The sequence below is a fragment of the Emys orbicularis genome, chromosome 13 (assembly GCF_028017835.1).
Source record: "Emys orbicularis isolate rEmyOrb1 chromosome 13, rEmyOrb1.hap1, whole genome shotgun sequence".
In the NCBI taxonomy this organism is placed as follows: Eukaryota; Metazoa; Chordata; order Testudines; family Emydidae; genus Emys; species Emys orbicularis.
In genome coordinates, this window is record NC_088695.1 from 12,004,266 (window position 1) to 12,076,354 (window position 72,089).

General features: G+C 45.1%; 3 protein-coding genes and 2 pseudogenes across 3 annotated transcripts; 2 read left to right on the plus strand and 3 right to left on the minus strand.

Moving 5' to 3' along the window:
* The first annotated feature begins 9,648 nt into the window (after positions 1 to 9,648).
* LOC135888437 (olfactory receptor 5AR1-like) lies at positions 9,649 to 10,870 on the plus strand (annotated as a pseudogene).
* A 9,216-nt stretch (positions 10,871 to 20,086) lies between these two features.
* LOC135887921 (olfactory receptor 10A7-like) lies at positions 20,087 to 21,058 on the plus strand. Its single transcript, XM_065415722.1, has one exon. The coding sequence runs from the start codon at positions 20,087 to 20,089 to the stop codon at positions 21,056 to 21,058; it is 972 nt and encodes a 323-aa protein (XP_065271794.1).
* A 22,246-nt stretch (positions 21,059 to 43,304) lies between these two features.
* Positions 43,305 to 44,285, minus strand: LOC135887418 (olfactory receptor 2G6-like). The gene has a single exon (XM_065415186.1). It carries the CDS (start codon positions 44,283 to 44,285, stop codon positions 43,305 to 43,307), a length of 981 nt encoding a protein of 326 aa, XP_065271258.1.
* Positions 44,286 to 59,423: 15,138 nt separating this feature from the next.
* Positions 59,424 to 60,371, minus strand: LOC135887955 (olfactory receptor 4D1-like). Its single transcript, XM_065415758.1, has one exon. It carries the CDS (start codon positions 60,369 to 60,371, stop codon positions 59,424 to 59,426), a length of 948 nt encoding a protein of 315 aa, XP_065271830.1.
* Positions 60,372 to 68,368: 7,997 nt separating this feature from the next.
* Positions 68,369 to 69,332, minus strand: LOC135887419 (olfactory receptor 4D1-like; annotated as a pseudogene).
* Between the last annotated feature and the right edge of the window lie 2,757 nt (positions 69,333 to 72,089).

The following is a 72,089-nucleotide window of genomic DNA, read 5'->3' on the forward strand; positions in this document are numbered from 1 at the left end:
AATTAAAGAGTCGTTGGCCCAGAGGGGATAGACCAAAGGTCTCCCATCTTGTCACTCTAACCATCAGACTACTATAGAGTCATTCTCTCGCTCTCTCTCCTCCCCAATATTTTTTTAAGTATTCAATCCGCACCGGAACAGCTTCAACAGGAGTCCCACATCAGAATATCCCATAGCCAGGTGGTTAGAGCACCTCTCTGGAAAGGTGGGGGAACCCTGTTTAAATCCTTTCTCCCCCTGTTCCTGAACAGGGATTGAACTTGGGTATCTCACAGGGGAGTGCTCTATGCCCTGGACTAAAAGTTACAAGATGGCCACCACTGCCGTTTCCTGTGCTTCTGACAAACAGGGTTTGAATGGGACCAGATCTGGTAGGTCTCCTTTAAGCATACCTACGAGACTGGGCCTCTCATGCATGCTAGGCGGGTGAATGCCTATCTTTCCTGGTTTGTGGATCACTCTGGGAGACAGGCATCTCCAGGTGAAGGAGGAGCAATACAGCACCCTTTTGGGGTAAGTGACTGTCTGTAGTGTGTGTTTGTTTGTGTTTGGGGGTTACTTGCTGTGTGCTGAGCTTGTGTTTGTCAGTCTGTTTGTTTGTTTGGTTGGTTGAAGGACTGTGTGCTGTGGCTGGCAGTTGGAAGCTGTGAGCTTCAAAGGAAGGTTTGAAAGCTAGAAGCCTCTGGTAATTGGCTGAGCCTTAATCAGTGGGCGGGGCATTCATACAGGCTAGGGCTTTATAAAGCAGCGCACAAGCGACCAGGGAGCTTTTGCGAACAGGGGCTGCTAACAGGGAGTTTCGCAAGGGAGTGGGAAGGGGGCGAGGGTCCCTTGCCGGTTCTATCTGTTGTCCCTTTATTCCCCTTAAAACCTAAAACTTCTTGCTTAAACAACCCTTTCAGCGGACAGGGGGCTACAGACGGGAGTTTGACAGAGGGAGGCTTACGATGGTTAGGAAGACCCGCAACACATGTGCCAGCACTGCTTCTGTCTCCTCCACCTGCGCCTGTAGCCAGACAGAGCGCCTGAGCATGGATGCTTCTACCCAGATCCTGGTGTGGTTTTGCAGAGACTGTAACTTGCAATTTCCACTTACTGATATCCAGGCTGGGGGGACCATCCAATGTGAAAGGTGCCTGCTGGTGGAATCTCTCAGGCAGCAGGTGGGAGAGCTACAGGAGGAGGTGGCTAGGTTGAGGAGCATCCGAATCCACGAGCAATTCCTGGACAGTGTCCATGTGGAGACAGCTGAGGTAGCTGTCCCAGTACACAGGACTGCTGATACACCACTGGTGGAGGAGGAGATGGCTCAGGGTGGACACTGGCAGCTGGTTACTTCTGGCAGCAGGCAGTGCTCCACCCCTGCTCCGAACCCTCCCGCCGTGGTAATAGGTAGCCGTTATGCTCTTCTTGATACAGAAAAGAAGGCATCACCCCCTACAGTAAAGGAGGAGAAGCCTCGTACCCCTAAGGCTGGGAGGTCTGCTGCCACCACTGCGAATAGTAAACGTAGGGTAGTGGTGGTCGGAGACTCTCTGCTGAGGGGGACGGAGGCGCCCATCTGTCGCCCTGACATTTCATCTCGGGAGGTATGCTGCCTGCCGGGAGCCCGTATCCGAGATGTTACAGAGGCCTTGTCAAGGATTATCCAGCCCTCTGACTACTACCCCATGCTACTCATCCATGTGGGCACAAATGATACTGCGTGGTGTGACACTGAGCGGATCAAGAGTGACTACAGGGCTCTGGGAGTACGGGTGAAGGAGTTTGGAGCGCAGGTGGTATTCTCTTCGATTCTTCCTGTCAAAGGTAGGGGCCCGGGCAGAGACAGATGCATCATGGAGGTGAATGTCTGGCTGCAAAGATGGTGTCGCCAGGAGGGCTTTGGCTTCCTAGACCACGGGATGCTATTTGAGGAAGGACTGCTAGGTAGAGATGGCGTTCACCTTTCGAGGAGGGGAAAGACCCTATTTGGACACAGACTGGCTAACTAGTGAGGAGGGCTTTAAACTAGGTTTGACGGGGACAGGTGAGCAAAGCCCGCAGGTAAGTGGGGAACGTGGAGACCTGGGAGATGGGTCGGAAATGAGAGGGAGGGTGGGCTATATTGGCAGAGAGAAAGGAGGGTCAGGACAAAACTGGGAGGAAAGATCAAACCAGTATCTTAGATGCCTATATACAAATGCGAGAAGTATGGGTAATAAGCAGGAAGAACTGGAAGTGCTAATAAATAAATACAACTGTGACATTGTTGGCATCACTGAAACTTGGTGGGATAATACACATGATTGGAATGTTGGTGTGGATGGATACAGCTTGCTCAGGAAGGATAGACAGGGGAAAAAGGGAGGAGGTGTTGCCTTATATATTAAAAATGTACACACTTGGACTGAGGTAGAGATGGACATAGGAGATGGAAGTGTTGAGAGTCTCTGGGTTAGGCTAAAAGGGGTAAAAACCAAGGGTGATGTCATGCTAAGAGTCTACTACAGGCCACCTAACCAGGTGGAAGAGGTGGATGAGGCTTTTTTTAAACAACTAACAAAATCATCCAAAGCCCAAGATTTGGTGGTGATGGGGGACTTCAACTTTCCGGATATATGTTGGGAAAATAACACAGCGGGGCACAGACTGTCCAACAAATTCTTGGACTGCATTGCAGACAACTTTTTATTTCAGAAGGTTGAAAAAGCTACTAGGGGGGAAGCTGTTCTAGACTTGATTTTAACAAATAGGGAGGAACTCGTTGAGAATTTGAAAGTAGAAAGCAGCTTGGGTGAAAGTGATCATGAAATCATAGAGTTTGCAATTCTAAGGAAGGGTAGAAGGGAGAAAAGCAAAATAGAGACAATGGATTTCAGGAAGACGGATTTTGGTAAGCTCAGAGAGCTGATAGGTAAGGTCCCATGGGAATCAAGACTGAGGGGAAAAACAACTGAGGAGAGTTGGCAGTTTTTCAAAGGGACACTATTAAGGGCCCAAAAGCAAGCTATTCCGCTGGTTAGGAAAGATAGAAAATGTGGCAAAAGACCACCTTGGCTTAACCACGAGATCTTGCATGATCTAAAAAATAAAAAGGAGTCATATAAAAAATGGAAACTAGGACAGATTACAAAGGACGAATATAGGCAAACAACACAGGAATGCAGGGGCAAGATTAGAAAGGCAAAGGCACAAAATGAGCTCAAACTAGCTACGGGAATAAAGGGAAACAAGAAGACTTTTTATCAATACATTAGAAGCAAGAGGAAGACCAAAGACAGGGTAGGCCCACTGCTTAGTGAAGAGGGAGAAACAGTAACAGGAAACTTGGAAATGGCAGAGATGCTTAATGACTTCTTTGTTTCGGTCTTCACCGAGAAGTCTGAAGGAATGCCTAACATAGTGAATGCTAATGGGAAGGGGGTAGATTTAGCAGATAAAATAAAAAAAGAACAAGTTAAAAATCACTTAGAAAAGTTAGATGCCTGCAAGTCACCAGGGCCTGATGAAATGCATCCCAGAATACTCAAGGAGCTAATAGAGGAGGTATCTGAGCCTCTAGCTATTATCTTTGGAAAATCATGGGAGACGGGAGAGATTCCAGAAGACTGGAAAAGGGCAAATATAGTGCCCATCTATAAAAAGGGAAATAAAAACAACCCAGGAAACTACAGACCAGTTAGTTTAACTTCTGTGCCAGGGAAGATAATGGAGCAAGTAATTAAGGAAATCATCTGCAAACACTTGGAAGGTGGTAAGGTGATAGGGAACAGCCAGCATGGATTTGTAAAGAACAAATCATGTCAAACCAATCTGATAACTTTCTTTGATAGGATAACGAGTCTTGTGGATAAGGGAGAAGCTGTGGATGTGGTATACCTAGACTTTAGTAAGGCATTTGATACGGTCTCGCATGATATTTTTATCGATAAACTAGGCAAATACAATTTAGATGGGGCTACTATAAGGTGGGTGCATAACTGGCTGGATAACCGTACTCAGAGAGTTGTTATTAATGGTTCCCAATCCTGCTGGAAAGGCATAATGAGTGGGGTTCCGCATGGGGTCTGTTTTGGGACCGGCTCTGTTCAATATCTTCAGTAATGACTTAGATATTGGCATAGAAAGTACGCTTATTAAGTTTGCGGATGATACCAAACTGGGAGGGATTGCAACTGCTTTGGAGGACAGGGTTATAATTCAAAATGATCTGGACAAATTGGAGAAATGGTCTGAGTTAAACAGGATGAAGTTTAACAAAGACAAATGCAAAGTGCTCCACTTAGGAAGAAAAAATCAGTTTCACACATACAGAATGGGAAGAGACTGTCTAGGAAGGAGTACGGCAGAAAGGGATCTAGGGGTTATAGTGGACCACAAGCTAAATATGAGTCAACAGTGTGATGCTGTTGCAAAAAAAGCAAACATGATTTTGGGATGTATTAACAGGTGTGTTGTGAGCAAGACACAAGAAGTCATTCTTCCGCTCTACTCTGCTCTGGTTAGGCCTCAGCTGGAGTATTGTGTCCAGTTCTGGGCACCGCATTTCAAGAAAGATGTGGAAAAATTGGAAAGGGTCCAGAGAAGAGCAACAAGAATGATTAAAGGTCTTGAGAACATGACCTATGAAAGAAGGCTGAAAGAATTGGGTTTGTTTAGTTTGGAAAAGAGAAGACTGAGAGGGGACATGATAGCAGTTTTCAGGTATCTAAAAGGGTGTCATAAGGAGGAGGGAGAAAACTTGTTCACCTTAGCCTGTAAGGATAGAACAAGAAGCAATGGGCTTAAACTGCAGCAAGGGAGGTCTAGGTTGGACATTAGGAAAAAGTTCCTAACTGTCAGGGTGGTTAAACACTGGAATAAATTGCCTAGGGAGGTTGTGGAATCTCCATCTCTGGAGATATTTAAGAGTAGGTTAGATAAATGTCTATCAGGGATGGTCTAGACAGTATTTGGTCCTGCCATGCGGGCAGGGGACTGGACTCGATGACCTCTCGAGGTCCCTTCCAGTCCTAGAATCTATGAATCTATGAACACCTAGAGGGAGATGGCATTGCTTATGCTCAAAGTCAAAAACTTAGGTACTGAGAGCTGTTATCCTGGCCATTTAAGCATTGAGAGATGAACAGATCATCTGAAAAGAATAAATAAATTGAGTCAAGGAAAACATTTTGTTTTGATAATTTTCATAGGTTCATTGGAGGGCTTTGGGATGTTTGACCACAGGGAGACATTCATGGACATTTTTATTAATGACCTTCGAACAAAAAGATAGATAGATAGATAGATAGATAGATAGATAGATAGATAGATAGATAGATAGATAGTATTTTCTCTGGTAAACACACTCTTTCTATGACTTAATCACTTGGATTTTTTGTATTCCCACCGGTATGATTATAAGCACAAGTTTCTTGTGCCTCCTCAGGAGATATTAACAAAATTCAAACAAGTCAACTGTGTTTCAAGTCAAGGTGTGACCTGTCTTACATCAGCTCCCTTGGACATCTATTTAATTCTTTTGTCACTTTGGCCCTGCCTCTCAAAGGCTGGTGGGACCGCTAGAAGTAGTGCTGTCTCAGTTAGAGGAGACAGTGCAAACCTTGCTTTGTGCTGCTGCTGAGTTAGTTTAGCGAAGATCTGGAGTTTATGTTTGAGGTAGATGCAGCCATGTAGCCTACAATAGAACAAACTCCTCTCTGCTGAGTGCCCAGTGTGATCTCTTCATATACTGCTTTTGAGATTTACCATAACACCGTGATAAAACAGGCACCAGTTCCCCAGACACTTGATATTCTGGTGACTTTACCTGGATTCCAAACAAGGTAAGGTATTGAGGCATTATGTATTTAAAGGTATATTTTCTTATTGATTTCCTGGTTATTCTTTCTTATTCTGTCTATATGCTCTCAATTGTAATCGATTTTAGGTCAATACTCCCACAGATTTCCTTAGTGCCAGGTCTGAATTATACCTTATTTTAGCCTAGCACTGAAAAGCCTTTTTGCCCATTTCTTCAGTTAAATATTGCCAGGCATAGCACTGAAGTCAATGGAAGAACTCACCATAGTAAAGACTATGCCTGAAGGGAAGTGCTTGAAGAACTGGGTACAAAACTGCTACATGGTTAGCAAGAACTAGTTCTTCCCTTCCACCCACAAAAGTACTTGCTCTGGCCAATAAAGAAAGAAAGAAAGAAAGAAAGAACCTGACCCTGGAAACACATAAAGAACATGAGGACAATTATTAATAGAAATAAGCCTATTGATTTCAGTGAGACTGCTACCAGAGAATGACAGAAATGTAGGGCTGGAAGGGACCTCGAGAGATCATCTAGTCGGGCTCCCTTTCCTGAGGCAGGATTAAGTATGCCTAGACAATCCCTGAGAGGTGTTTGAGACAAGTTCTTCACAGGCATAAGTATTTGTTTGCAGCATCAGGATCCTGATACGGACATTGTCAACCAGCAATCTACTCAGTTGATAGATACATAGTTAGATAGATGTGTGTGTATGAGGATAGATAGATAGATTTTAAAGAGTTGCAGGTGTGGCATATGATTCTGAGTGCTCCTGCCATCTGCTGGGGATTTATGATTTATTTTAAAATGCTTTCTTTCCCTGCTGAAGCGTTAAACTGTAACACAAACAACAGAGACAACTGACCAGTTAAGGGTGGAAACACAGAAAATGACTCTACACAGATAGTTTATGTCTAAAACATGCAGTGATCTCGCTGGATAACCTGGAATAATATTTGCTCTCTAAGCTCTTTTACTAACAGTTATCTCAGGTGATAATTGTGATAATAGTAGGCAAAAGAAATTCCAGAGAGAAGTTTGATTTGTAAGATGTTGCAGTCCCTTTAAGAAAAATCTCTTTAAAAAATCCTACATAATATCCAACAGGGAAAGTCTCTCTCTTTCTCTCTCTCTCTATCTGTAAGTAGAAATAAGGGAGCTCAGAACTGTCACCTGTGGATGAAATGAGGGAAGAGGGGCTGTCATAAATATAAAGGGTAACAACCTTTATGTATGCAGTAAAATAAAATCCCTCCTGGCCAGAGGTAAAGAATCACTTTACCTGTAAGGGGTTAAGAAGCTCAAATAACCTGGTTGGCACCTGACCAAAAGGACCAATAAGGAAAGAAGATACTTTCAAATCTGGGGCAGGGGGAGAGGCTTTGTTTGTGCTCTCTTTGTTTGTTCTCTCTCTGGATAGAGAACAAACAAAGAGAGCACAAACAAAGCCTCTCCCCCTGGATAGAGAGAGAGAGACCAAGCAGGTAAACCATCTCTTGAAAAGATACCTGAAGTGATACATATAAAATTACAGAAATTATAAGTAAAGGCAAGGAAATGCATTTGATTATCTTTTGTTTTAGCTTGTGAATTTCCCCTATGCTAAGAGGGAGTGTTATTCCTGTTTTTTGTAACTTTGAAGCTAAGCCTAGAGGGGAATCCTCTGTGTTTTATATCTTTTTATTTACCCTGTAAAGTTTCCTTCCATCCTGATTTTGCAGATATGATTCTTTTACTTTTTTTTTGTTTTAAATAAAATTCTTCTTTTAAGAACCTGATTGATTTTCAGTGTTCTAAAAACCCAGGGGTTTGGTTTGTGCTCACTTTGTAACTAATTGGTTAGTATATTATTCTCAAGCCTCCCTAGGAAAGGGGGTGAAGGGGTTTGGGGGAATATTGTGGGGAAACAGGGACTCCAAGTGGCCCTTTTTCCTGAATTTTTGTCTTAATCACTTGGTGGTGGCAGTGCCTTGGGGAAGTTTTAACCTAAGCTGGTAGAAATAAGCTTAGGCGGTCTTTCATGCGGATCCCCACATCTGTACCCCAGAGTTCAGAGTGGGGAGGGAACCCTGACAGGAGCCCAGAACAACTTAAGAACTGCAGTTGTGGAAGGACTCCATCGTTGAAGGAGCTCTCTGCCGCTGTCTATTGGAGAGCAAATGGAATTGACTGGATGAGCCCGTCCTCTTTTGCATTGCATTTACATGACAGTGTGGAGCATTTTGGTTAATGTGTGTTAAATTTTGAGTTTGGGAGTGTGATAAACCCAGGCCAGTTTGGTACAGCAGAGTAGCAGAAGGCAGATATACTGGCCACTGGATTAACAATTTTCTCTTCCCTGACTGACCAGAGCAGGGGCTGCTCCAGGCTGATGAGAACACCTGACTTCAATTAACCTGCAAAGAGTCAGGTGAGACCATTAAGCTAATGTGACCACCTGACTCTAATTAAGGCCCCTCTGATACTATAAAAGGTTTCACTCCAGTCAGGCAGAGAAGAGCCAGGGGAGAGGAAGTGTGGCTGAAGGGCTGGTTAATGAAGACACCCTCAAGTCATTGGTAAGGGAGCCCTAAGGTAAGGGTGAAGAAGGGAGAAGCAGGAGAGCTGTGGGGAAGTGGCCCAGGGAAATGTAGCAGTGAAAGGTTGGCTGCCAACAGCTGCTACCATTAGGGTTCCTGGGCCGGAACCCGGAGTAGAGGGCAGGCCCAGGTTCCCCCCAACCTACCACTACAGAAACACCTCCTGGGAGGGGAAGACAGGCCCCTGTCAGGACAGGAGGCTAAACTTTTTTGGTACAAGGCTGTAGGAGCAACAGAGACTGTGGGAGTTCTCTCACCAACCTCCTTGCTGGCTTATGATGAAAAGGGCTCAGTAGACTGTATCCCAGGCCCTAGAGAGAGAAGGGCTACGTGGAGGATTGCAGTGAGCCTCTGAAGCTAGCATAAACTGCCTGGAAGCGCAGGACCCACAGGGACAAGGTCAGAGCTCTGCCACGAGGCATAAAGTGCAATAGACCTTATTGGGAGATAGAGGGACAAGAGATCAACACTGAATGTGCCTGGGTCACCCTGACAAAGCTGTCTGTTAGACACAGTGGGGAAAGGGAGCCTGAATACACATACTTGTAAGGTTAATTATAAAACAACTGAAATGAACAATCCATTGTTATCAAGGAGGCTTCACTGGCAGGAAGGTACTACTCAGTATGAATAAGGGTGGCAGAATCACACACTTAACACAAAATCCAGCCACAGTTGAAGGAACTTGTAGTTAAAAGCAAATACCAAGTCCTTACATTCGTACTCAGACTTTACTCTGTCAATACTCAGGCAAAACTCCCATTGAATGTCCCTGAGTAAGGATATTCTGTACAAAGGTTAAAGCTCTCAGCTAGAACTATTGCAATCTCTCAGGAGCAGAAATGATGATTAATTAAATCATATATATTAATATATTAAATTTAATTAATGATTAATTAAATCATATAGTCATGTGTATATATACTGATTTACAGACTGAAAGTAATAGAATAATTAAAGTAAAAGGCTTTGTTTCTATAACCCTTTTATAAATCAATGGCATTTCTCATGAAGGATTTACCCACATCTTAATCAGCCAAGAAGAGGAGTCATGAATCATGATTGTAGGGGAAAGTTGGTTAATTTGGGCTTCATAGCAAAATTTTCCAAAAAAACCCAAAAAACTGAGACCAGATTTTTAAAGGTATTTAGGCACCTAGTGGGATTTTCCAAAGTGTCTAGGTGACTAACCCCAATTGAGATGAAGAACACTTAGGAGAAGCTTCAATGTATCATCTGTATTTGACCTTTTAAAAAACTTTTATCTTGTTCTATTTTCTAAAGGAAATGTCAGCTACTGAAGCAGTTAGAGAGGGAAACCACACAGCAGTGACAGAATTCATCTTGCTTGGGTTTGGAAGAAGTCTGTGGTTCCAGATTGTCCCCTTTGTGATGTTCCTGGTGATTTACATGATAACCATGCTGGGAAACACCATCCTGGTCCTCCTTATTAGAGCCTACTCTCACCTTCACACCCCCATGTACTTCTTCCTCATGAACCTGTCGCTCTTAGACCTACTTCTCCACCATTGTCCCCAGAGCCATGGCGAGCTTCCTAGCAGGGAGCAAAGCCATTTCCTACAACAGATGTGACACCCAATTCTGCTTCATCACTGTATTCCTCACCACTGAAGGGTACCTCCTGGCAGTGATGGCATATGATCGATACACCGCCATCTGCAACCCGCTCCTGTATTCTGTCACCATGTCCAAGTGGGTTTGCATTCAGATGGTGGCAGTGTCGTATATCTGCGGCTATGTGAATGCCATGGTGCCAGCGGCGGCTCCAGGCCCCAGCGCTCCAAGCGCGTGCCTGGGGAGGCAAGCCCCAGGGGGCACCCTGCCGGTCCCTGCGGGGGCGGCAGTCAGGCACCCTTCGGTGGCTTGCCTGCGGGAGGTCCGCTGGTCCCGTGGATTCGGCGGCAATTCGGCGGCAGGTACGCCGAAGCTGCGGGACCGGTGGACTTCCCGCAGGCATGCCACCAAAGGCAGCCTGCCTGCCGTGCTTGGGGCGGCAAAAAAGCTAGAGCCGCCCCTGCATGGTGCAAACAGGCTTCACCTTTACGCTGCACTATTGTAGGCCTAATGAGATCGATCATTTCTTCTGTGATGGCCCTCCCTTGATCAGTCTCTCCTGAAGTGACATGTATGTCAATAATCTTGTGATGTTTACCTTATGTGGCCTCATCATAGTGAGCACTGCCCTGATTGTGCTCATCTCCTAGATCTATATCATCTCCACCATCCTCAGGATTCACTCTGCTGAGGGCAGTCACAAAGCCTTCTCCACGTGTACCTCCCACATGTTGGTTGTGACTTTATTTTCTGGGACCACTGCTTTGATGTACACCCAGCCCATTAGGCTAGCTTCTCTGTTCCCAACAAAAGTGATGTCTGTGTTTTATATCCTTTTCGTTCCCATGTTGAATCCCTTCATCTACAGCCTGAGAAACAAGGAAGTGAAAGATTCTTTAAAAGGACTGTGGGCAAGAAATGTTTGAAAAAATGAACAGTGTCTTTGAAAATAGAGCTGAAACTCAGTGGGTCAAGGTATCGTGCAATACAACATCAAATTCTGAGCAAATGTTTATTTTCTTGTTGGGCGTAGCTTTTGTGCAAGTACAAGCAAATCATTCTGATTCACAGTATCATCTATCTATCTATCTATTTTTTTTTCTGTGTGTGTGTGTCTGTCTCTCGCTCTCTTTCTGTCTTTCCCCTTACCTGACTAGCCGACCAGTGGAACTCATTGCACTGGATATTATTTAGTCAAATGTATTCTCATAATTCTAAAATGACTTTGATATGTATAGTGACTTCATGCTTCAGGATAATAGTCAGCAACTGCCTGTCTGAGTTAGGAATACATTTTCTCCATGATTTATCATAGAATTCTCCTGCCTTTGAAACAGCTGATACTTGCCACCATTGGAGACAGGATGCTGCTGCATGGCAATTCCTTTGTTCTTCTCACCTTCCAGAACACTGACCATAACCTTAAAACATATTTAAAATAATAAAGACTTTCTATATATTTTTGCATACTTACATATACTTTGAATAGGAATGATCTCAGTAAAAATCCTTAGGTAATGTAAATTGGTGTAGCCAATTTTACTTCTGTGTATCTACATTGATTTACACCACCTCAAGATCTGGTCCTTGAATTATCACTGATGCCTGGTGAGGTAGCTGTTTGGAAATGGTGAACAATGTAACACCTGTATCAGGTACTGGAAACTGATAGAGTCCATGTTAAACTGGATCATCTATGTACAATACTCCTATGTCATGTCTGCAACCCAGCTCAATAAAGTAAGTGGTCTTGTTTCAAATCTCACTCATATTTATTTATGTAAATCAGGAGCATTCACTCATCCAGGTGTAATCACTAGTAGCCACATTCAAATCAGTGGGTCTGATTCTCCTCTCACTAATCCTGATGTAAATCAGGAATAACACCACTGGAGTCAATGGGCTTGATTCCTCTCTCATTCATCCCTGTGTAAATCTAGAGTAACTCTATTGGCATCAATGGGCCTGATTCCCCTCTCATTCACCTTGACTTAAATTAGGAGTCACTCCACTAAAGTAAATGCAGTTGCACTGTTCTAAAGTATGTATAAATGTATGGAGAATCAGGCCCATTTACTCTACATTTTAAGATGCAATACATTTAGTGAAACAAACAACTTAAAATCATTTCCCTTTTGATTTGGTCATGAAATGAAAAACACACTTTGAGCCCAGTTCTGCAGCATTTTTTGAGGGTAACATCACGTTGACTTCAGGGGAGGTTTTTGGTGAGTTATGTTTTGCCAGATCAAATTTACTATGAGCATTTACCATGGAAATCCCAGACTATTAACCTGCAAACTTAATTAATGAAATTCAGAATGTACCATTTGAAAAAAAAATCTAAGTATGAAGAGATATGAATTCTGTCTGTTTTCATTATGTGAATTTCTATCTTCAGTGTGGTTTGGCAAAGCATAATCTAAGAATCTTTCTTTCTTTCTTTCTTTCTTTCTTTCTTTCCAGTCTTTCAAAAGATCAAAGGTGTCAGCTTGCGGCACTCCTACTCTCATTCATAAGCACTGATTTCAGTGAGAGTTAGGTGCCTAAATATCTTTTTAAAATCTTGACCTTACTCACTTGAGGAGTCTTAGGCTATGTTTACACTAGCACTTTTATCGGTATAACTTATGTCGCTCAGGGGTGTGAAAAAACACCCCTCTGAGTGACATAAGTTACACCGACAGACACACCGGTGTGGACAGCACCATGTCCAAGGACACAATAGCAAACTATCCCAACTGCATAGAAAAGATAGGAAGTATAGTGAGAAATCACCCTGGCGTAACCAGGAGATCTTCAATGATCTAAAACTAAAAAAGAGTCCTACAAAAAGTGGAAACCAGGTCAAATTACAAAGGATGAATATAAGCAAATAACACAATTATGTAGGGACAAAATTAGAAAGGCCAAGGCACAAAACAAGATTAAATTAGCAAAAGACATAAAGGGTAACAAGAAAGCATTATGCAAATACATTAGAAGCAAGAGGATGACCAAGGACACGGTAGGCCTGTTACTTCAATGAGGGGAGAAAAACAATACCAGAAAATGTGGAAATGGCAGAGGTGCTTACTGTATTCTTTGTTTCGGTTTTCACCAAGAAGGTTGGTGGCGATTGGTCATCTAACATAATGAATGCCAGTGAAAATGAGGTAGAATTAGAGGCTAAAATAGGGAAAGGACAAGTCAAAAATTACTTAGACAAGTTAGATGTCTTCAAGTCACAAAGGCCTGATGAAATGTATCCTAGAATATTCAGGGACCTGACTGAGGAGATATCTGAGCCATTAGTGATTATCTTTGAAAAGTCATGGAAGATGGGAGAGATTCCAGAAGACTGGAAAAGGGCAAATATAGTGCCAATCTATAAAAAGGGAGATAAGAACAACCTGGGAATTACAGACCAGTCATTTTAACTTCTGTACCCAAAAAGATAATGGAACAAATAATTAAGTAATCAATTTGCAAATATCTAGAAGACAATAAGGTGATAAGTAACAGTCAGCATGGATTTGTCAAGAACAAATCATGTCAAACCAACCTGATAGCTTTCTTTGACAGGGTAACAAGCCTTGTGGATAGGAGGGAAGCAGAAGATTTGTTATATCTTGACTTTAGTAAGGCTTTTGATACTGTCTCACATGACCTCACAAACAAACTAGAGAAATACAACCTAGATGGACCTACTATAAGGTGGGTGCATAACTGGTTGGAAAACCATTCCCAGAGAGTAGTTATCAGTAGTTCACAGTCATGCTGGAAGGGCATATCAACAGGGATCAGTTCTGGGTCCAGTTCTGTTCAATATCTTCATCAATGATTTAGATAATGACATAAAGAGTACACTTATCAAGTTTGTGGACAATGCCAAGCTGGGAGGGATTGCGAGTGCTTTGGAGGATAGGATTATAATTCAAAATGATGTGGACAAACTGGAGAAATTGTCTGAAGTAAATAAGATGAAATTCAATAAAGACAAATGCAAAGTACTCCACTTAGGAAGGAACAATCAGTTGCACACATACAAAATGGGAAATGACTGCCTAGAAAGGAGTTCCACGGAAAGGGATGAGCCCCACAAGCCTGAGTCAGCTGACACTGGCCAGGTGGGGGTGTTTAATTGCAGTGTAGACATATCCATAGATCCGTGCCTAACACTGGCCAGCCCTTTGTAGGTCCATTGCCTTCAAAATTCTCAGCCTCTTTGGCTGGAGTTGTCCTCAGAGGTTATGTCTACACTGTAGTGTAAACTCGGGGTTCAAACTCAGGCTCAAGTCTAATCCCCCTTCCATCTACATGCAAACTGTGCTAACCCAGGGCTCAGATCAAGGATCCCACAGGGGTGGAGGATCCAAGCCTGAGTCAAGCCAGGACCAGGGTTCAAACCCTACTGCTTTGCAGTGTAGACACAGCCCCACTGGATTTGTGCTTTGGGGGTATGTCTACTGTGCAATTAAACACCTCACAGGGAGGGAGGGTCCCAGAACCTGGCATCCGGCCTGAACCCGAACATCTACACCACAATTTTACAGCCCCACAGCCTGAGCCCCTCAAGCCCAAGTCAGCTATCACTGGCCAGCTGTGGGTGTTTAATTGCAATGTAGAGATACAATGGTCATCCATCAGAAGCATTCCACAATCCCATGGGCCGGCTTCCTTTGTCCTCTAGACAGTCACGTTTGGTAGACAGTTACGTTTTCCCGTGCTGCCCTATGAACAAATGGCTAGAGCATTTGGGGAGGATGCTAGGAAGTCAGGGATTGGACTCAGGCCCACATAATACAGTGTAGATGCTGGAGCCCCAGGTTGGAACACAGGGATCAAAAATTCCTAAACTGGGTTTACAAATGAGTGTAGACTCTCAAGCCCTAGGTTACCAAACACAGGTTCTGCCAACTCTAGTTCTACTAACCTTGGCCTTACATTGCAGTGTAGACATATCGAATGGGGCCAGTTCATGTCAGAGGCGCTGGTCAGTTTCAGGATGTGTGTGTTGACAAGGGCCCAGTCTGCATGGACAGAGTCGGCTCCAATTTACTGCAGATTTCCCTTATTCAGATGGGCCCCAAATGCTGATCATTCACTGAGAGTCTATGAACCGGGCCTTTCACTGGCAGGTGCCTTTTGTCCACTGGGAAGGCTGGTGTTGCTAGCACTGATCCGACTTGGCTGGCCCCGATCCTGGCTTCCAGCTCAAAGAAACTAAAGACCTTTTCCTTCAACAAGTGGTCTTTGGCACTGTGTTGCAGCTATTGGGTGTGTCTGGTTCTTTATAATAAAACAAGAAAAAACAAAAAGCTAGTTTTGCAAAATATTCCAATTTCTAAGTCACCCCCACCCCCTCCAAAAAAGGTTCAAAACAGACCAGGTCTGTCTTTGGATCAGACTAATGGGTTTGCAATATGAGGACCTTAATCTCGATTCACATGGGTGTAACTTAGGCTAACATCTACACTTGGAGCTAGGAATGTGACTTCCAGCTGGTGTAAACATACTTGCGCTAGCTCTCATTGAGCCAGTGTGCTAAAATTAGGAGTGTGGCCACAGTAGCACAGGCAGCGGTTAGCGACAGTACCGTGTGCTAGTCACCCTGAGTGCAAACCTGCTCGGACCACGTGGGTGTATACTTGAGGCAGCTAGCCTGTACTGCCACTCCCCCAGCTCCCAGTGTAGATGTAGCCTTAGAGTAGAATTTGGCTTAGTTGACCCGAATCTCATTGACATGGAGGCTGCTTTGTACGACTCTAGCAATGTAAAAAGTGCCTGAAAATGGACATAAATTACATTCACTCCCACCACAAGGCTCTGTTACATTGCCAGAGCCACGTGAAGTGGTTTTAATGTGAATGAGAATTAGGCCTAGGGACTCTCAAGCCAAAAAAGGGAAATGTTTACACTGAAACGGGGGGAGGGATAGCTCAGTGGTTTGAGCATTGGCCTGCTAAACCTAGGGTTGTGAGTTCAATCCTTGAGGGGGCCACTTAGGGAGCTGGGGCAAAAATCAGTACTTGGTCCTGCTAGTGAAGGCAGGGGGCTGGACGCAATGACCTTTCAAGGTCCCTTCCAGTTCTAGGAGATAGGATATCTCCATTAATAATAATTAAAAAAAAGAAAATCCTAATGCTGCAGTCTTTTTACAGCCCAATCAGAGAGAAGCAATGGGAATACATGGGTGTAAAATCCCCCAGTGTGTTGGGTGTAAACTCTGGCACAATACCGCCCCAAAGGTCATCTAAGGGGGCTGAAATAGACCATAGAAACCAGCACATTCATCCTGCAGAGAGGTGAGAAGAAGGAGCTGGCGGTAGGAGGAACTTATTTTGAATCTAAGTAAATTTTAGTTGATGTTCACTTTTACATAGATTGAAAACATAGCTGAGGGCATGTTGCTTTTGGTCCTGTGACTTGAACTATCTCAGCATAGAACCCTGGGACAGAATTTCAGCTAGTGTCGTTTGTAACAAAGAATTTTCACCACCTGAGAGTCAGCCCCTTAGTATTTCTTTTTCTTGCTTTTCTCAAGAAATTTAAAACTACAATTAAATAGGTGCCCATCTTCGGAAGTTCCTGGCATTAGCCATCTCAGGGCTCCATATAGAAATGTAAAATCTTCCAAAAGGGATACAGAGTGTGAAATGATGGAATTAGGCTGTATGTTCTTTAGGGGGCTAGGGCTGTCTTTTTGTTCTGGGTTCGTCCAGCGCATAGGTCAATGGGGTCCTAATCAATGACTGGGGCTCCTAGTTATTAAGGTAATTGAAAGAAAGAAAGAAAGAAAGAAAGAAAGAAAGAAAGAAAGAAAGAAAATGTGTCCAACAAGCGATGCAGACCCGAACATACTACTAAACCAGACAGAGATAGTTCCTTATCTGGCAGATTCTGGCAATTGCAAAGAGATAAATCAGTATCTTATAATTAAGTTGAAGGCAAATGGGAGTTTGCATCAGGTTTGATTACTATTTTCATCGAAAGAGATTGTGTAAAATTAACACTAATGATGAAGTATTTGTTCTGCTTTTATTTACTTGTTTTTTAATTCCCTGTTTAACTGAGCTGTCTGTGATTTCCAGAAATCTCAGACTCTGAATTTGGCCATTGCCAATTACATTTTAATTTTGCCTGGTCATATGATAAACACAGAACTTCCTAATTCTGTAACATTAGAGGTGTTTAGCAACCAGATAGGACTGTGTGCTTTATCACACATTTATCCGGGGCTCAGTTTCACAAATACACACGAATGACACTCCTTATGTGGCAAAGTTTGCTAGATCAGAGCCTTTGGCTATAGGTGACCCCTAACCATGGGAGTAGTTTGGAGGGAGGGCAGGAGGGGTGTTGCCCTCCCCAAAACTTCAAGCATCAGGCAGGCATGGAATTTGCCCCCTCCCCCCCACATGCGGGCCCTCCATTGGCCTGATGGAGTTGCCCCCCCCCCAAATATAGACATCAAACTATGCCTATGCAGTGACAGATATTATTATTCCCCAAATCCAAGCTGTCAAGGCTGTGGTCTCTGCAGCCTCTGTATTCATGCAGCCTTTACTGGTGTCTTTAGAATGGAGCAGCTTGAGAGCCAAACAATGGGACTGTATTGATGGTTGGTGGATGCATGAAATGAACTGTTTGTCTGTCTGTCGCTCTGTATATATATATATGACCGCGATCTCTATAGTTTGATTAATTATATATTTGATTTTCTGCAGAGGTGTATACTCTCACATGTATAGGGAATATTCAGGGGAAGTTCTATGCTTAGACCAGGGTGACTTATGAGATCTGGAATCTCTTCCTGCCCCGCACACATTAGCTGTTCAACCTTGGAAGAGAATCATGTCTTGCCGCTCTGTGGCTCAGTTTCCCCATCTGCAGAAATGAGGTAAATACTGACCTGTCTCAGCCAGTGGCAGTGAGGCTGACACAACTGATGTTAGTTGTTTAGAGGTCCTCAGATGGAAGGTGCTATATAAATGATAGGTGACAGATTGTGATACCTTCATATTGAATGGGACCTTGTTCTGTAAATTATCACAATGGTTTCTGTGGAATTGCTCATGGAACAATTGAAATGATAATCAGTAAGTCTAGCATAAGGGGCTCAAAGAATTGGCTTATTAATTATTATTATTATTATTTATTTATTACAAATAAGAATAAGACCAGTGCCTTACCTCTTTTTCAGAGCTGGTCGAAAAATGGAATTTCTGTCCTGCAAGAAATACATAGATTTCAAAATTTGTTTTAATTCCAAATAAGGCCCAAAAGTCAAAATCTCAAACTTTTTCATGAAACAAAATATTCTGAAATATTGCATATCAATAAGGAACAATGTTTTTTTTTAATAAGGTTGAAACATTTCATTTGAACTTTATCATTTTATTATATTATCTTTCATTTGGACTTTATTATTATATTATATTATATTATATTATATTATATTATATTATATTATATTATATTATATTATATTAACAAAACACAATATTTCAACCTTATCAATTTCCCATGGAAAATTTTGACAAAATCAATGCATTCCAGCTAAACATTTAGATTTTGTTGAATTAGCATTTTCTTATGGGGAAAACATTTATCTAAATTTTTTAAACCAGCTCTACTTTTTATTACATTTTTCTACAGGCCATATACAGTTGTTACATTTCCTTGTAGACCTATAGTCACATACTCCTGGTCTCTGGTAATGTCTTCATACTTTAGATTCACCGAGCAGGGCAGAAAACTCTGTGCTGATTAGATGGAATTCTAGGGGTAAAATGCTGGTGCAAATCAGAGTAGCTCCATTTACTTCAAAGCAGCTTTGCTGATCTGCACCACTTGGGGATCTGCATAGTGTACCATTTAGAACACAGTGTAGTCAATCTGTTCCTTATGAATTACCAAGTCAGAAACTGGTTTCAGAGTGGTAGCCGTGTTAGTCTGTATCAGCAAAAAAAAACCGAGGCGTACTTGTGGCACCTTAGAGACTAACAAATTTATTTGGGCATTAGCTTTCGTGGGCTAAAACCCACTTCATCAGATGCAGGCAGTGGACAATACAGTAGGAAGATATACAGGCAAGTCGCATCTTAGGCGCATTTAACATGCGCGAATTCAGCTTTGCGCGGTCGGCAAAAACGGGAAAAAAAGAAAAACAACAATATAAAAACTGCATCTGTAGTGTGGGCGATTCTGCTCGCCATTGAACTCAATGAGTGTTTCACTATACGCGGTTTTCCCTTTATGCGCTAACCGCGGAACGGAACCCCCGTGTAAGATGAGACTTGCCTGTATATACACGGAGAACATGAAAAAATGGGTGTTGCCATATCAGTATCATGGCAACACCCATTTTTTCATGTTCTCTGTGTATATATATCTTCCTACCGTATTTTCCACTGCATGCATCCGATGAAGTGGGTTTTAGCCCATGAAAGGTTATGCCCAAACAAATTTGTTAGTCTCTCAGGTGCCACAAGTACAAACTGTGCATCCTTATTGGAGCAGGAGGGAAGGTGGGATGGTTAAAGGAATGTGAAAGAGGATAGAATTTAAACAAGTAACTTGGGTCCAAGTGAAATCTATCTATTGGTCTACTGGTCTATTTATTTATTGGTCTATCTGTATTTCTATTGGTCTGCCTGTGTGTCTGTCTGTCTTTCTATTGGTCTATCTGTGAGTCTATCTGTCTAACTGAGGGGTCCTTTCCAGGCAGTCCTGACTGCTCACACAGAAATTATGAACTTTTGGGGGTGATTCTTTTCCTTGAGACATTATCTCCTGTTTTCTGTCCATATCTAGAGTATGGAAATGCCAATTAACCCACACAGGGATTTTGGAAGGAGCCTCAATGAGATTTGAACTGGGTGACACGAAGAGAGAATATGCCCGTATGGCTTTTGGGGAAGATTTTCAAAGGCATATGTGGCAGTCAGGCTCCCAGACACTTTAAAGTATTTAGGTGCCTAACTCCCCTAGAAATCAATGGGAAGTAGTCACTCACATACCTTTGGGGAGGTTGGCCACAACTCCTATTGAATGTCCATGGGAATTGGCTCCATAAATTTCATATGTGCCTTTGAACATCCCCCCCTTAGTTCCTGCAGTGGGTCATTCCTTCACATGTTATCTAGATATTTATTGTCCCCCACAGATGAAATATGCAGAAGAATCAAGAAGGGGGAACCTCACTGTGGTGACTGAATTCATTTTACTGGGACTGTCCAACCACCGCGAGCTGGAAGTGCCTCTGTTCTCCATTTATCTGTTATTTTACACCATTACCCTGACTGGGAACATCCTTCTCATCACAATCACCATGGACCCAGCCCTTCACACCCCCATGTATTTCTTTCTCCGGGTCTTATCCTTCCTGGAGATCTGTTATACTTCAGTCACTGTCCCCAAGATTCTGGTGAACTTCCTCTCAGAGGACAAGAGCATTTCCTACATGGGCTGCTTTGTACAAATGTATTTCCTGCTCTTTCTTGGGGCCTCCGAGTGCTTCCTTCTGGCCGCCATGGCGTATGACCGCTATGTGGCCATATGCAACCCACTGAGATACAGCCTCATCATGAACAAGATGGTGTGCCTTTCTTTGGCAGTTCTCTCATGGTTCAGTGGTAATGTGGTGTCCCTAGTACAAACAGTCTGGGTTTCCACCTTGCCATTTTGTGGATCCAGTAAGATTAACTATTTTTTCTGTGACATTCCCCCATTGATTAAGCTTTCTTGCACTGACACCTCTCAGTATGAAATGCAGTTGTTTACAGCTGCTATACTGGTCATCTTCACTCCATTTACTCTCATCCTTGTGTCCTACATCTTTATTATCTCCACCATCTTAAAGATGGCATCGGCTGAAGGCAGACACAAAGCCTTCTCCACCTGCTCCTCACACCTCATTGTGGTGACATTGTATTATGGGTGCAGCAGTCTGATCTATTTAAGACCCAACTCCATTAACTTACCAGACAGCAACAAAGTGCTATCTCTGATATACACAACTGTTACCCCCACCTTGAACCCCTTTATCTACAGCCTGAGGAACAAGGAGGTAAAAGAGGCTCTGAGGAGAATATTGGGGGACATGATAAAGAGAAAAATATTTTCTCATAGAAAGTAATTTGGGTACACTTCTTTTTTCTGATGTCAGTTATACAACTGTGCAAATCTGGAGTAGCTCCTTTGAAGTCAATGGCATTCAATGCTATGGTTGAACTAGTGTCCAAAAACTGCAAAAAAGAAACACATAAAATGTTAATGTTCTGTCCAATTTTTGTGTGCATTGGAATTAGAAATTTTGGCCAAAAAGCATCATCAAAGTTTCAGAAATAATTATCATCTCCATAGCTGATTGAAACACTGAAAAAAATCACAAAAATCATCTGTATTTATTATAAATAGGCTTTCATTGGGTATGTCTACACTATGGGATTAATCCGAATTTATATAATTCGAATTTGGGAAACAGATTGTATAAAGTCGAATGTATGCGGCCACACTAAGCACATTAATTCGGCGGTGTGCGTCCATGTATCGGGGCTAGTGTCAATTTCTGGAGCGTTGCACTGTGGGTAGCTATCCAATAGCTATCCCATAGTTCCCGCAGTCTCCCCCGCCCATTGGAATTCTGGGTTGAGATCCCACTGCCTGATGGGACAAAAAACATTGTCGCAGGTGGTTCTGGGTACAGCCTCACCCCTCCCTCCCTCCCTGCATGAAAGCAACGGACGGCAGACAACCATTTCGCGCCTTTTTTCCTGGGTGAACACTGCAGACTCCATACCACGGCAAGCATGGAGCCCGCTCAGCTCAAGACAGCAGTCATGAACATTGTAAACACCTCACGCGTTCTCGTGGAGTTTATGCTGAGCCAGGACCAGAAAAACGAGGCGAGGAGGCGGCGGCGGCGGCAGCGCAGCGACAAGCGTGATGAGGACATGGACATGGACACGGACACAGAATTCTCTCAAACCTCAGGCTCCGGTGCTTTGGAGATCATGTTGTTAACGGGGCAGGTTCTATCCATGGAAAACCGATTCTGGGCAAGGGAAACAAGCACAGACTGGTGGGACCGCATAGTGTTGCAGGTGTGGGATGATTCCCAGTGGCTGCGGAACTTTCGCATGCGTAAGGGCACTTTCATGGAACTTTGTGACTTGCTGTCCCCTGCCCTGAAACGCCAGAATACCAAGATGAGAGCAGCCCTCACAGTTGAGAAGCGAGTGGCGATAGCCCTGTGGAAGCTTGCAACGCCAGACAGCTACCGGTCAGTTGGGAATCAATTTGGAGTGGGCAAATCTACTGTGGGGGCTGCTGTGATGCAAGTAGCCAAAGCAATCACTCAGGTGCTGCTACGAAAGGTAGTGACTCTGGGAAATGTGCAGGTCATAGTGGATGGCTTTGCTGCAATGGGATTCCCTAACTGTGGTGGGGCGATAGATGGAACCCATATCCCTATCTTGGCACCGGAGCACCAGGGTACCCAGTACATAAACCGCAAGGGGTACTTTTCAATGGTGCTGCAAGCACTTGTGGATCACAAGGGACGTTTCACCAACATCAACGTGGGATGGCCGGGAAGGGTTCATGATGCTCGCGTCTTCAGGAACACTACTCTGTTTAAAGGGCTGCAGCAAGGGACTTACTTCCCGGACCAGAAAATAACCGTTGGGGATGTTGAAATGCCAATAGTTATTCTTGGGGACCCAGCCTACCCCTTAATGCCATGGCTCATGAAGCCATACACAGGCAGCGTGGACAGGACTCAGGAACTGTTCAACTACAGGCTGAGCAAGTGCAGAATGGTGGTAGAATGTGTATTTGGCCGTTTAAAAGGTCGCTGGTGATCGTTACTGACTCGCTCAGACCTCAGCCAAACCAATCTCCCCATTGTTATTTCTGCTTGCTGTGTGCTCCACAATCTCTGTGAAAGTAAGGGGGAGACCTTTATGGTGGGGTGGGAGGCTAAGGCAAATCGCCTGGCTGCTGATTACGTGCAGCCAGACACCAGGGCGATTAGAAGAGCACACCAGGAAGCACTGTGCATCAGAGAAGCTTTGAAAACCAGTTTCATGACTGGCCAGGCTACAGTGTGAACTATCTGTTTGTTTCTCCTTCATGAAAACCCGCCCCCTTTATTGACTCATTCTCTGTAAGGAACCCACCCTCCCCCTTCCCCCAGCTTGCTTTCAAACCAAATAAAGTCACTATCATTTAAAAATCATTTATTCTTTATTAATAGATTATAAAAAGAGGGAGGGAACCCGGGTGGGGTTTGGGAGGAGGATTGGCGGGAAGGAAAAGGCCACTAAAAAAAGGTTTAAAAAATGACAGCCTTTTGCTTGGGCTGTCCACTGGGGTGGAATGGGAAGGTGTACGGAGCCTCCCCCCCCCGCGTTCTTACACGTCTGGGTGAGGAGGCTATGGAACATGGTGAGGGGGGAGGGGGGTTATACAGGGGCTGTAGCGGCACTCTGTTATCCTGCTGCCGTTCCTGAAGCTCCACCAGATGCCGGAGCATGTCTGTTTGCTCAAGCAGCAGCCCCAGCATTGCATCCTGCCTCCTCTGATCTTCCTGCCACCACCTCTCATCTCGAGCGTCTCTCCTCTCCTCACGTTGGTCCCTCCTGTCCTCATGTTGGTCCCTCATGTCCTCACGTTGGTCCCTCCTGTCCTCACGTTCACTGGCTTCTTTCCTATACTTTGAAACTGTGTCCTTCCACTCATTCAGATGAGCTCTGTCACTGCGGGTGGATTCCATGATTTCTGTGAACATATCGTCTCGTGTCTTCTTTTTCCGACGCCTTCTCTGTGATAGCCTTCGGGGCAGAGGAGGGAGGGTTGAAGAATTTGCAGCTGCTGGAGGGAGGGAAAAAAGGAGATAATTTTTTAAAAAGATACATTTTGCAGAACAATGCTTATACTCTTTCACGGTGACCAACACTATTCACATTACATAGCACATGTGATTTCTGTGCAAGGTCGCATTTTGCCTCTTAATATTGAGTGCCTGTGGCTTTGCTGCTAGAGATCACAGACGCAGGTCCGGGCAACAGAATTCGGCTTGCATGCGGCCATGGTAAGCCATTGTCTTTTGGCTTCTGTGCCCTCCTTTCCCACATACCAAGCAAAGCCCGTTGAGTGCTGTGGTTTTCCTGTTAACCTTCAGCAGCAGAAAACAAACTAACCCCCCCCCCCATCCAATTCTCTGGATGATTGCTTTATCCCTCCCCCCACCGTGTGGCTGGTATCAGGGAAGATCCCTGCAGGAACCAAACTAACACCCCCCACCCCACCATGAATTCTCTGGGATGATCGCTTTACCCCTCCCCCCATCGTGTGGCTGGTATCAGGGAAGATCCCTGCTAGCCAAACGTGAAAAGCTCTGGGCCAATTCCCCCCCCCCCCCGCACTTGGCTAACTGCAGGGAAGGATTTCTTTTCAGCCACAGGCAAACAGCCCAGTAGGAACAGCCATCTCTGTCCCCTTAATTAAATTCCCGTATTTCAACCAGGTTACCATGAGCGATATCACTCTCCTGAGGATTACACAGCAAGATAAAGAACGGATGTTGCTTGAATGCCAGCAAACACCAGGACCATACGCTGCCAGGCTTTGTCATGCAATGATACCAGATTACTTGCTGCAAGCATGGCGCGGTCAAGTGTCCTACCATGGAGGACGGAATAAGGCTGCACTGCCCAGAAACCTTGTGGCAAGGCTTTTGGAGTACCTCCAGGAGAGCTTCATGGAGATGTCCCTGAAGGATTTCCGCTCCATCCCCAGACACGTTAACAGACTTTTCCAGTAGCTGTACTGGCTGCGAATGCATCCCAAGTCTTCAGGGCAAAGTAATCATTAAAAACCCTTGCTTTTAAAACAAGTTTTATATTTTAAAAGGTAAACTCACCTGAGGTCCTTTCCATGGGGTCTTGGTCTTGGATACTGGGTTGGGAGGGTACTTCAGTCAGGCTGAGAAAAAGATCCTGGCTGTTGGGGAGAACGGAGTGCTGGGTGCTCTCTGCAAGCTCGTCCTCCTCCTCCTCCTCTTCCCCGTCCGCAGAATCCTCAGGTGTAGCTGATGAGATTATCCCCGCCTCGGAATCCACGGTCAGAGGTGGGGTAGTGGTGGCGGCCCCCCCTAGAACTGCATGCAGCTCGGCGTAGAAGCGGCATGTCCGCGGCTCTGACACGGAGTGACCGTTTGCCTCCTTTGTTTTTTGATAGGCTTGTCTGAGCTCCTTGACTTTCACGCGGCACTGATCTGAGTCCCTATTGTGGCCTCTCTCCATCATGCCCTTGGAGATTTTTTCAAAAGTTTTGGCATTTCGTCTTTTTGAACGAAGTTCTGCTAGCACTGAATCCTCTCCCCATATAGCAATCAGATCCAGTACCTCCCGTACGGTCCATGCTGGTGCTCTTTTTCGATTATTGGCCTGCATGGTTACCTGTGCTGATGAGCTATCTGTGGTCACCTGTGCTCTCCACGCTGGGCAAACAGGAAATGAAATTCAAATGTTCGCGGGGCTTTTCCTGTCTACCTGGCCAGTGCATCCGAGTTCAGATTGCTGTCCAGAGCGGTCACAATGGTGCACTGTGGGATAGCTCCCGGAGGCCAATACCATCGAATTGCGGCCACACTAACCCTAATTCGAAATGACAAAATCGATTTTGGCGCTACTCCGCTCGTCGGGGTGGAGTACAGAAATCGATTTTAAGAGCCCTTTATTTCGAAATAAATGGCTTTGTTGTGTGGACGGGTGCAGGGTTAATTCGATTTAACGCTGCTAAATCCGAATTAAAGTCATAGTGTAGACCAGGCTATTGTTTTCATTTCAACTCAAAATTGCAATGAAGAATGTTGTTGAAATATCTAATTTTGGAAAATAATGTTAATGTTCTCTATGTAAAATCATTGTATTGGAGACCACATGTGTATATGATTGTCTTCTAGATACCAGTATTTATTGGGAAGGCCTTGCATGGGAAGGGGATATGGACAGCATCACTTCTAGGTTCATTGCACCATTAAGATTAATGTTGACCAAATGCTATTAATTTAATCATGAATGTTTGGTTGACTGTGGCAAGGTAAGCTGGTGGTTCAGTCATTCCTTCCTATATGTGAGCAAAGTTCCTCTGAATTTTCATTCATCTCTGCTGTGTTTGGCCAAGGTTTGAAAGAAACCGTGGAATATGATGGCATGAATCTTCATGGCCTTGCAACTTCTGTAGTCGATTACACTTGTGCAAAGCAATTACAGACCTGATGTAAAATGCTACCAGAGCAGAATAACAGTGCCTGATTCTTCTCTGACTGACACCAGTGTAAATCAGAAGCTACTGTACTAACATCAGAGGCCTAAGTCAGAGGAGAAATAGGTCCTGAGCATTTATATTCTCATTCAGAAGTGTGAATGATTGCACAAGTTGCAAGGCAGTGGACATTCATACTTTCCTCCCCTTCCTAGAATTTGTCCATATAAAGTAGGCCAGAGGACTGGTTGTTCTCCAATTTCTCCACTCCAGGTACACTACAAAAAAGAATTTTTCTCCACAGACCCTTCGGCCAACTCCTGAGTCTCTCAATCCTATTAGGGAATCATAGAATCATAGAATATCAGGTTTGGAAAAGACCTCAGGAGGTCATCTAGTACAACCCCCTGCTTAAGCAGGACCAACCCCCAACTAAATCATCCCAGTAAGGTCTTTGTCAAGCCTGACCTTAAAAACCTCTAAGGAAGGAGATTCCACCACCTCCCTAGGTAACCCATTCCAGTGCTTCACCACCCTCCTAGTGAAATAGTGTTTCCTAATAGCCAACCTAAACCTCCCCCCACTGCAACTTGAGACCATTACTCCTTATTCTGTCATCTGGTACCACTGAGAACAGTCTAGATCCATCCTCTTTGGAACCCCCTTTCAGGTAGTTGAAAGCAGCTATCAAATCCCCTCTCATTCTTCTCTTCTGCAGACTAAATAATCCCAGTTCCCTCAGCCTCTCCTCTTAAGTCATGTGCTCCACCCTCTAATCATTATTTTGCCCTCCGCTGAACTCTTTCCAATTTTTCCACATCCTTCTTGTAGTGTGGGGCACAAAACTGGACCTCATACTCCATATGAGGCCTCACCAATGCCAAATAGAGGGGAATGCTCACGTCCCTCGATCTGCTGGCAGTGTTCCTACTTATACAGCCCAAAATGCCATTATCCTTCTTGGCAATAAGGGCACACTGTCGACTCATATCCAGCTTCTCGTCCACTGTAACCCCTAGGTCCTTTTCTGCAGAACTGCTGCCTAGCCAGTTGGTCCCTAGTCTGTAGCAGTGCATGGGATTCTTCCATCCTAAATGCAGGACTCTGCACTTGTCCTTAGTTGAACCTCATCAGATTTCTTTTGGCCCAATCCTCTAATTTGTCTAGGTCCCTCTGTACCCTCCAGCATATCTACCACTCCTCCCAATTTAGTGTCATCTGCAAATTTGCTGAGGGTGCAATCCACACCATTCTTCAGATCATTAATGAAGATATTGAACAAAACCGGCCCCAGGGCTGACCCTTGGGGCACTCTGCTTGATACCAGCTGCTAACTAGACATGGAGCCATTGATCAATACCCATTGAACCCGATGATCTAGCCAGCTTTCTATCCATCTTATAGTCCATTCATCCAATCCATACTTTTTTAACTTGCTGGCAAGAATACTGTGGGAGACCGTATCAAAAGCTTTGCTAAAGTCCACAGCTTTCTCCTCATCCACAGAGCCAGTTATTTTGTCATAGAAAGCAATGAGGTTAGTCAGGCATGACTGGCCCTTGGTGAATCCATGCTGACTGTTCCTGATCACTTTCCTCTCCTCTAAGTGCTTCAGAACAGATTCCTTGAGGACCTGCTCCATGATTTTCCAGGGACTAGGGTGAGGCTGACTGGCCTGTAGTCCCCCAGATCCTCCTTCTTTTTTTTAAAGATGGGCACTACATTAGCCTTTTTCCAGTCATCCAGGACCTCCCCCGATTGCCATGAATTTTCAAAGATAATGGCCAATGGCTCTTGAATCACATTCAGCAACTCCTTTAGCACCCTCGGATGCAGTGCATCCAGCCCCATGGACTTGTGCTCATCCAGCTTTTCTAAACAGTCTTGAGCCACTTCTTTCTCCACAGAGGGCTGGTCACCTCCTTCCCATACTGTGCTGTCCAGTGCAGTAGTGTGACGAACTGGGACTGTTCTTACTGTGGTCTGTGAATGCTGACAGGGGTGTGTGGCTAGGATAGTCTGCATTGGGGGATGGGAGACTGACCGAAGGAGAATACCTGAGCATGTAACATGAGAACCCAGGAGGGGGCTGGGGCGAGGTGACACCTTTGCCCGGGAAACTGAACAAAGGCTGTGGGAGGGGTCGCTGAAGGCAGAGTCTGAGGAGCTGGCTAGTGACCATGGCTGGGAGGCAGATGGGGCTCTGACCTCCCAGGGGGGGCTAGGGTGCCCGGGGACCCCAAGATGGACCTAACTGAGGGGGTCCTGTTGTCTGTGCCTGCAAGACCTGTCTTGGACTGTATTCCTGACGTCTAAATAAACCTTCTGCTTTACTGGCTGGCTGAGAGTCATGGTGAATCGCAGGGAGCCGGGGGTGCAGGGCCCTGAGTCCCCCCACACTCCGTGACAACTGGTGGCAGCGGTGGGATCTACTGCACCCCGTGGACGGCGCTTCCTGCAGTAAGTGACTGGGGAGCAGTAAAACGAAGGGGGATTGACGGGGACCAGGCGTGCTGAAGAGTCAGAGAGAGACGGTTATCACCCCTGGGAGTGTGTGACCAGCGAGAAGGACTTTTGCAGTAACAGGGTCCCCCGGGGGATCGCAGCGAGTGGTCCCAGGGGCGGAGGAGTCTGCAGCTCGACCCTGGCAGAGAGGTGGTGACCTCGAGAAGGGCTGGCACACTAGGGGTCTCCCTGGAAACTGTGGGGAGCGGTGAGCACACAGGCCTGTGAGTGGCCAGCAGGAAGATGTATGCCAAGCGGCTTAAGAGCGACCTGGTGGAGCTGTGCAAGCAGAGGGGGGTGTGCATTGGGAGGCTCACCAAAGAACAGCTCATTGCCCAGCTGGAGAAGGGAGATCACGCGAATGAACTGATCCCTGTCTCTGAGGGAAGCAGCCTGGCAGATGCAGCGCAGGCCCCAGTGTCTGTCCCAGCTGGGAGTGGTCAGCCGGCTGCTGAGGGCTTCCCGAGACCCCTCCTTCCTATGCCTAGGGGAAGGGTGGGGAGGAGCCCAGCAAATACCGAGGGCGCTGTGACCCCCCCGGCCAGCAGGGGATCCTCCCGGCGACTTTCGCCGGCCAGCAGGGGATCCTCCCGGCCACGCTCGGCATCCATGGAGCGGAATGGGCTGGAATGGGAGAAAGAGCTAAAACTGAGAGAGCTGGAGGATCGTGAACACCAGAGAGAGCATGAAGAGAGACAGAGGCAGCATGAAGAGAGACAGAGGCATCATGAACGGGAGGAGAATGAGAGACAAAGGCAGCATGAAGAGAGAGAGAGGCTGAGGCATCATGAACTGGAGCTGGCGAGGCTGAAGGGCCGCGAGCCCCCGGCTGCGGTGAGTGAGGGGGGACCCAGGACTGCACGGAGCTTTGATAAGTGCATCCTGGCCCCACGTAAGGAGGGGGAGGACATGGATGACTTCCTGGATGCCTTTGAGACGGCCTGCGAGCTGCACCAGGTTGATCCTGCAGACAGACTCCGGGTTCTCACCCCCTTACTGGACCCCAAAGCCGTGGCCTTGTACCGCCAACTGGAAGAGGCGGAAAAAGGGGACTATGAACTATTCAAAAAGGCCCTGCTACGTGAGTTTGGGCTGACTTCTGAGATGTACCGGGAAAGGTTCCGGAGTCAGGATAAAACCCCTGAGATCTCATATCTGCAACTAGCCGTCCGCATGGAAGGATACGCCAGCAAGTGGGCTGATGGGGCCCAGACAAAGGAGGACCTGGTTAAACTGCTGGTACTGGAGCAACTGTATGAGCGGTGCCCATCCGACCTGAGGTTGTGGTTGAGGGACAAAAAACCAGAGAACCCGCGACATGCAGGCCGGCTGGCCGATGAGTTTGTAAAGAGCCGGTCAGGGGATAACAGGGAGGAGTCCCAAGGGAACAGTCCCACCACAATGCAGAGAGAGAGTCACCATGGGACCTCCCAGCGGGAAAATACGGAAAACCCCCATCAAAGGGGAACATCCGGCATCAGGGCCATCCGACCCACTCGAGGGGCCCCATGGGACATGGGCTGCTATCACTGTGGCCAGAGAGGCCACATACGGGCCCAGTGCCCCAGGCTCAGGGACAGACTGAGCAGACCAAACCCACAGAGGGTTGACTGGGTAGAGACCCAGCCGGGCTGTGGTTGAGGGACAAAAAAACAGAGAACCCGCGACATGCAGGCCGGCTGGCCGATGAGTTTGTAAAGAGCCGGTCAGGGGATAACAGGGAGGAGTCCCAAGGGAACAGTCCCACCACAACGCAGAGAGAGAGTCACCATGGGACCTCCCAGCGGGAAAATACGGAAAACCCCCATCAAAGGGGAACATCCGGCATCAGGGCCATCCGACCCACTCGAGGGGCCCCATGGGACATGGGCTGCTATCACTGTGGCCAGAGAGGCCACATACGGGCCCAGTGCCCCAGGCTCAGGGACAGACTGAGCAGACCAAACCCACAGAGGGTTGACTGGGTAGAGACCCCCCCTTGCAGCACTCCCAAGGAAGGGGGGCTGGCAGAGTACCACCTGCTAAGGAGGGAGGAGAGCTCCAGGCCAGCTCCTCTGGGGGGCTGGATGCTCCAGACTCAGGGTTTTTGGTTTATACGGTGGGCGCGGGGCGGTCCCTCCGGAGAGAGTACCTTGTACCCCTGGAGGTGGATGGGAGGAAGGTCAAAGGATACTGGGATACGGGCGCAGAGGTGACGCTGGCCCGGCCCGAGGTGGTGCCCCCAGATCAGGTGGTGCCCAACACCTACCTGACTCTGACGGGGGTGGGCGGGACACCAGTCAAAGTGCCCGTGGCGAGGGTACACCTGAAGTGGGGGGCCAAGGAAGGCCCCAAGGACGTGGGGGTACACCCATATTTGCCCACTGAGGTGTTGATGGGGGGGGGACCTGGAGGACTGGCCAAGCAACCCCCAGAATGCATTGGTTGTGACCCGTAGTCAGAGCCGGCGAGGAGCACTGTGCCCTGGCCTTGGGGAGGGTGCCTTGCCTGAGGCGCAGGACCCTAACCTGGTGGGGAGGGAACGCCCAGGGACACGGCTCAGGGAGGCTGCGTCTTCAGACCCAGCCGGCGAGAAAGAGCAGGTGGCCATCCCTCTCCCAGCTGCTGAGTTCCAGGCCGAGGTGCAGAAAGATCCCTCCTTGCGGAAGATAAGGGACCTGGCCGACCTCGATGCGGTACAGACCATGGGGAGAGGCGGCCGGAAAAGGTTCCTGTGGGAGAAGGGGTTCCTGTACCGAGAATGGGCTCCCCCAGGGAAAATGGAGTCAGGGGGGATCAGGAGGCAGCTGGTGGTACCCCAGAAGTATTGCCGCCAGCTGCTGTACCGGTCCCATGACACCCCCCTCTCAGGGCACCAGGGAACCTGGCGTACCCAGCAGAGGCTGCTACGGAGCTTTTACTGGCCTGGGGTCTTTGTTACTGTCCGGCAGTACTGCCGATCCTGTGACCCCTGTCAGAGGGGGAGGAAGGCCCGGGACAAGGGGAAAACGGCTTTAGGACCCTTGCCCGGCCTAGAGGAGCCTTTCCGGAGGGTGGCCAAGGTTAAAAGGGGGGCTCTGAACCAAGAGAGCCCGAAGCGCAGACCTCCAGACTGGAGCGCTGGGAGAAGACCACAGCCCAGTTGGAACCCCAGGGGTATTGGGGTGGGAAAAGGGCACAGGCCGCATAACCCTTCCCACATGCGAACTGCGAATGCCCTCGAGCACCCCCGACCTAAGGGGGGGCGTGAAACTGGAGGGGCCTGGTGTAATTCTCACCAAGGAATGGGAGGGATGCTGGGGCATCCATGGGAACGGGGGTAGGTTCGAACTTGCCCGGGTCACTGGCTAAAGTGACCCCGCTCAGTTCGGTCTCGAAGGGGGGAGAGATGTGACGAACTGGGACTGTTCTTACTGTGGTCTGTGAATGCTGACAGGGGGGTGTGGCTAGGATAGTCTGCATTGGGGGATGGGAGACTGACCGAAGGAGAATACCTGAGCATGTAGCATGAGAACCCAGGAGGGGGCTGGGGCGAGGTGACACCTTTGCCCGGGAAACTGAACAAAGGCTGTGGGAGGGGTCGCTAAAGGCAGAGTCTGAGGAGCTGGCTAGTGACCATGGCTGGGAGGCAGACGGGGCTCTGACCTCCCAGGGGGGGCTAGGGTGCCCGGGGACCCCAAGATGGACCTAACTGAGGGGGTCCTGTTGTCTGTGCCTGCAAGACCTGTCTTGGACTGTATTCCTGACGTCTAAATAAACCTTCTGCTTTACTGGCTGGCTGAGAGTCATGGTGAATCGCAGGGAGCCGGGGGTGCAGGGCCCTGAGTCCCCCCACACTCCGTGACAAGTAGTCTGGGAGCTGATCTTGTTCGTGAAGACAGAGGCAAAAAAAGCATTGAGTACATAAACTTTTTCCACATCCTCTGTCACTAGGTTGCCTCCCCCATTCAGTAAGGGGCCCACACGTTCCTTGACCTTCTTCTTGTTGCTAACATACCTGAAGAAACCCTTCTTATTACTTTTAACATCCGTTGCTAGCTGCAACTCCTAGTGTGATTTAGCCTTCCTGATTTCACTCCTGCATGCCTGAGCAATATTTTCATACTTCTCCCTGGTCATTTGTCCAATCTTCCACTTCTTGTAAGCTTTTTTGTGTTTAACATCAGCAAGGATTTCACTGTTAAGCCAAGCTGGTCGCCTGCTATATTTACTATTCTTTCTACACATTGGGGTGGTTTGTTCCTGCAACCTCAATAAGGATTCTTTAAAATACAGCCAGCTCTCCTAGACTCCTTTCCCCTTCATGTTATTCTCTCAGGGGATCCTGCCCATCAGTTCCCTGAGAGAGTCAAAGTCTGCTTTTCTGAAGTTCAGGGTCCGTATTCTGCTGCTCTCCTTTCTTCCTTGAGTCAGGATCCTGAACTCGACCATCTCATGGTCACTGCCTCCCAGGTACCCATTCACTTTTGCTTCCCCTACGAATTCTTCCCTGTTCGTGAGCAGCAGGTCAAGAAGATCTCTGCCCCTAATTGGTTCCTCCAGCACTTGCTCCAGGAAATTGTCCCTTACACATTCCAAAAACTTCCTGGATTATCTGTGCACTGCTGTATTGCTCTCCCAGCAGATATTGGGGTGATTGAAGTCCCCCATAAGAACCAGGGCCTGCGATCTAGTAACTTTTTTTAGTTGCCTGAAGAAAGTCTCGTCCACCTCATCCTCCTGGTCTGGTGGTCTATAGCAGACTCCCACCATGACATCACCCTTGTTGCTCACACTTCTAAACTTAATGCAGAGACTCTCAGGTTTTTCTGCAGTTTCATACCAGAGCTCTGAGAAGTCATACTGCTCTCTTACATACAATGCAACTCCCCCACCTGTCCTTCCTGAACAGTTTAGAGCCATCCATGACAGTACTCCAGTCATGTGAGTTATCCCACCAAGTCTCTGTTATTCCAATCACATCATAATTCCTTGACTGTGCCAGGACTTCCTGTTCTCCCTGCTTATTTCCCAGGCTTCTTGCATTTGTGTATAGTCACTTAAGATAACTTGCTGATCGTCCTGCTTTCTCAGTATGAGGCAGGAGTCCTCCCCCTTGCGCATTCCTGCTCATGCTTCTTACTGGTATTCCACTTACCTCAGGGCTTTGGTCTTCTTCCCCCGGTGAACCTAATTTAAAGCCCTCCTCACTAGGTTAGCCAGCCTGCTTGCGAAGATGCTCTTCCCTCTTTTCGTTAGATGGAACCCGTATCTGCCTAGCAGTCCTTTTTCTTAGAACATTATCCCATTCTTTGGTCAAAGAATCCAAAGTCTTCTCTCCAACACCACTTGCATAGCCATTCATTGACTTACATGATTCGACAGTCTCTACCAGGGCCTTTTCCTTCCGCAGGGAGGATGGACGAGAACACCATTTGTGCCTCAGACTGCTTTATCTTTCTTCCCAGATCCATGTAGTCTTCAGTGATCTACTCAAGGTCATTCTTGGCAGTATCATTGGTGCCCACATGGAGAAGCAGGAAGGGGTAGCGATCCGAGGGCTTGATGAGTCTCGGCAGTCTCTCCGTCACATTGTGAATCCTAGCTCCTGGCAAGCAGCACATTTCTTGGTTTTCCTGGTCGGGAAGGAACCAAAGCCCAATGAAGTCAATGGAGAGACTCCCATTGAAGTCAGTGAGCTTTGGACCAGGCCCAAATTCTTAAAGGGTGAAACTCACTTCTGTTCAGAAGATCAATACAAGACCTGTGAACTACTTGACTCCCAGTTAAATCCTCAAAATATGGCTGAAGTGTTGTGTAGGCCTAATGCTGGCACTCTGGGGAGGGTAATATTTCACCCCAAATGATGCATTCTGAACCTATCACTGAGAGCTCGGTGTAGAACACGTGGCTCACAAACAACTCTTTGATTATCACCGCACATGGGTCATGTTTAACTGAGATGATGCAGATCAGTAGTAGGCAGAGCATTGCTGAAGTAAACACTTGACCTGTTTTGTGAATGGATAGAGGCTCCCAGTTCTTTCTGGTGATAATGTGAAAACTCTTGATGTTGAGTAGAGCTGGTGGGAAAATCAGGATTTTTCCTGTGAAAAATTTAATGGGAAATATCCCCATTAGAAAGATTCCTGTCTGGAAATTCCAATTTTCCTCAAAGAAATTTTGAAAACATAGGAAAGTATTATAGGAAAGTATTGTTTTTTTTTCATACTTTCTTACTGTTTCCAAACTATTTCCACTTAACACTGAATATTATTAAGTGTTGAAAGCATTTTCATTAAAAGTGACAGTATTGCTGTATCTCTGACAGTAATATTTTCAGCACTTAACTATTATTTTCCAAATGGCAAAAGTTAGAGGGAGGTCAAATAGTAGGGCCTTCCCCCCCCCAACTTTCTTATCCTTTTCCAAATTTTGCCATTTGGAAAATATCCTGCTAGGGGGAGGCTCCTGGGCTGGGAGTTTTCCAGGAGACCAAGGGAGCTGGGTGCCCAATGGACACTGTGAGATATGTGCCATTCAGTAGGTGACATTGAGACTGGGGTCTATCTATATATATGGCTGGCTTGTAATTTTATGTATTGTCATGTTTTTAAACTACCATGGTGATTAAAACAAAATAAAATATTATTATATGAATTAAAAATAAAAACAACAACAACAGTAACAACAACAATAATCAATCATACAAAATCAGATTAGTTAGCACAACATGATTTTGAGGCAAAACATTTTTTTCTTTATTTGTACGTTAAATCCCCATGCAACCATTTGTGGTGTTCTAGAAATGCTAAATAAGAATAATTTGCTGTTTGATCTTCCTGATTACAAAATGGAGAAAATTATAACTATCTACCCAGGTGAAGATTAACACTTTGATATTCTGGCTGAACTTTCAACATACTATCCGTGATTCAGCACCCTGCTTTATGTCAGCACAACAGCTTTGATTTCAGGAGTTTCAATCAATGTATAACTGGAGTAACACATGAATATCTCAGAGCCATTCTGTAAAGGTCTCAATAAATAGATCTGGTAGCAGCAGACCAGGTGAAAATGAGCTAAAATTCATAGAATATGAGTGGCTTCCTGCTTCAATGAATGAAGAAGACTCCAGTGACCTCTGGTTACCCAGGCTCAGCTCCACAAAGGGACTTAGGCCTGGTCTACACTAGGCGTTTATGTCGAATTTAGCGCCGTTACATCGAATTAACCCTGCACCCGTCCACACCACGAGGCTATTTAGTTCGACATAGAGGTCTCTTAAATTTGACTTCTGTACTCCTCCCCAACGAGGGGAGAAGCGCTAAATTCGACATGGCCATATCGAATTAGGCTTGGTGTGGATGGAAATCGACGCTAATAGCTCCGGGAGCTATCCCACAGTGCACCAATCTGTTGACGCTCTGGACAGCAGTCCGAGCTCGGATGCTCTGACCAGCCACACAGGAAAAGCCCCGGGAAAATTTGAATTCCTTTTCCTGTCTGGGCAGTTTGAATCTCATTTCCTGTTTGGACATCGTGGCGAGCTCAGCAGCACTGGCAACGATGCAGAGCTCTCCAGCAGAGATGGCCGTGCAATCCCAGAATAGAAAGAGGGCCCCAGCATGGTCTGATCGGGAAGTCTTGGATCTGATCGCTGTGTGGGGCGATGAGTCTGTGCTTTCCGAGCTGCGCTCCAAAAGACGGAATGCAAAGATCTATGAGAAGATCTCTAAAGCCATGGCAGAGAGAGGATACAGCCGGGATGCAATGCAGTGCCGCGTGAAAATCAAGGAGCTGAGACAAGGCTACCAGAAGACCAAAGAGGCAAACGGACGATCCGGATCCCAGCCCCACACATCCCGTTTCTACGAGGCACTGCATTCCATCCTCGGTACGGCCGCCACCACTACCCCACCACTGACCGTGGACTCTGAGGATGGGATATTGTCCACGGCCGGTTCCTCGGACATGTTAGCGGACGGGGAAGATGAGGAAGGAGATGAGGAGGACGAGGCAGTCGACAGCGCTTACCAAGCTGATTTCCCCGACAGCCAGGATCTCTTCATCACCCTTACAGAGATCCCCTACCAACCGTCCCCAGCATTTAACCCGGACACAGATTCAGGGGAAGGATCAAGCAGTAAGTGTTTTAAACATCTAAACATTTATTTTTAACAGAACTGGAATATTAACAATAACAACAATGTGTTTTTCATGATTTGTTTGCCCTAGGCGCTTAACTATTCAGTCCCAACTATTTAAAAAAAATCTAACAATGTCCGGTTTTGCATGATTCTGCTGCCCAAGCCGCTCCACTCTTTAGTCCCTGCCAGTGCAGCTATATTAAAATGCGATCTATATGTCCGGGGATAGAGCTGCAATCTTCCAGGGACATCTCGAGGAAGCTCTCCTGGAGGTAATTGGAAAGCCTGTGCATCAGGTTCCTGGGGAGAGCGGCCTTATTGGGTCCTCCGAAGTAGGAGACGTTTCCACACCAGGAGATCCTCAAGTACTCTGGGATCATAGCCTTGCACAGCATGGCGGCATACGGCCCTGGTCTTTGCAGGCTTTCCCGAAGCATTCGTTCTTTATCGCTGTCTGAGATCCTCATGATTGTGATGTCGCTCATGATGACCTGCTTTGAATTAGGTAGGGGACTGTTAGTATTGGGACTGCTTGCCCGTTCCTTTACAGAACTGTAACCGGCAGTTTACAGCCACGCGGTGGAGGCGGGAGAGGGGCAGCATACAGGGATCTTTCCCTGGGACAGCCGCGAGGGGGTGGGACAGGGGCAGAGTTCATGCTTGGCTGATTGCTGGCAGCAGAGACTGGCATTGCTTTCAATGTGAAAGGAGGCCAGTGCTACTATTAAAGTTTTAAGCAGCCACAAGTCTACGGCTTACCATGTCTGCCTGCTACAGAAATTCCGGTGTCCTGCCCCGCTTCCCAGATCGGCAGTGCAAGACCCCAGGCACTGAAGGCGAGGTCCGAAAATTCGACCTTGTCCTGAGTGCGCATGTGATAGGTGCAGTGCATGGTCTTGTTCACAGAGAAAGACTATGTTCTTTGTTCACAACTACATTTATCTTTCGGAGGAATTCACTACCTTTTTCTCATTCCCACAGCCACATCTGCGACTGTCTCCCAACCCAGCCTGGCATCACACTCCCAGAGGCTAGTGCAGATTAGGCAGAGGAAGAACCAGTGGAGGGAGAATTTGTCCCAAATGCACCGGACACACATGGAACGTGAGGAGAGGTGGCGGCAGGAAGACCAGCAGGCGACTCAAACGCTGCTTGGACTTATGAGGGAGCAAACGGACACGCTACGGCGCCTTGTTGATGTTCTGCAGGAACGGAGGCAGGAGGACAGAGCCCCGCTGCAGTCTATCAGTAACCGCCCTCCCCCGGCACTAAGTCCCATACCTCCCTCGCCCAAAGTCCAAAGAAGGAGGGGCGGCAGAGTCCGTGAAAACTCTCACTCCACCCCTGCAGACTGCTCAAGCACCAGAAGGCTGTCATTCCCCAAAATTTGAAAAGTCTTTTCCTTCCCGCCTCACCCAAGCCCCCATCCAAATTTCACCCCCCAGTTTCATGTGTGGTTGTTAATAAAAAATACGTTTCTGTTCATTACTGTTTCCATCATGTTCTTTTGGAGGAGAGTCTGTCTGAAGGGGGGGAAGGGGCTTGGTAATTGGACAGGACAGTCACCTTTAGCAGGGTACAGAGGCGGGGGCAGGTCCAGCAGCAGGGCACATACACAGTGCAGTGACTAGTTACCCTGGTCAGTCTGGGAGGTGGTTTTCATGTTCTGGGGGGGGGGGTTTGCTCTGTGACTTTGTGGCGGGGGAGGGCAGTTACAGATTTTATGCAGAGGTCCTTTTCCTGGATCACAGAGCCACGCAGCAGGGGATCTGTAACCCTCCTCCCCCTGCCATACAGTCACATAGCCCCCACATACACGCAGTCCCGCTCAGGAGGGCTGGCAGGCTCCGTTGAAACAACCAGTCCACCACTGCGAATCCTGTCATTCCTGGAGTTTAGAAGCATCATTTGCATCAGTACACTACACCCGCTCCCCACCACAGTCTGCGTCCCAGGTTTAAAACATTCCCGCGAAAACAGTAATAAAGACAACGGTGTTCATTAACAAAATAAAACTGATTTTATTTTTTTGGAAGGGGGTGAAGGGGGTATGTAACTGGAGAGGATAGTCAACATTAACTGGGTAAAGAAACGGGGGCAGGTTCAGCTTCTCTGTACACAAACTGAAAAGTCACTGGTAACCATGCTCACTCTGGAACCTAGCTTTCAAAGCCTCCCAGATGCACAGCGCATCCCGCTGGGCTCTTCTAATCGCCCGGCTGTCTGGCTGGGCGTAATCAGAAGCCAGGCTATTTGCCTCAACCTCCCACCCCGCCATAAAGGTCTCCCCCTTGCTCTCACAGAGATTGTGGAGCACACAGCAAGCTGCTATAACAATGGGGATATTGGTTTCGCTGAGATCACAGCGAGTCAGTAAGCTTCTCCATCTCCCCTTGAGACGACCAAAAGCACACTCCTCCACCATTCTGCACTTGCTCAGCCGGTAGTTGAACAGTTCTTTTTCAGTGTCCAGGGTGCCAGTATAGGGCTTCATGAGCCAGGGCATTAGCGGGTAGGCTGGGTCCCCGAGGATCACTGTAGGCATCTCCACATCCCCAAGACTTATTTTGTGGTCCGGGAAGTAAATACCTTCCTGCAGCCGTCTAAACAGACCAGAGTTCCTGAAGACGCGAGCGTCATGAACCTTGCCCGGCCATCCGACGTTGATGTTGGTAAAACGTCCCCTGTGGTCCACCAGTGCTTGCAGCACCATTGAAAAGTAGCCCTTTCGGTTGATGTACTGGCTGGCCTGGTGGTCCGGTCCCAGGATAGGGATGTGAGTTCCATCTATAGCCCCACTGCAGTTTGGGAATCCCATCGCGGCGAAGCCATCTATGATGACCTCCACGTTTCCCAGGGTCACTACCTTTGAGAGCAGTACCTTAACGATTGCGTTGGCTACTTGCATCACAACAACCCCCACGGTAGATTTGCCCACGCCAAAGTGGTTCGCGACTGACCGCTAGCTGTCTGGCGTTGCAAGCTTCCAGAGGGCTATGGCCACTCGCTTCTGGACAGTCAGGGCTGCTCGCATCCGGGTGTCATTGCGCTTCAGGGCAGGGGACAGCAACTCACAAAGTTCAAGGAAAGTCCCCTTCCGCATGCGAAAGTTTCGCAGCCACTGGGATTCATCCCAGACCTGCAGCACTATGCGGTCCCACCACTCCGTGCTTGTTTCCCGTGCCCAGAATCGCCGTTCCACAACATCCACATGACCCATTGTCACCGTGATGTCCTCGGTGCTGGGTCCCATGCTTTCTGACAGGCCTGTGCTACTCTCAGACTTCAGGCCCTCACCGCGGTGCCGTAGCCTCCTCGCCTGGTTTATCTGCATCTGCCTCTGGTAAAGGTGGATGATAAGCTGCGAGGCGTTGACAATGGCCACAACTGCAGCGATGGTCGCAGCGGGATCCATGCTCGCAGTGCTGTGGTGTCCGCGCTGTCACTGACCAGAAAAGTGCGCGAACTGATTTCCCGCCGGCGCTTTCAGGGAGGGAGGGAGGGCGGTAGTGACGGACGGATGACGACAATTACCCAAAAGCACCCTCGACACATTTTTTTTACCCAGAAGGCATTGGTGGCTCGACCCAGAATTCCAATGGGCAGCGGGGACTGCGGGAACTGTGGGATAGCTGCCCACAGTGCACCGCTTCCAATGTCGAGGCTTTCCCCGTTAGTGTGGACTCACAAAGTCGAATTACTGTCCTTCGTGTGGACACACACGTTCGACTTTGCAATATCGATTCCACATATTCGATTTAAGTGAAATCGAACTACCCTCGTAGTGTAGACATACCCTTAGACACCTGAAGACTAGATTTAGGCCGTTTCAGGCACCACTTCAATCCACAAACACTCGCTCTGTTGCCACTTAACTCTGTAGGCACCTAAACTTACTTCTGGCCAGATTATTAAAGGTATTTAGGTGCCTAGTGGGATTTAAGCACCTAACACCCATTGAAATCCCTACCTTTAAAAATACCTTTAAAAATCTCGCCCTAGGCACCTAAATTTGCACTGTAAACATTCCCAAAGTGTCTTACTTTGAGCCTCTGGGCATGTGCCTCCGGACATGCATCTCTGGAAGCCGCAGCATGATCCACAAACCTGTGAAGATGGGTGTCACACAGCTTATCTCACCTGCAAAACCTTATCCAATAGGCAGGCTCTGAACACACATAACTCTACACAAAATGGCCAAAGGGACACAGGGGTGCTGGAATAGGGGGGACCAGGGGACCCATCATTTTTTACTGGAGTTAAGGGCAAGTGAGAGGGGGGAGGGGGCAGAGAAGAATGAGCAATGTGCAGGGCCTTCGGGGGAAGAGGTTGTGTGGGACGGTGCGGCATGAGGGTGGGGTCTTGGGGGAAAGGGTGGTGTGGAGGCGGGGCCTTGGGGAAAAAGGCAGTGTAGGGGTGGGGCCTCAGGAAAGAGGCAGTGTGGGGGTGGGGCCTTGGGCAGAAAGGGCAGGGCCATGGTTCCGGAAATGGTAGCACCCCAACTTCTAGGGAGCTTCTGGTGGTCTTTTAGGGACATGGGAGGAAAAGGAAGCAACAGGAGCATCTTCCCTTATAAAAATTACTCCAGTGGTTAGGGCACCCACCTGGGCTGTTGGAAACCCCAGGTCAATTCCCTCCTCTAGTTGATCAGGAGAAGGAATTTGAACAGGGATCTTCCATCTCTCAGATGACTGACCTGACCTCTGGGATACAGAGTCACTTTCGCTCACTATGGGCCCAGTGCATATTTAATTGTTTATACACAGGGAAACAGCTTCAACAGGAGAGACTGGAAGAGCACCATATTAAGATATCCTTTAGTTAGGCTTGGCAGAATTCAATTTTTTAAAAATAATTTCAACATATAATATCAGTGTGTACTTTTAAGCATTTTTTTTCTATTTTTATCAATTTTCATTTTCACAGTTGCACAAAATTATGAGTTTTAAGGATTTTTTTCCTGATTTTTATTGATTTATACAATCACAGGTGTGGGAAATTGTGAGGGTGAGTCACACAACAGAGTTGGTCAGACAACAATTATTTAATGACAGGAGATGTTGATTTTTAAAAGTTAAAGCTTTACAACCATTACAACACACGCTGACAACATCACATATCAAAATAAACAAGGAAATATACATAAATCAAACTCTAATAAATTCTCAAGCAGCATTTTTCTTACTTTGCCTATCTGTAAATTTCTATTCTTATCAATGGAAATATTTTTTTCATTATTTTGTGTGTGTGTGGTAAAATTGATGTGTACGGGTCATTTACAGATAAAAATCTAATCCTTCAAGCCTATCTCTTGCCCTGGGGTTAGAGCATGTATCTAAAATGTAGAAAACCAATGTTTAAAATTAAACTGGGGGTCTCCAATATTCTTAGTGAGTGCCCTAAGCAGTGGGCTAAAGTTTATAAGAGAGGTCTTCTCTCCCCGCCATTTGGTAGGGCTTGCTCTGAGAAAGCCTACCAGCTGAGGTATGCCACATGTTGTGATAGCCATGTGTATGTCCCATGGATCTGGAAACATGTGTTGTGGTAGGTGTTGACCATCATGGCAGTGGAGATATGTCGGCAGGTTTCGCATCTGTTGTTATGGCAGGGGCTGGTGCCTCTTTGAGTTGGTGGCTCCTGCCTGTGGGGAACTTGCTTCTGATAATGAGGTTGGAGAGGTTGCAGGGATGTGTTTGAAGCCCAAAGGAAGGGGTTCGGAAAGATGTCATTCAGGATGTGGTCCCCAGTGAGTATGGGTTGTAATTGTTTAATGATACTTAAATTCATAAATCTGCTACACAGCAAAAATCATGGCCTTAATAAAGACACTGGATTTATGGCTCATTCCAGCAATCTGTAACTCACTAACCCTCTTTGTCCTATGACTGGAGAGGTGTTAACTGCCCACTTCACCTTGAATAGCCTCTTGCAACATGTGTTAATGCCTTATCTGTTCCACATTTGTATGTAGCTGTGACATGCCGAGTACCTGTCCCTGATCTGAAGAAGAGCTCTGTGTAAACTCAGAAGCTTGTCTCTTTCACAAGCAGAAGCTGGACCAATAAAAGATATTACCTCACCCACCTTGTTTCTTTAATATCCTGGGGAAAAACACAGCTACAACAATAGTGCAAACATCGTATACCTTGCGTAGACCCTCTGCACTGTAGGGAACTTCATCATGAATAAATCCCTTAATTCCCCACTGACATCGGTGGAGTACAGTTCAGGGTGAGCTGGACATGCTCTGCCCATCTCACAGTCCAGCTCTTTTAGCTCACATTACCCCAGTCAGATCCAGGGTCCATCCAGAATGTGCCTTATGTGTCAGCGAATACCTGGCCCTGCAGTCATTACTTATAAACTGGCCCTTCCGCACACCAGGGGTCTCACTGTGGGTAATAGAACAGCTCGAATAATTCAGGGCTCCCACATGCACTGTGGTTTGCTACATTACACCGCTTGATGAGCTCCCATTATATATATTTTGTTGCAACTTCACAATAAATGTAGAGAAAAAAGTTTGTGATTGGTTATAAAAGTGATAGTCTTACTTAGAGCTTTTCTCAGGGCCTCCTTGACCTCCTTGTTTCTCAGGCTGTAGATGAGGGGATTCACCATGGGAGTCAGGATGGTGTAGAAGACAGAGGACACTTTGTTCAGGTCTCGCAGTGCAGCAGTGTCTGGGAGCAAGTAGACAATGAATAGGGTCCCATAGAAAATTGTCACCACAATGAGGTGAGAAGAGCAGGTGGAAAAAGCCTTTTGCCTCCCAGTGCTGGAAGAGATTCTCAGGACAGTGCTGATGATATACACATAAGATGCCAGGGTTAATAGAAATGGGGGAAGAATGAATATGAAGGAGAGAGGGAAAATCACAAGAACCATGAAGCTGGTGTCACTGCAGGACAGTTTTATCAATGTGGTGTAATCACAAAGGAAATGGTCAATTTCACTGGGGCCACAGAAAATCAATTGTGATAGCCAACATGCTGTGATGGTGCTGACTACAGACCCACTTAGCCAAGACCCAGCTGCTAGCTGGAAGGAAAATCTACTATTCATGCAGGCTGCATATTGCAGTGGTTTGCATATGGCTAAATACCGATCGTAAGACATCACTGATAAGAGACAACATTCTGTAGCTAACAGAGAACCAAAGATATCAAATTGTATGAGGCAGCCACTAACAGAAATGGATCTGTCCCCAGTCAGGAGACTGGCCAGCATCCTGGGCAGGATGGTGGAGGTGTAGCAGGTCTCCAAGCAGGACAAGTTCCCCAGGAAGAAGTACATGGGGGTGTGAAGGTGCTGATCAGCCACAACTAGTGCAACAATGAGGATGTTCCCGGCCACTGTCACAATGTAGATCACTAGAAACAGTGGGAAGAGAAGAATTTCCAGTTCATGGAGATTCCTAAAGCCCAGGAGGATAAATCCTGTGATGGACGTTTGATTTCTCTTGTTTGTGTCAGCCATGGGTTCTAGCAAGAAAAATAATGTTTAAAAAGTAGTAATAATAGTGAAATATGACATGAAACAGATACCTTTGGGGGGAAGGGGTACTTTGTTTTTGTTGATGTTTAAATGTGGTTATAGAGGGAGGGACAGGTTGTCTTGGATTTCTGCTCTTGAACCTTTGCCCTGCAAATATCATCAATGTCCCCGTACATGCTCTAACCCCAAACCTTTTTGCTGGGTTGGTACCTCAGTTATCCCCAGTAAAACTGTTCACTTTAGCATTGTGCAGTGTAATGGGCAAGACTGGGAGTCAGGAGACCTGTGCTTTAATCCTGACCCAGCGTGACCTTGAGCAAATCATATCATTCCGTGCCTCACTTTCTCCAGCTGTAAAAGATCAGAATAATATTTTATGCCCTTTATTAAATGACTCGCCATCTGCTGAGAAACATAGTTACTGAACATCTTCATGGTGTGATGAGACCTCTCACTGCTTTCTGTACACACTAACAAGCAAAGCCAAACACATCTGTTGTGTTGTATGTAAGACACAGGAGGTAATTGTTCTGCTCTACTCAGCACCGAGAAGGTCTCAGCTGGAGGACTATGTTCAGTTTTCGCCATCACACAATAAGAAATACGTGGGCAAATTGGAGAGAATCTAGAAGTGAGCAACAAAATGATAAAAGGTTTAGAAAACCTGACCTATGAGGAAAGGTGGAAAGAATTGGGAATGTTTAGTCTAGAGAAGAGAAAACTGGGGGGAACCTGATGAGTCTTCAAACATGTAAAAGGTTGTTATAAAGAGGACAATGACCAATTGTTCTTTATGTCCACTGAGGGTCGCACAAGAAGGAATCAGCTTTATCTTCAGCAAGGGAGATTTAGTTTAGACAGTAGATCAACTTTCTAACTCTAAGGATAGGGAAGCCCCAGAACAGGTTACAAGGCAGGTTGTGGAATCCCCATTATTGGACTTTTTTAAAAGCAGCTTAGACAAACACCTGTCAGAGATGGCCTAGATGCTCAGCACAGGAGGATGGACTAGGTGACCTCTCAAGATACTTTCCAGCCCTTCAGTTCTATGATTTATTATTCTACCTCCTTGTCACACACATATCTGAATTTTTTACTGATGCCTTAGTTACTGATGAATTTGTATGCGAATTTTGAGTTAAGCAGTACAATATTAGTTGTTTGTTTGTTATTCTATGTCTTTGTTCAGGGAGTTTTAACAGGATTGCAAATACTAGCCATGCAAATATCAGATACAATACAATATACATTTCAATACTTGCCTATTTCTTCTTCATATCTGCTAGACATTGCATTTTTTGCAGTCATATTGAACTGTAAACTCGTGTGGTTTAGGGTTGCTTTTATCTTTTGTAACTTAGAAATCACTCTGATAGCAAATAAATGAAGTTAGATAGATAGATAGATAGATAGATAGATAGATAGATAGATAGATAGATAGATAGATAGATAGATAGATGGATGAAGGGGACGGAGAGACACACTGCCAGATAGACAGGCAGAAATAAAGCTAGATTGTGGAGGGAAGGATAGATAGCGACAGATGGGCAGACAGACAGTTAGCTAGCTAGATACCTCATTTAAGATTTCCTATTCTAAGGATTGTTCCTCCTACTGAATTTGTGTTACATTTGTTTTTATCCACATGCATTAACTATGTTACCCTCAGAATAAGTTTATTTTTTGAGTTTCTACCTTCTCTCCCTCCATCTGGGCTCTCACTGCCACTGGGCTTTTACCAGCATTGATCATGGAGGTTGGCTTTTATGCAGTCAATGACTGAGGAGGCACAAATTCTCATAAATCCTCACAAATTCCTGCCATCTAGCTCTGGCTAGGGCTGACTCTGAGTAAACCCAGGGTGTTCTATATACATCTAAAACTGTCTGTTCAGGGTGTGTCTCACAGAAACACAGTATCTCTGTTACACATTATTCATGACAATATACATCATTCTTTACCTTCTGTGAATCTGATGAGAAAGGTTGTGCTTCCTCAAAAACAGATATAATAAAAGCTGGAGTCTCTGATGTGACCTCTTCATACAGCCTTTCTGAGATGAGGATCCAGGATCCACAGTCTATCACCATCTTTTCATGGACCTCAGTAAAGAGACCTAAGAGTTGTACAGAGGATCGCCTGTTCTATTTTCCTGCTTGGCAAAGCTGGCTTTTATCTGATCCCAAAAAGTGAATGCCTTCTCTGATTCGTTATATGAGAGTGAAACGACTCCCTGGAAATTTACGCTAATGGGAATTTACAACTGCCTCAAAGGCAGTGTTAATGCTACATTTTATTTTTAGAACTTACAAACAAGTTTAATACGTGAACTCCTAACCTCAGTGAGAAAGTTGTGGAGGTAGGACAACTTCTAGCTTCAAAGGAATAGTTATGGAGATAGGAAAATGTCTAACATCAAAGGAGGTTTTTCTCTTTACCAGTTCTCAGGAACATAGGAATTGCCATTTTAGAGGAGGCCAGTCATCCGCCTTGTCCACTCTCCTGTCTCTGAATTATCTAGTACCAACTGCTTTAGCAGGGGTTCATAGATTCACCTATCTTAGGCCAGCAGGGACATTGGATTATCTTCTCTGAGCTCCTGTACATAGCAGGACATTACATTTCACCCAGTTACCCCAGTATTTAGCCCAATAACTTGTGCTTGGTTAAAGCAACTTTCAGAAAAGCATCTGGTCTTGATCTGGAGATACCAAGAGATGGAGAATTCACCACTTCCCTTGGTAGCTTGTTCCAATGGTTAATCAACTTCTCTAGAAGTGTGTCTCCCTGGCTGGCGTGTCTCCTCATGGCTGGGCATGGCATAGCATGGTTGTCTTCTTCTTTGGCACTCCATGCTGACTGTCACTCTGGCCATGTTGTGGTCTACTTCTCGTAACTCAGCCCTCCAGCCAAGTCACATATATTCCCACCCAATCTGAGGTAAACCCAGTCTAGCTATTCAATAGTCCAGTGGCTTCATGCCAGGTCTTCATCCTGACTTGAGGCTTTATTGGCCTTCCAGCTCATGTCTGGGGGTCTTTGTGCCACCGTCCTCGAGGGGCTGGTAGGGGAACCCAGGCTTACTATGTACTCTGGGTACCCTGTAGTAAGCAGTTTAGGTCTGTCTATTCACACCCATTGCCTCCTCCTCGGCTACTTTCTAACTCAGCCTGTCATAGAATCATAGAAGATTAGGGTTGGAAGAGACCTCAGGAGGTCACCAATCCAACCCCCTGCTCAAAGCAGGACCAACACCAACTAAATCATCCCAGTCAGAGCTTTGTCAAGCCGAGCCTTAAAAACCTCTAATAATGGATATTCCACCACTTCCCTAGGTAACCCATTCCAGTGCTTCACCACCCTCCTAGTGAAATAATGTTTCCTAATATCCAACCTAGACCCCCCCCCACTGCAACTTGAGACCATTGCTTCTTGTTCTGTCATCTGGCAACACTGAGAACAGCCTAACTCCATTCTCTTTGGAACACCCCATCAGGTAGTTGAAGGCTGCTATCAAGTCCCCCCTCACTCTTCTGTTCTGCAGACTAAATAACCCCAGTTCCCTCAGCCTCTCCTCGTAAGTCATGTGCCTCAGCCCCCTAATAATTTCTGTTGCCCTCTGCTGGACTGTCTCCAATTTGTCCACATCCTTTCTGTAGTGGGAGGACCAAAACTGGACACAATACTCGAGGTGTGGCCTCAACAGTGCCGAGAAGAGGGGAATAATCACCTCTCTTGATCTGCTGGCAATACTTCTACTAATACAGCCCAATATGCCATTGGCCTTCCTGGCAACAAGTGCACACTGCTGACTTATATCCAGCTTGTCGTCCACTGTACGAGGTCCTTTTCTGCAGAAAAACCTCAAGAAGGCTCATTTGGGATTTGAACCCAGGACCACTTGCACCCCAAGCGAGAATCATACCCCTAGACCAACAAGCCCATACCTCAGCCTTTCTTACAGCCTCTTCTTAGGCTCACTCCTCCACAGATTCCCAGAAGGAAAGAGGATTCATTATGGTGAATAAAGCAAATATACAGGTCCCACACTGGGTCTATCTGCCCTAAAGAGGATCCTAACACGTAGCAGGCTCAGGACAGCCCCTGGCTCCAGACCAGCCTGCCTCCACACAATCTATAGGTTTTCTCTGACCCCAGTCAGGCCTTCCTTCAAGGTGCTAGCACAAGAGGTCCACTCCTTCTCCTGCTGAGCCCCTACTGTATTGGGCTTTCCCTTTTTCAATTGCTCCCTCCAGGCTTTGACCCCTCTCATAGGTGTAACAGGGTAGGGCTGACTGAGCGCCCAGGCCCTCATTAGCCTCTTTCCAGACAGTGTGGGGTCATTGTACCCCTTCAAACCCTCACTGTTAAACATTTGTGCCCTATTTCTAATTTGCATTTGTCTGGCTTCAGCTTCCAGCCATTGGTTCTTATCCTGTTAATTTGAAAGTGCCCTTTAGTACCAGGTGCTTTCTCTCCATGAAGGAGCATATACGCTTTAATCAAGTCACCTCTCAGTCTTCTTTTTGATAAAACTGAAAGGTGGAATACCATGGCTCCATGGAAAGTCCCCATGTATCCTAATCAGTTAGCGGTTGGCTTAATAGAGGATAAGTGCTCTCGTAAATCTGAAGCAATAAATAATTTATCACTACAAGCAGTAAAGTCCTGGAGTCCTAACCCTGCTTTCCTTGCTTACCCAAATTTCCCATTGATCCTTGCTGGTAAGGAACTGGGCACTATAGCTTGGTACGCAATGTTGTACCCAAAGTCTTACTCACATAATGGGCTGAGCAGAGAAGTTGACGTTCTCTGAGTCAGAGTCCCATTTCTTCTTCTAAGTGGCCTTGATAATAACTTACACATCACCCCTGTCAGTGGGATAAATACGTTAAAATATAATGATTAGAGCTGGTAAAAAATTATCCTATTGAACAATTTTCCACTGGAACATGCTGTTTTGACAGAATAGGAACTTTTCATTGGAATGCGTTGAATCCATTGAAACTTTTAGTGGAAATCAGGCAGGCTCCTGGTTGACTTCAGCTTGACTGCTGCCCAATTCCTCGTATGCCCAGATGCCCAGATGCCCATGCTGTCTGGCTTCCCAGCTGCTCAGCTCCCAAGCTCCCAGCTGTCCAGCGGGAAATGTAAATTTTGATGAAATCACATTTTTCAAGGGAAAAATCTCTCATGTGAAAAATCCCAAACAGTCCTTGAAAGAAGTTAAGGGAAAAACTAAAGGCAGATTTCCTCTAACAACCTTAACTCTGCTCCTCTGGGAATGCCAGTCTTCTGTCTCCACCATGGATCAAACTAACCCCTCCCTGCACAAAACTCTACTACATCAATATCCACAAATTATGTGGATAGGATAGGAAAGGGTAGTTTGGTAAAGGGATGTGTAAATACTGTGGCCACCTCTGGAATGCCACCTCATGACATGGGATGACTCTGCAGTGCCTGGCCTCCATTTCCTTCCTAGGAGCTCCTCAATAACTCCACAAAGGCGCATGTGTCCCTTCTTAGGGTTTGGCTTATTAACATAAAATTCAAAGTTAGCACAAAAGAGTCTTCCAGCCTGGGCTCAAGCTGGACCCAGCCCCTCCTCCCTGAGGTCTCTCTGTCTATCTTCAAGTTTCCAAGTTGGGAACAGCTTTTCATCCCTTCCCAGGATCTGCTTCTGCTCTCCCCTCAGTCAAAGGTCTGTCTCCTGTAGGTGCCTCCTGAGCGCTGCAGTCTCTGCCACAGCTTCCTCTCCCCTTTCCTGTTCCTCTCTGGCTCTCTAGAAAGACCAGCTGCTCTCTATCAGGCCCCATTGAGAGGCTGTTAATAAGGCACAGATGGGTTGGATCCATTCCCTCATAAAGGCCCAGCTCACCCAGTGACAGGATGTGTGAAGAAAGGGAGGTTGGGAAGGTGGAGTTCAGGTTATGGTGTATGGTCTGAAGTTTATGGGAGCTGATGAAGTCAATGAGCTGTCTCCTTAGTTCTTGTAAATCAACATAGCTCCATTGACTTCAACTACATTGCTTTGCATCAGCTGAGGACATGGCTTAATAGTGGATTTTTAATGGTGTGTTTGCCATGGTGTGAAGCAAGCTGAGGTTTCTGCACACCAAGTTCCAGACCTTCTTTAACACTGTTTAATGTTGGACAGTGACTGGATTATGTTAACATCTTTAGCCCATTTATTCTATCTAAATGAATACATGAGAGTGTGGCTGTATTAGGTTTAAAATGATGAAGACGCCTGTCCAAGGCTCGAGGTCCCCTAACATGTCATTACTAATACAATACAATCCCAACACCATCAAAATAATCCTTTCAACAGGAACTCAGCCATCCAGAGAGCTAGAGCAACTCCTTTCCACCCCTTGATCATCGTGGAAAGCAAACCTTAAGCTCACTCAGAAAACAACATCAAAGTGATGGCACGTTGGCTTCCCAAACACAAGACAGAATATTGATGCCCCCATGTAATAAACATTTCCCTCCCCTCCCAAAAACAGAAAGAAGAACTAAAACCAAATTGATAAACTGATAAAATAAAACAAAAGCCAGATAAGCAAGGTGTTACAACCTGGCCCTTTATCCAGCAGTACAGTCACCTGTCTCTTGCAAGAGAACCCAATCAGTGGGAGCCATGTATTCCAAGATAACTGCATCTGGGTAGAGTCTTATCTTTGTTTCTAGCTCTGGGGCTGTAGGAAACACTCTCCAGCTCAGACCCCTTTTCTGACACCCTTTCTTTGTCCATGGGATGCCACTGTCCAGCTGCCTTAGAACTCGGCTAGAGCTTCACCTAGGCTGTGCTCACTCTGGGCTTCTAGCTGAATCCCTTTAAGAAGAATGTGGCAGGGAGGCAAGGAATACAGGTTTAGCAAAGGGTTTAGCAAAGGAAAACTTTATGTAGTAAGCCCTCGACAGATATAGATCTGTAAAACAAACAGTTATGTCCTGCCTGTGGATGGAAGGAGAAAGGCAATGATCAAGATTAGATTGAAAGAGAAAATGACCTAATTCTCTCTCCATAATATCTCATGATGGGAATGTCAAGGGTGCACAGCTCTCATCACTTCCACTGACTAGGATTTGGGAGTGCTCCTCACCCCTGTCAGTCAGAGCACTAATGAAATGCATTATCACATTAGTGAATATTTGATTATCTCCTTTAAAGTTAAGGGAGCTGGGTCAGTTTACACCATCTGAGGATCTGACCCAAGATGTGGCTTGATAAGATTCAGTATGAAGGCTGGAACAAAGTACAACCCAAATCCAACAATTCTAGCCAATATGGTACCCAATTATGACAAACAGCAGGCTCTAAATTTGGTTATGAAATTTAAATGCTAACATGGCTAATACTATTGATAACGCTAAAATATTGATTCCCACTTTCCAGAGAAATACAACATTGATTCACCCAGCCTCCTACATGGCAGCTTGTCTGTAATGATTCCACCCCAACACCACATAAACGGCCAGCTACCTATTTACACATTGATTTGTGACAAGACAAGTATAAAAGTATAATTAGGCAGGCCAGAAAAGAATATGAAAAGCAACTAACAAAACACACAAAAACTAAGAGCAATTTTTCTTAAGTACTTCAGAAGCAGGAAGCTTGCCAAACAACTAGTGGTATTGCTGGATGGTCAAGATGCTAAAGGAGCACTCAGGGAAGACAAGGCTGTTGCAGAGAAGCTAAATGAATTCTTTGCATCAGTTTTCATTGCAGAGGATGTGAGGGAGATTCCCACACATGAGACTTTTTTTAGGTGACAAATCTGAGGAACTGTCCCAGATTGAGGCGTCAATAGGGGAGGTTTTGAAACAAATTGATAAATAAAACACTAATAAGTCTTCAGGACCAAATGATATTCACCCAAGAGTTCTGAAAGAACTCAAATATGAAATTGCAGAACAACTAACTGTGGTATGTGACCCATCACTTAAATCAGCCTCTGGACAAATGACTGCAGGGTAGCTAATGTAATGCTGATTTTTAAAAAAGGGCTCTAGAGGCAATCCTGACAATTACAGGCTGGTGAGCCTAACCTCAGTACCATGCAGATTGGTTGAAGCTATTTTAAAGAACAGAATTATCAGACACATAGATAAACAAGATATGTTGGGGAGGAGTCAGTATTGCTTTTGTAAAGGGAAATCGTGCCTCACCAATCTATCAGAATTCTTTCAGGGAGTCAACAAGCATGTGGACAAGGGTGATCCAGTTGATATAGATCATTTGGACTTTCAGAAAGCTTTTGACAAAGTCCCACACCAACAGCTCTTAAGCAAAGTAAGCAGTCATGGGATAAGAGGGAATGTTCTCTCATGGATTAGTATCTTGTTAAAAGATAGGAAACACAGGGTAGGAATAAATGGTCAGTTTTCAGAATGGAGAGAGGTAAATAGCTGCATTCCCCAAGGATCTGTACTGAGAATTCACAAATGATCTTGGAGCGAACAGTGAGGTGGCAAAATTTGCAGACAATACAAAATGACTCAGGACTTTTTAAGTCCAAAGCTGACACTGAAGAGTCAAAAAGGGATCTCACAAAAATGGATGAATGGGCAACAAAATGGCAGATGGAATTCAATATTAATAAATGCATAGTAATGCACATTGAAAAACATAATCCCAACTATACATACAAAATAATGGGGTCTAAATTAGCTATTACTACTCAAGAAAGAGATCTTGGTGTCATCGTGGATAGTTCTCTCAAAACATTTGTTGAATGTGCAGTAGCAGTGAAAAAAGCTAACAGGATGTTAGGAACCATTAGGAAAGGGATAGATAATAAAACAGAAAATATCATAATGCCACTATATAAATCCATGGTACGTGCACACCTTGAAAACTGCATGCTGTTCTGGTTGCCACATCTCAAAAAAAGATATATTAGATTTGGAAAAGGTACAGAGAAGAGCAACAAAAATGATTAGGGGTATGGAACAGCTTCCATATGAGGAGAGATAAAAAGACTGGTATTGTTCAGCTTAGAGAAGAGACAACTAAAGTGGGATATGATAAACGTCTATAAAATCATGAATGTTGTGGAGAGCGTGAATAGGGAAGTGTTATTTACCCTTTCACATAACAGAAGGACCAGGGGTCACCCAATGAAATTAATAGGCATCAGATTCAGAACAAACAAAAGTAATTAGTTCTTCCCACAACGCACAGTCAACTTGTTGAACTCATTGCGAGGGGATTTTGTGAAGGCCAAAAGTATAACTAGGTTAAAAAAAGAATTAGATAAGTTCATGGAGGATAGGTCCATCAATGGCTATTAGCCAAGACAGTCAGGGACACAACCCCATGCTTTGGATGTTCGTAAACCTCTGACTGCCAGAAGCTGGGATTGGACAACAGGGGATGGATCATTTGATAATTGCCCTGTTCTGTTCATTCCCTCTGAAGCAGGATTCTGACTATGTTGTCATTATTTTGTAAGCAGAGTCAGAATGAGCTCTCCCCTGACATCTGGTGGTGAGCTGTGGAAAACGACTTCAGGGGCTGATCTCGTTTGCATGGGTACACCCATCCTGCCTAGCATGATGGTACTGCTTGCTCAAATGGCCAATTTGGCTGCTGTGGGATCCCCAGTCTCTTTGTTATTGGGGCAGGAGTAATAAAGGGTTGTTATCCTGGTTATGTGCACCAAGGACAGTAGAACTGTACTGTACATAGCATTTTATGACTGAGGGACTCACCCTCAACTGAGTAGCATTTGCTAGGTAAGGGACATGGGTTCCAAAGCCCAGGGACTTGTGAAATGGTGGAGACAGGTATTTGTATCTGGTGGTGTGGGCCCTGTCTGAGGGTCCTAAACACCAATTTGATTCTGCTGTGTAATAGCAGAGTTAATTTAGATTCAATCAAGAGTCTTGTTACATGCTGCACAACTGAAGTCACTGATGCCTAGGTCTCAGCATTAGACCTACTTTGGGCTAGTGGTTCTGGTGCAAGAAGACTATCCATGTGCCCCAGCAGTGAGGCTCCCCTACTAACAGCTGAAATCACTGACAGCTGTGTTAAGAGTGGGGGCCCTGAAGACATATTGGTGAATGGCTAATGGAGAGGCGTGGTGGCTGGTAGAGAGGTGCAGCTAGCAGAATGGCTAGTGGAGAGGCCTGGGCATCTGGGCACCCAGGGGTGAAGACTAGGGCAAAACCCCACAGAGAGGCATGGCAATCGGCTGTTAAGGGCCTGAGCAGTGGAGTGTGTAAGGCAGGGGTCTCAAAGTCCTGGGCCACGGGACATCTGTGGCCCGAGAACCTCCTCACTGCGGCCCATGGAAACTTTTTAAAAAGTTCTTTCATCCAGCCCTCATGGCTGCCGGCTGAGGGGACGGGGTGGCAGGAGGGGAGTGCACAGGAGAGATTCACATACCCCTCCCCAAAATGTTGCTTGATCTTGCTGCTCCTGGGACCCTCCAGGGATTGCACTCGGCAACCTGTCATTGACCTCGGGCAGCTCCGCTCCCTGCAAGTGGTTCCCTATCCTTGCTGTTGCCAGTGGAGCTGCAGAGGAGAGACCCATGCAGCCACTCTGCCAGCTGTCTGGATACAGACTAACACGGCTGCTACTCTGAAACCTGTCTGCTACAGGCGCCTCCCCTCCCCGCAGCTCCCATTGGCTGGGGGAGAGGGACAGAGATACCATCACTAGTTGCTGAGCAGAGTCAGCCATAGAGGCAGTATCATTAGTTGCTGGGCAGAGTCAGCCATGGAGGCAGCGTCAGTAGTCACCAGACAGAGTCAGCTGGGGCGGCATGAGGCCAAGGGAGCGAGGGAAAAGGGTGGGAAACGGGCTGGGAGGTGATGTGAACACCATCTTCAGTGACATTATTGGCCCACTGAGAGGATTTGAGGACTGGCCCTGGCCCTAAGGTAAATTGAGTTTGAGACCCCTGGTGTAAGGTGCCTCTGTACCTCCTCCCCTTCCACCCAGGCTGGGAGGTAAACTCTGCAGATGAACTTCTGAACTCTGGGGCTGCACTGACCAAGGACAGCAACTGTGAGTGGGGTGACTTTTGGATTTCTGGACTCAAGAACCCAAAGGGAAAGGACATGGCCCAACCTACTTGGGGATGGGTCTTCTGGTTCATGCCTTGTGTTTATGAACCCTAGTTGTGGTGTTTTCCCAATTTAATGCTAAGTTGTTTACCTCCTGTTATTAAAGATTTTTTGCTACACCTAGACTCTGTGCTTGCAAGAGGGAAAGTATTGCCTCTTTGAGGCACCCAGGGGTGTGTGTGTAGTTTTCCCAGATCACCGGGTGGGGGCTCGAGCCAGTTTTGCATTGTATTGTTGAAAGGGAACCTTTGTGTACTGAACCTGAACTCTGCCTGGCAGAAGGATTACAATGTATCTGTCTGTCTCTCATGCCTCCATCGCTGTATTAGCCCACAGCCGTTTCCATGCCCTTTTGGTGGAATTGCTGGGTCTCGGCAGTTCCCAGCAAACAGGGAACCACTCCACAGATTGGCGCTCCCTGCTCCTCTCCTTGGGCAGGCTTAGCTGAGAGGTGAAGGACTAAACAGGATGAGACCGAAAGCCCCTCCCACCTCTAGAGCTGACCCTGCCTTGTGCAGGCTTCAGACACGGTCACAGCCCAGGATGTCCTTGTTCTGGGGCTAAATAGCTGAATCTAGTCTCCAGGGCTGTGAGCCCAGCTCTGATCTCACCTCTGGAGCAAACCACCCTGACAACCTGCCCTAGCTGACCCTAAACCCACAGAGGGAGAACAGCACCTGCCCTACATCTCACACAATGGCAGCATCCCTGGAAGGACCCTTGGTTAAAAACAAGGCAGGGCTGAAGCACAAAAGGTGTCCCAAGGGGTTTGCAGAATAAAATATATACTTATAGTACCAGCATGTGACCTGGAATAGCTAAGAGCCTAGTGGTGCCAAAAACTCATCTGTCCTGGAAAAGCCTGTTCCTTCATTAACTCCACATAATCACTTCTGGATGAGCAGGGATTCCCCACCCCCCCACCCCCGCATCACATTAACCCTTCTAGGGATGCAGCCATCAGAGGAACCCACAGCTCAGGCTGCCCTGGCTAGTTGAAATAGGTCATTAAGTGGAACCCGAAAGCAAACAGTAAAAACTAAGGACCAGGTCCTCTGCTGGTGTATATTGATACAGTTCCACTGTCTTCATAGTACCTAGGCCTATTTTCACCAACTGGGGATCTGGCCCTTTTATTTCAGCTGGGTATCTGGCCCGTTACACAGTTTTAAATCCATATTCTTTGCCTATGAGTTTAAACCAAAGATGAGGAAAAAATTCGGAACCCATTTGCATGTTCTTTGCTCTTTGTCCCATGGGATTAATTACAAGAGTGGAACTTTTAATGGTTATGGTGTGATTCATTCCCACTAGGGATAGAACTTTGGAGGAATTCAGTGTTGCTAAGATTTTCTCTATCTGATCTTCAATTTTTATTGGGATGAATGGCCCAACTTCTTTCTTTCTTTCTTTCTTTCTTTCTTTCTTTCTTTCTTTCTTTCTTTCTTTCTTTCTTTCTTTCTTTCTTTCTTTCTTTCTTTCTCAGCAATTGCATATTTTTCTCACCTCAAACAACACTAAAATAAAAGGCTCATTAGGGTGCAGGTGCAATGCTGCGTGCCATTTAAAAATGATTAATTCACCCTGGTTGTAGGTATGTCAGAGAGGCTGAACAAATATGAAGGGCCAGATCCCTACTCGTGTAAATTGGCATAGTGCTATGGAGCTAAGCCAGTTTACACGAGCTGAATATCTGTACTGTGATGCCTACTTTTATGTTTATTACTCCATCTGAGTTCTCATTGTTTAACACCATCATCCTGTTTTAATATTCCAAGATTATGGTTAATAGACAGAAATCTGTGAGTTGTGTACCCAGCTGGTAAATGAACTGATTAATATTATAGTAGCGTAGCTGCTCCAGTATAATTAAAGTTGCGTTGTGGTTACTGTTTAAAAGTTAAGCTTTCTAAGAACTGTAATATAGACATGCTTAGGCAGATTCCTTTGAAATTTGGTGGTCTTCAACAGGGTTCAAGGTAGGGTTAGTGACCCAAATTTAGGGTCATTTGAGCTAGGAGTTATAGAGATAAAAAGTTTCTAGGTGTGTTTTTTTGCACAGTGCTAGAGCTCAGACCATTAATGTGATATGGGTCAAAATGGTTTCAATTTGCCAAGTTTATTCTCTCAGTCTTTGGGGGACTCTCTCTGTATTTAAGGGAGGGAACACTTTTGACAGTCCGCATGCACCAATACAGAGAAATGGCCAGAAGGTTTCCATTCCAGCCATTTTATATGCTTTAAAGCTTAACTCTTGTAAGTGCTTTAAAATCTGAACAGTCACTCAGATTGCTTTGAAGTTTGGTGTGCCTCATGGGGGCATAGGGTAGTGTTAGTTATCCAAATCTGGGGTCATTGGACCCTGGGATTCATGAGTTATAGCCCTCCCGAAGTTTCCTTTTACTTCCTTGTACCATTAAATGGAGAGGTACTAATTAGTGGATGAATCACAGAGCTTGCTGAGAATGACGGCTGTGAATTCTCCCTTCAGTTAACATAACTAAGGATAAATTAATCAGAAGCTTCCCCTAAGACAAACAGAGTGCTAGAGCTCATGGAAGGAGGACAGCTGGCTCTTCAATCCTTGCCCTTAGCGGTTCCCTGCAAAGGGCCTGGTGCACAGCAAGCTGCTCTGGAGAGTAGCTGGGCTGCTGGTCAGAGTCCTCAGATTTATTACCTGTGACCCCTGCACAGTCCCCGTCCCCTTCCCACCCTGCCCTCAGTGACCCCTCTGCATCCCCGACCCCTTCTCTCTATGCTTCCAGGCACTTCAGCTGAATACCAGTGCTTTTTAAGGTATTACTGCCAGAAATAGCATGTAGCTGTTCTCTCAGTGCAGTAAAAACAAATTAGGAGTCCTTTTGGCATGTTAGAGACTAACAAATTTATTTGGGCATAAGCTTTCATGGGCTAGAACAAACTTCATCAGATGCCTCAGTGCAGTGTTGGTTCAGGAGGTCTTACAGGAGGTCAAATAGTTTTAATTCATTTTTGGGTATGAAAATCCAATTCTTATACACATTTACTGTAGATCTGTTCAGAAAGAATTGCCCATTTTTAAACTTTGAAGACATAGAACTTGTTCGGAAAGAAAACAAGGAATCACAATATCTTTTGTAAATTCACAAAAATATATTTTTTAATTTTGAAATTTTTGTAAAGAACTGTGTTTTTTCTCTTATAATAAAATTTCAAACGTTTTTTCCCTTTTTACATAAATTTCAACTTCTTTCTTTCTTTCTTTCTTAAAAAAGTAGTAAATGTGGAAAAATCAAAATGTGTATATTATGAATAAAAAGGATAATTATAAAAAAATCCATCAAAAATGTTTCTCATTCTACTCCCATTCTGTATCAAGATTAGCAGAAAAAGGAAGCAAAGAAAACTTCAGTTTAACCTGTGAAGTTAGGGATAGAAATAGAAATAGCATGTAGAGAACTAAAACCAATTATTTTTTAAAGTAAGTTGTGAAGATTATTAAAAGATTTTGATGAGACTTCACATGATAAATGCAGATAAGTGCTGTATATATATAAGGGATAACAGAATTAGCCATAAAGTTAAAAAAATGACCTTATTCATTATTGGAACATCTGATAGTAATTTCTTCATCGCAATCAGTCCATTAGTTATGATACAAAATTTATTCAACAGATTTTTTTTAGAAGATATTTATTTTCATGGATTCCTCATTAGTTGAAATCATTCTTAGAATAATTTTGACCAGCAGTTCTCAGTGTCAAAGCTCTAGCTGGTGGAAGCCATTTAGTGAGATGCACCCATTTCCTCCAGCTGGGGATCTGGACTATTTACCGATATGGAGCTACGTCTTATTTCCACTGACTGCTTTTCTTCCTTATATGGAGGTTCTGGCTCTCCATCTATTATGCATTTGTGAACTGAGATTCTCATGAGTGTGCAGGATTTGATCTTATTTGACCACACACACATTTCACGTGCCACATATGTCTGATCTCTGATATATGACTGAGATCAGGTTTTTAACACAAATGGACATTGAGAGATAAACTATGTCTGTCTTTCCCTCCGTGAGAACAGCATTCTGTTCAATAGTCTCCTGATGGCCTTCTTCATCTCGGCGTTTCTCAGGGTGTAGACCATCGGGTTCAGCATTGGGGTGATTACAGAGTAAATGACTGAGACCACCTTATGCAGGGTGAACTGCTTGACGGGCCAAGCATAGATGAAGATGCTGGGTATGAATTGCAAACACATCACAGTGATCTGGGTTCCACAGGTGTACAGAGCCTTGCGTTTCCCTTCCGTGACATGTGTCCTGATCTTGATTAAGATGGCGGTGTAAGAAATAAGCAGAACGATGAATATTATTATGATCAGTACCCCACTGTTGAAGTTCATCTGCATTTCAGCCAAGTGAGTGTCGGTGCAGGCCAGTTTGATGACTTGTGGGACATCACAGTAGAAATTGTCCAGGATGTTTGGACCACAGAACGGTAACTGGAAGAGCAGTCCAGTCTGAACAGCAGAGTGAGCCAATCCAACCAGCCATGCCAATGCCACTATCCTCATGCATACACCCCGGTTCATGATAGTCAAGTACTGCAGTGGTTTATAGATGGCCATGTACCGATCGACCGCCATCCCCACAAGGCAAAACCCCATAGCGCCAGCAAAGAAGTGGAAGAAAAACATCTGAAGGATGCACTCATTGAATGAGATGGTTTTATGCTGTGAGAGGAGATCTGAGAGTAATTTTGGAGTACTGACTGATGATTCGCTGATGTCTAGGAAAGCCAAGTTGGCCAGCAGGATATACATGGAGGTGTGGAGTTGGTAGTCAGAGATCACAGTGGTGATGATGATGAAGTTTCCCAGCCAGGTGTTTATGTAGACTATGAAGAAAGTCACATAAAGGAATGGCTGCAGCTCAGGTCTCTGAGTGAGGCCCATGAGGACAAATTCTGTCACTGGGGTGGTGAAGTTCTTCTTCTCCATTTATTAACCTCAAAATATGCCTGAAGAAGGAACAGTGATGATAATAAATATGATGTGATCTCAGTACATTATTGTTATTAAAAGAATATTAACTCCATGTTAACTGATACACTTGCTTGGAAATTTTCTTTGTTTACCAAATTCCAGACTGCGTACTCAGCCCCAATGGTGAGTACCCCTGCTTCAGCAGAACTTCTGAGCTCCACCAGTGATCATATCCAATTTGGGGTCTTTGGGAGTGAACAGGAGCAACCTACACACTCAAAATGCCCCCTGCTAACAACTGTCTCCATTCATCTTCCTGAAACCCTGATAGTGCACAACTCACACGGGCCCCAGATTCCTCATGTGGCCTAGAGGCTCAGGGTTGGGAAGAAGGCGGATTCACAAAGTGGATGTATTCACAGACCAGAGGTTCTCATCAGGGGTGTCTGTCAACAACATACCAGTCACACCCTGGCTTCCACCAGCCTTGATTACTATTTGCAGGTAACCCCAGCATTCTCCCAGTCCTGAATTTTACCAAAAACCTGTGTTCTGCACTGTCCTGCCCTCTCCTCGACAGTTCAGCTATTAAAGTTTCATTGCTTCTGTACAGAGTCAATATTCAATAGTTTGCTAGTTTAATTGGAGTTACCAAACAGTTCAGTTGAAATACAGCATTGGATTGGTTTAGATTACAAAATGAAACCAATTTATAAAAAAAAGAAGACAGGACTTTTAGTGAATTCAAGTATAAGAGACAAAGTTAGAAATGGTTACCAGCAAATAAAAGTGCAAACACGCAGCTAAAAGTCTTAAGATTTATCCAGCAAGTTTTGGTTCAAAGCTTTGCTTGAGTTGGCCTTTCTCACCCACTGTCTTCCAGCAAGATGGTGACTGACTCTTACCGTGGTCAGGATCTCTCCCAGAGGCCCAAAGGTGCTGGCCTTTTTAGGTGAAAGAGAGAGAGAGACAGATAGCTTGGGGTTCTCTACCCCATCAGAGGTACTGAATTCCTCTATCCTGCCTTAACAAAACAATGGTCTTTGACCCCTTAGAGTGGCTACGTAAAGAGAAGGAATTAAGTCTGATTGGCTTTAGCAGGAATAGCTTTTGCTCAACATCTCTGAAAAATCACGTCACCGTAGTTTGGTACACATGTATTCTAGTGCTAAACTTTAGACATCTCCATTGGAAAACTGTGAACACGTAAAGATTTGCAGGTATTCATCTACAATGAAATATTCAAAGCTGCCATGGCATTATGGACGCTCAACTCACATTAGTATTTTTGAAAATCCCTAGAGCAGATTGAAAAACTAATTTTATTAAACAAAAAACATCAGTGAAATGTTTGATTTTTAGTTTTGTTTTTAAAAAGTCATGGTTACATTTCTAAAGCAAAGAAAATGAAATTCAAATCCAACTTTTCATAGCAATTTAAAACACATTATTTTCAAATATAAAATTCTATGCGAAATTTTGATTTTGTTTCCTTTTTGGGGAAATAAAACTAATGCTTTTCAATTTTAATAGCACTTACCTCTTTATAGCACATTTTATCCATAGATTTCAAAGCACCTTACAGCAGAGTTCATTATCCTTATTTCAGTTTTACAGATGGGAAAACTTAACTTCCAGAGCCAGAATGAGAACAGCTTTTCTGAGTTCCAGTTTGGTGCTCTTTCTCCTAGGCCATGCAACTTTCAATCTCCCTCTATTTTTTACTTTACCTCACTTTCTCCAAAGGCTGAAATGAGAGGAAAATATGTGAAAAAAAGGGTGTGCGTGGGGTGGGGAACACTTTCTCTCACTTTTCTTGCACATGAAAAAGAAAGAAATGAAATGTCCATTTCCAATATTCTGATAAAAAAATGGGAAACTTGATTTTCCTCCCCAAAATTTAGGTTTTGAGGAAACCTCTTTTTTTATGGCAAAAAATATCAACCACCCCTAAATATCTCATTCTTAAATGACAGTGGTCTGTGCTGGGCGGAGAGGGGGAGAATGGCTTTATGGGCAAATCACTGGCTGTGGATTCTGGGGAGTTGGGTTCAATTTCTGCCCTACCATGGACACCTTCTGGGACCTTCCATAACTCATATCACTTCTCAGTTTAGGATTGTCAAAGTAGAATAAGGAAGTTAGGTGCAGGAAATCTCACTTTGGTTTCATAAGCAGATATGGGCACTTCCCTTGGCTTTTTCAGGTTTTAACTTCTGAGCTCCAGCCAGCCCCAGAGATAATGGCTTTCAGATTAGACCAGCATAGAACCGTTGCCTAAGGAGAAGCCTTGTCAGACAGAGCTAATCTTACAAAGGTCTCAGATAGCTTTGGTAGTAAAGGCTCAGTGGGCTGATCTCCTCCTAACTCACTTAGACTTCTCTAAAACCCAAGCCTATTTTGAAAAGCTTCCCACCGACTTCTTCCCCCCTGCAGTAACAAAGCCTATGGCTAGTAATACTTTGCAGATTATTTACAAAAACAGTCACTACCTCATGCAACCTGCTGTGTTGGTGATATCAGATCCGGCTGCCTCTTAATGATTGAGGATGGCTGGGGAAGTCACATTTCAAGGCTGATCATTGCTCTCCGAACAGGTAGGGGAAGGGAATCTTATTCCTAAGAGGAGAAAGCCCGAGAAATCTTCCCCTTATACCATATCTGACCCATGCGCTAAGGCTGGCACTAACATCAAACACTCTCTGAAATCCCCCTGAGCTTCATCCGGGCCTGATCAAGAAGATGCTACTGCACAGCTTTGGGGATTCTGTCACAAGGGCAATCATTAATAAGTTCATGCAGTGTTTCATTTGTTTCATGTTTATCATTAGCCAACCAAACTCAATAGTCTTTGGAAATTTACAGAGTTTACTGGAGTTCAGAGACTCCTAGATTCCAAGGCCAGAGGAGACCATTGTGATCATCTAGCCTGACTTCCTGTATAACACAGCCCAGACAATGTCCCCAAAATAATTCTTACAGCACGTAAATTATCCCAAGGATTAATAACATTCACAGTTAAAATTTTACACCTTATTTTCAGTCTGAATTTGTCTAGCTTCAACTTTCAGACACTTAATCATATAAGACCTTTTTCAGCTGCATTGAAGAGCCCATTATTAAATATTTGTTCCCTGTGTAGATACTTACGTAGCCTGTAATCAAGTCACCCCTTATCCTTCTCTTTCTTAAACTGAATGGACTGAGCTCTTTGGGTTATCACTAAGAGGTACATTTTAAAATCCTTTAATCATTCTAGTGGCTCTTCTCTGAACCCTCTCCAAATTTTTTAACATCTTTCCTCAATTGTGACACCAAAACTGGACTCTCTATTCCAGCAGTGGTTGCATATGTGCTTTAGATTCCCCTGTTTATCCATCCCAGGATCGTATTAGCTATTTTGGCCAGCATGTCACACTAGGCTCATATGTTCTGCTTATTATCCACCATAACCCCAAATCCTTTTCAGAGTCCCTGCTTCCCAGGATAGACTCCCCCATCCTTTAAGTGCAGCCTACATTCTATATTCCTTGATATATACATTTACATTTTGCCTGTGCTAAAATGCATATTATTTGCTTGTGCCCAGTGTACCAAGCAATCCAGATTGCTCTGAATCAGTGACCTGTCCTCTTCATTATTTACCACTCCCCAAAATTTTGGGTCATCTGCAAACTTTATCAGTGATGATTTTATCTTTCCTTTCAGGGCATTCATAAAAATATTAAATAGTGTCGACCCCAGAATTGTTCCCTGTGGGACTCCAATGGAAACACACCTGCTCAATGACAATTCCCCATTTACAGTTACATTTTGAGGCCTTTCACTTAGCCAGTTTTTAATCCATTTACCATGTGCCATGCTAATTTTATATCGTACTTGTTTTTTAATCAAAATGTTGTGAGGTACCAAGTCAAACGCCTTAGAGAAGACTAAGTATATTAGGTCAACATTATTACCTGTATCAACCAAACTTGTAATCACTTTAGAAAAAGATATCAAGTTTGTTTGATGGGATCTTTTTTCCATAAACCCAGGTTGATTTGCATTAATTACATTACCCTCCTTTAATTCTTTATTAATTGAGTCCAGTATCAGCCACTCCATTATCTTGCCCAGGATCAATGGCATGCTGACAGGCCTATAATTTCCCAGATCATCCCATTTACCCTTTATAAAAATTGGCACAACATTAGCTTTCTTTCAGTCTTCTGGAATTTCCCCAGAGCTCCAAGACTTATTGGGTCAACATGAGGAGGATACCTGGGAAACGGGATGACTTGGGTATTTGTCTAACCTCCAAAGAAAGGAAATCCCAAGTCTCCTGGTGTCAGCCCACCGGGACAAGGGTGTTCTAGCATAGTGGTCTGAGCAGGCCAGACACCTAGTGATCGGGGCAAGCATCAGTAGTTCGGTGCCAAAGCCAGGGGGCAAAGCAGAGGGCAGGAACTGGAGTGAGCAGACAACGAGGGGTTCAAGGCCGGGGTAGGACACAGGTGTGACGGGTTGGATCACAGAAACCCCCTTGGGAGCTGCCACCTGATGTGCCAAGACTACCCCTGCTTCTGTTTTCCCTGCCAGCTCAGGACTCCAGCACCCTGTCTTGCTGAATTAGACACTCCAGTCCACTTCAACACAGACCCAGGGTCTGAATCACTTGTCCCAAAGCTGCAAGTTTGCCTGAAAACAGCTCATAGAAGTGTGCTTGTCTTTAGCACTCAGATGCCCAACTCCCAATGGGGTCTAAACCCAGATAAATCCGTTTTACCCTGCATAAAGCTTATGCAGGGCAAACTCATAAATTGTTCGCCCTCTATAACACTGATAGAGAGATATGCACAGTTGTTTGCTCCCCCAGGTATTAATACATACTCTGAGTAAATTACTAAATAAAAAGTGATTTTATTAAATACAGACAGTAGGATTTAAGTGGTTCCAAGTAGTAACAGACAGAACAAAGTAAGTCACCAAGCAAAGTAAAATAAAATGCGCAAATCTATGTCTAATCAAACTAAATACAGATGATTTCCTCACCAGTTCCAGAGCACTCCCTTTTACAGGCTAATCTCCTTTTAGCCTGGGTCCAACAATCACTCACACCCCCTGTAGTTACTGTCCTTTGTTTCCGTCTCCTTCAAGTATCCTCGGGGGGGGGGGTGGAGAGGCTCCTTCTTTAGCCAGCTGAAGACAAAATGGAGGGGTCTCCCCAGGTTTAAATAGACTCTCTCTTGTGGGTGGAGACCCCCCTCCTCCCTCCTATGCAAAGTCCAGCTCCAAGATGGAGTTCTGGAGTCACCTGGGCAAGTCACATGTCCCTGCATGACTCAGTCTTTACAGGCTGAAGCCATTGTCCACATGGTATCTTGCATGTCTCCAGGAAGACTTCTTATGTGGATTGGAGCATTCCAAGATTCATTGTTCCCCAAGTGTTTCCTGATCAGGTACTTAACCTGGCGAATTCCTTCCTAAAGAAGCTGACCAAATGCCTCCCAAAGCTTACTTAGAAACCAAGCAAGCATACAGCCCATATTCTTAACCTCAAGTAGAAAATGATATATATATGTACAAATAGGATGAATAGATATAGTAGACCATAACCTTTATGGAGATATGTTACCTGGCACAGGCAGCACAAAACATATTCCAGTTATGTCATACATACATTTATAAGCACCCCCTCCCCATAAAGCCTTATGGGGTACACTGTCACAACAGGCAACTCTGGGTGTGAGGCAGGAGCAGCAGGAACACATTAACACATAAGCAGGCTCAGTGATGAGCATGAGCATGGCAAGGCTAGTGAGTTGCTCCAGCTGCTGGCTTAGGAGCTGGCCTCTGCAGCCAATCAGGTGGGGTGGCTAATCAGGCACCCTGCTGCAGGCCAGCTGTACTGATGAGGCTGCCTAGAGACTCGATCTGCTGCAGGCCCTGATTCCTGACCCCTGGGTTCTCTTCTTGGATCTGGGAGATAAACCTGACCATAGGGTTAGAGCTGGAGAGGAGTAGTCAAGATTTCTTGGGGTTATGCCAGGTCCAGGAAGTGAGTTGGATGTAGTGGAGAGAACAAGGGGGAGATGAAAATACTGATGAGCTTTTGATGACCATTGACTGAAAAGTCAAATTCAAATTTGATCTCATTTTGGCCTCAGCAGCCAATTAATGTCCTCAAATTTCAGCATTCTAGCTCAACAGAAATATGGTAATTGACTATGTCAGTTAGTAGAAAGATCTCAATTAAAATATTCTATTTCCTAATTTCACTGGGTAGTTCAGTATCAACTGTGATGAGATCCTTATTTGTGCTTTGAACAGAATAGAATAGACCCACCTGTACTGGTTTAGAATAGAATGGAATAGATTAGAATAGACCATCCTGTACTAGTTCAGAATACAGTAGAATAGACACAACTCTACTAGTAGAATAGCTCCATCTGTACAACTTAGAGTAGATAGAATAGAGAAAAATAGAGTTCTAACTTGTAAGGTTGCAGGCTTGCCAATTCCAGAAAAACTCCTTCACTTTAGAGTTGCCTACCATGTTTCCAAAGGGAATCTAAATTGGTTGACCTTGTGGACTTGACACCAGCTATGCTTTTTTACCAGGCTCTCTATCTATTTTTTGTTTGTTTTGGTGCTTACTATATGGTCTCCATCACTACAGCAGATAAATATGGACTTTCAAAAGCACTTAAGGTTTTAGGAGTGCAAGTTCCTTTGAAAGTCTCTGATACACATGGATTGCTGATCTCTTGAGCAAGAAGAGGCCTTTTCTTGATTAATTAGTTTTCACTGTGGAACAGCAATTTAACTCCTAACAAGTTATAAACATAAAGCTGATTGGGAAAGTCAAAACATTTCACAAAACTATTGAAAAATTTCAAAAACATTTTTATTTAAAAGGTTTTGAAAATAAATGTTTTTTTTAAAACAAATAAATATTCATTATATTTTGAACTACAATGATTAGATTTTTCTTTTTCAGATTTGTTTCCTTTTGTTGTTGTTTTTTACTACTTCTGTACCATTTTTCTCTTTTTTTTACTTTCCCCCTTTTTCTAACTAAAAAAGAAAGAGAGAAGGAGAACAAGGGGAAGAAAAGGAAAGCCCAAAGACTAAATTAATTCTATTTTTATTTTATACTTTTTATTTTTATCACCACAAAGTTCTGGAACATGTATGATAATATTTTTCACTTTATATTCTAATTTCAATAAAAAAGATACCTTATATGTTTTTCATGATAAAAAGGGCAGAGGAGCTCAGTTTAAAAGTTCACTTTTATGCCAGGTTTCTGAGAAAATTCAACCAAAAAGAATTTAAATGTAACTTGTGAAGTTAGAAATAGAAATAGAAACATAAAGATTGAATTAATTAACTCATATTGCTAACTAATCTTATGAGAAATGCAACTAACAAGAAAATGTGGATGAGTAAAAAGACTGAGCCGTATGATACTAGAATACTATATTCATCTGTTGGACTGTTCTATGATAAAACCCTCATGCCAATTAAGAAAAATTTGTAATACATACTTTTTTCAACATATATGAAAAAGTTGTTTCCTTCTCCTGAGGAGACTATGATCTGTATGATTTTGTTTTCAGTATTCATAGATTTTTTAAAAAAACCAAAATAGCTGAGGTTCCAATCCTCAGCTGTTAGAAAACATTTCGGTGAGTTGAACTGTTTTTCATAAGCTGGGGCACCTGGCACATTGGCTCCAATGGATTTATGCAGCTTTACATCTGCTGGAGATTTGGCCCACTGACTCCAATGCAGCTATATTGATTTACAGCAGGTGGGCTTTGCTGGCTCCAGTGGAGGTATTGGTGCTTTTAACACGTTGCCCCATAGATGTCAATGGAAGTTGTGGCCCTTGATCTGTAATTTATTCTTGAACACAGTTTTTCAGGTGTGTGTTGTATGTGATCTCTTGGATGGGATACGCATTTCACATGGTGAATATATTTGCCCTTTGATGTGCTGAGGTCTGGTTTCTAATATAAATGTGATCATTCAAAGGTAAACGATGTCTTCAGTTTCCTCCATGAGAACAGGATTCTGCTCATCAGTCTCCTGATGGCCTTTTTCATCTCAGCATTTCTCAGCATGTAGATCATCAAGTTCAGCATTTGGTTGACTACAGTGAAAAAGACTGAGGCCACCTTGTCCAGGGTGAACTTCTTGAAGGGCTGAGCGGAGATGAAGATGCTAGGTATAAATATTACACACACCACAGCAATTTGGGTTCCACAGGTGGACAGAGCCTTGCATTTGCTTTCAGTGACATGTGCCCAGGTTTTGATTAAAATGTCGGTGTAGGAAATTAGCAGACAAATGAATAGTATGATGAGGATCACTCCACCGTTGAAGACCATCTGCAGTTCGACTACATGGGTGTCAGTGTAGGCCAGTTTAATGACCTGTGGGACATCACAGTAAAAGTTGTCCAGGATGTTTGGCCCACAGAACGACAACTGGAGGAGAAGTCCAAGTTGAGCAGCAGAGTGAGCCAATCCACCCAGCTATGCTAGTGCCACTAGCCCCACGCACACTCCCTGGTTCATAATAGTCAGGTATCTCAGTGGTTTATAGATGGCCACATACTGATCGATAGACATTCCCACAAGAAAAAAACACTATCGTGCCCCCGATCAAATGAAAAAAGGACATCTGGAGGATGCACTAATTGAAGGAGACAGTTTTACACTTGGAGAGGAAACCCGACAACAAGTTGGGAGCGTTGACCGATGATTCACTGACATCCATGAAAACTAAGTTGGCCAGCAGGAAGTACATAGGGGTGTGAAGCCTGTGGTCAGCGATCACCATGATGATGATGATGAAGTTTACCAGCCAGGTGGCCATGTACACTATGAAGAAGACCATGAAGAGAAAATATTTCAGTTGATGATTCTGAGTAAGGCCCAGGAGAACAAATTCAGTCACTGTGGTGGTGAGGTTCTGCTTGTCCATTTCATGTCTGAAAATATACCTTGAAACTGAACAGAAAAAACAATAATTATGAATTGTAGTATTCCCGCCCCCTTTAAGTTACTTATAGTAAATCTATTTTTAATCCGCATTACCAAACACACTTTGTTTTGGACTTGTTTTAGACCCTGATTCAGCAAACCCATTGTGATCTTCCATCCTGTGGTCCTGGGAATGAAGTAGAGTAGTCTACTCACCAAAATAGCCCCCTGTTCATCACAGCACCCTTTCACCCTCCTACAGCCCTGGTTCAATAGAACTGCCAAATTATGATGCTCAATGTGAGGTTTTGGATTTTCAGTCTCTTTCCTCATCTCTCACTGCTATACTTTACCCCACATTTTCCACTATAAAATTCTAGAAGTGAAATTTTAAAAGTGTGAGAAAGTGAAAAAAACACTTTCTCTCACAATTTGCCATATGAAGATTAAGAAAGGAAACCAAGTGAAATGAGAATGTTAAGGTGGGTGACGTCATATTTTTTTAGTTGACCAACTTCTGTTGGTGAAAGCATCAAGCTCCAAGTTCCTCAGTGCTTGTCTCTTTCACCAGCAGAAGTTGGTCCAGTCAGATATTACCTCTCCCACCTTACCTCTCTCATATCCTGGGACCAACACAGCTACAACAACACTACAAACATGCAAATGAAAGAAAAAGTTTCATTTTAGTTTGATTTTTTTTTGGTCTTGGAAATCCACACATTTTCATCAAAAAAAGCCATTTTCCCATCAGCTATTTTGATTCCATCAAAACCTCTTTTTTTACAGTGACATTTCTTTTGACAGAAGAAAATTTTGATTCAAAATTAAAGAAAAAATCATTTTGATTGACATTTTCTGATGAAAAATTGAAAAAAAAGTAAAAATAAAAAACCCAACAGATTTTCCCCATCCCCAATTTGCCGACATTTTTTGCCAAAGACTGTGGGGTGATGGTTTCCATTTCTGCCCTGACATGGAAATTGTCTGTGACCATGGGTAACTCAAACCCCCTCTTAGCCTGGGATTTTCAAGTGAGAGCAAGATAAGTGCCGAATTCCCATAGAACTTCAAAGGGTGTTTGATGTCTGAACCCCTCAGATGCTTTGAATATCCCAGCCTTCCTGCCTCAGTTCCCCATTTCTAAAGCAGGGATAACAAGAATTTCCCTACTTTGCAGGTGTGTGGTGAGGTTAAGTGTTTTCAGGATTGTGGGGCACTCAGGGGCAATGATGTTGGGTGTCATATCAGTGCTTATGCAGACCTCTTTGAATGAAGACAATGGAGATGGAGGCATTGCCCACCAGCGTATCTTTCAGCCCACCTCAGAGATTCCCTAGGCTCGAGGAGAGCATAAGTTGAGGAAATTTTAGTAGAACATCCATGAGGATTGAACTAATGACCTCATCATGTAAAAGCTGGTCATGCTGAAGGAACAGAGCCCTTAGATCCAGGCCCTGTAGCAGACCCATAAAAATCTCTATGGAGTACAACCAATAGAATCAAAGAAACAGACACATTAGATTAGCCTGGACTGCACGTTGATCTGTGTGAAGTAAACCACTTTTAACCACTTGAGGACCTTAGGGCTAGATTCACAATGGGACTTTGGCTTTCAGACACTTAAAAAACTCCCTGGGATTCACAATGCTTGAGTTCAGTGCCCAGTGACCACTCCAGTCCACAGCTGCTGGAGAGCTACAGAACCTGGACTATTCTAAGAGAAAGAAATAACAAAACCCATGGTGGGAATCTCACTATGGTTTTATCATCAATCTGGGCACTTCCCTGGGGTCTGTTTTCCAGCTCTAACCTACCCTGGAGATCTGAGCTCCACAGATTCTCTGCTGTGGGAGAACCTGGGGACACAGCTAGTCACGGGAAGGTTTCAGAGAGTCATAGCAAGTATGGCAGGGCTGCTGAGAGTGTGGGTTTGGGCCCCGGTGAAGAAGAATGGGTCTGTGGGCTATTATCCTCCAAACTCTTTTTATCTGACAGCTCCGCAAATAGCTGTAAAACCCTTTCGAATAGAAAACAGTACAAGTGCTCAGTGTGAACTCCCCAACCAGATCTCTCCTTCCTTCTCACTATGGGCTCTGAGCATCCCCCTATCCGGCAATAACAATGCCTATCCCTAATATCACATTGCACAGTTTAGGAATCAAGAGTCAATACCTCGCATAACCTGCCATGTGCATGGTCTCATAGCCAGCTGCCTTCAAATGAGCAAGAAAGGCCTGGGGAAGTCACATCTCAGAGTTGATCACTGCTGTACTGAGAGGCTGGGGAAGTGGACCTGGTTCCAAAAATGAGACAGCCCCCAAAATCTTCCTCTAATATAATATCTGATACATGAGGTAAGGCTGGCTCTAGGATGAAAGATTCTCTGAAATCTCCCTCAGCTTTCCTGGCAGGATGAAGGGACCTGACTCTTTGGAGATTTAGGAAGTCTGCCACAAGGGGAATCATTAAGAAATCCCTGGAGTGGTTCAGTTCGGTTACATGTTTATTTTAGCCACCCAAACTCAGCCTGCTCTGGAGTTCCCCTGCCAGGCAGGGTGGACACAAGTGACGTATTTGAGATGCAGGGAAAGAAATGAACATTTGAGTGGCCTCAGTCTGAGGGAATTCCAGTAAGTTTTATTGCTGGCACTGGGAGAGAAATGTGATCAAGGGGTTAGAGCAGGAGGAAAGGAGTCAATGCTACTGGGTCCTAAGCTAGTTCCAGAAGTGCATGGAGTTAAGCTCCTTGGGGCTGAGA

Excerpts from the sequence above, each read along its gene's own strand:
- LOC135887418 (XM_065415186.1), bottom strand. The coding sequence starts at position 44,285 with ATGGCTGACACAAACAAGAGAAATCAAACGTCCATCACAGGATTTATC.
- LOC135887921 (XM_065415722.1), top strand. The coding sequence starts at position 20,087 with ATGAAATATGCAGAAGAATCAAGAAGGGGGAACCTCACTGTGGTGACT.
- LOC135887955 (XM_065415758.1), bottom strand. The coding sequence starts at position 60,371 with ATGGAGAAGAAGAACTTCACCACCCCAGTGACAGAATTTGTCCTCATG.